The 59170-nt window shown below is 51.4% G+C and overlaps 1 protein-coding gene and 1 pseudogene across 3 annotated transcripts; both read right to left on the reverse strand.

Annotated features, from left to right (window-relative positions):
* Positions 1 to 14408: 14408 nt before the first annotated feature.
* Positions 14409 to 36223, reverse strand: LOC133347977 (solute carrier family 23 member 1-like; annotated as a pseudogene).
* A 3374-nt stretch (positions 36224 to 39597) lies between these two features.
* LOC133347922 (zinc finger protein 239-like) lies at positions 39598 to 58211 on the reverse strand. 3 transcript variants are annotated; one of them, XM_061560673.1, is made up of 3 exons: positions 57793 to 58211; positions 48012 to 48084; positions 39598 to 42414 (listed from the first exon to the last, which is right to left on the reverse strand). In XM_061560673.1, the coding sequence occupies exon 3, from the start codon at positions 42384 to 42386 to the stop codon at positions 41346 to 41348; it is 1041 nt and encodes a 346-aa protein (XP_061416657.1). In that variant the 5' UTR covers positions 42387 to 42414; positions 48012 to 48084; positions 57793 to 58211; the 3' UTR covers positions 39598 to 41345. The 3 variants fall into 3 exon arrangements, with proteins under 3 accessions (XP_061416657.1, XP_061416659.1, XP_061416656.1); XM_061560675.1 differs by having other exon boundaries at positions 48012 to 48106; positions 57793 to 57804; XM_061560672.1 differs by lacking the exon at positions 57793 to 58211 and adding an exon at positions 48561 to 48744.
* Between the last annotated feature and the right edge of the window lie 959 nt (positions 58212 to 59170).

Consider the following 59170-nt stretch of genomic DNA (forward strand, 5'->3'; position numbering starts at 1 on the left):
AAAAGGCGGCGTGGGGTCGCTCGACCGACGTCTTTCCTTTGACGTCTCATCCCTCTGACGAGTCCCTGAAGCGAGAAGGACGAGAGGGGGAGGGCTGCTGGGTGTAGGGGGGGAGAGGGGCAGGAGCAGCAGCAGCAGGAGGAGGAGAAGGCGGCAACGATCCGCACGCATCACGTTTCAGGGCTCCAGTTTGGGTCTCGTCTGCGATGCCACCTCGAGGTCCAAGGGAAGGGGCCTGGAGAACAATGCACAACAACAACAATGCACAACAACAACAATGGGCAACAACAACAACAATGGGCAACAACAACAATAAGCAACAACAATGGGCAACGACAACAATGGGCAACAACAACAATGCGCAACAACAACAGCCGCCATTCACCACGAAGTGGCGGAGACGCCTTCCCCCGCACCTTCAATCGGCGCGTGTGGCTACGTACGGTGCGAAAGAAGTTCACCATATCTACATTGTGCCAGGCTAGGTGCACTCCGCTCGTTGTTGTGAGCGTCGCTCCTCTGCCCTCATCCGCTGGTTGTTGGAGGGCGACTGCCTCCGACTGCCCACCCAGAGTCGTCCCGCCCGAGCGCACAGGCGCAGCGATCCAGCGGCGAGTCGCTGCTGGTTGACCTCTGGTTGACCTCCCACTCGCAGCTCGCACCTGCGAGTTCGATTCCCGCCCACGGCCACCAACGCGAGTGGCGGATTATCTGAACGAGTCCAGGACATTCTCCCCAAGGTCGACTCAGCCTCAACGGAGTAGCTGGTGCTGCATGTAGAACATCGCAACGAGGAAGACAAAGGCGGCCGGGCGTGTTGCTGGCCACCCACCCCCTCGTGTGCCGTGACTGCCTTCATGGGAGCTGACAGGACTTGCCCCAAGGCCTGTGAAGGCTACACGGGGGGTCTTTGTTGTTTCGCAGCCCTCGGCGTGCCACGGAATCTGGGCACAGAGGCTCCGGCAGGTCGGGTTACTCAGCCCGCCCGCCAGCCGCTCAATAATTCATCCCCGCCGCTCGTTACTCCCGCAGCAGGGGCAGCCCCCGCCTGGACGATGCCTCCACACGGGGGTCGAGGCCGGGCGGGACGGGTCGCTCAGCCCGAGGGGGACCTCCACCAGCTGCGTGCTGCGGCTGGGCCACGTCTCACACTTCTTGGGAGGAGAACTGCTCAGTTCGTGGCGCAGCCTTTGCCCCTCAGCTCGGCTCGATGAGTCTTGGACGGTTGCCACTGACTCGAAGGGCTCCGCAGTGCGGCTGCGTGGTCGTCGGCTCTAGGTGGACGTTGGCGACCCGTGGCTCGCGGACGCACCGCCCGTGAAGGTAAAGTTCGCGGTGCTCTCATCTCGTTCTTCCTCCGCGGTGCGAGTCTCATCATCCCCTTGCGCACGAGGGCAGCCACGTGACGATGTCGACGTCTGCTGCTGCCCGCGACGAGAGGCCTCCAGCGAAGATAGCTCGCGTCGCGGGCCACAGTCTGGCTCGCATGGCCACGGTCACACCACTTATTGTCTTTCATGTATCTCTGTGTATCTATTAGAGTATCTCGATGAGTCCTGTATGCATCTCCGTGCCCCTATGGGTTTACTCTCTGGGTCCACAGTCTGGCTCGCATGGCCACAGCTGCGCTGCTGCGGCGAACGACTTCCATTTGGGATCCGTGCACGAGACACGCGAGGGGGCTGCCCCCCCCCCCAACAGGGTGAGCCGCTACCCCCCAGGCGAGCAATGCCCCAGGGCACTGCCCCGGTGCTCGCCTCGGCAGAGGCGGCGGCCGTGAGGGCAGCTGCGCCCTGACGCGTCACAGAGCACCCTCTGCTGTACAGGAGATGTTGACTACCTCGCCTGGCGTGCAGGAGATGTTGACTACCTCGCCTGCTGTACAGGAGATGTTGACTACCTCGCCTGGCGTGCAGGAGATGTTGACTACCTCGCCTGCTGTACAGGAGATGTTGACTACCTCGCCTGGTGTGCAGGAGATGTTGACTACCTCGCCTGGTGTGCAGTAGATGTTGACTACCTCGCCTGGTGTGCAGGAGATGTTGACTACCTCGCCTGGTTTACAGAAGATGTTGACTACCTCGCCTGGTGTGCAGGAGATGTTGACTACCTCGCCTGGTGTACAGGAGATGTTGACTACCTCGCCTGGTGTGCAGGAGATGTTGACTACCTCGCCTGGTGTACAGGAGATGTTGACTACCTCGCCTGGTGTGCAGGAGATGTTGACTACCTCGCCTGGTGTACAAGAGATGTTGACTACCTCGCCTGGTGTGCAGGAGATGTTGACTCCCTCGCCTGGTGTACAGGAGATGTTGACTACCTCGCCTGGTGTACAGGAGATGTTGACTACCTCGCCTGGCGTGCAGGAGATGTTGACTACCTCGCCTGCTGTACAGGAGATGTTGACTACCTCGCCTGGCGTGCAGGAGATGTTGACTACCTCGCCTGCTGTACAGGAGATGTTGACTACCTCGCCTGGTGTGCAGGAGATGTTGACTACCTCGCCTGGTGTGCAGTAGATGTTGACTACCTCGCCTGGTGTGCAGGAGATGTTGACTACCTCGCCTGGTTTACAGAAGATGTTGACTACCTCGCCTGGTGTGCAGGAGATGTTGACTACCTCGCCTGGTGTACAGGAGATGTTGACTACCTCGCCTGGTGTGCAGGAGATGTTGACTACCTCGCCTGGTGTACAGGAGATGTTGACTACCTCGCCTGGTGTGCAGGAGATGTTGACTACCTCGCCTGGTGTACAAGAGATGTTGACTACCTCGCCTGGTGTGCAGGAGATGTTGACTCCCTCGCCTGGTGTACAGGAGATGTTGACTACCTCGCCTGGTGTACAGGAGATGTTGACTACCTCGCCTGGTGTACAGGAGATGTTGAATGCCTCGCCTGGTGTGCAGGAGATGTTGACTACCTCGCCTGGTGTACAGGAGATGTTGAATGCCTCGCCTGGTGTACAGGAGATGTTGAATGCCTCGCCTGGTGTACAGGAGATGTTGACTACCTCGCCTGGTGGACAGGAGATGTTGAATGCCTCGCCTGGTGTACAGGAGATGTTGACTACCTCGCCTGGTGTGCAGGAGATGTTGACTACCTCGCCTGGTGTACAGGAGATGTTGAATGCCTCGCCTGGTGTACAGGAGATGTTGACTACCTCGCCTGCTGTGCAGGAGGTCGCGGGTTCCATCGCCACCCTGACGACGCCTGCTGCTGCTCTATACTTGGAGTTTGTGTCTCTCTCTCTCTGCCAGTGGTCGCGTGGATTTTTCACCGGCTCCTTCCACATTTAGAATCTACGTGCAGGTATGTACTGCAGGATGCTTTACAAACATGTTAACACCACGAGAATTGTGCTGCCTCCTGGCTCTGGAGAAGATTCCAGACACGTGTTGACAATGAAGGCGAACAAGTGGAGACTCTCTGACTTGTTTAAGCTATTACTATACGGTTTGTTTTATCACGTCACAGAGTTTTATCCGTTCTTTTACCATGTAAAACGATAGTCCCATATAAGTGTTAACTGTGTTTGAAGCACCCTGTATATATTGGCGCTGCGTTCAAATTATTGGGCTGCTACTACAGATTTCCACATGCGAAGCCACTTGGCTGAGTCATCACGTGTGGCCAGGTCGCTTCTGAGAAAGAAGCTCGACAGCTGAGTGGGACTTGCAGCAGAACAAAGTGTCACAGTTTAGTAGTCGTGGGACTTGCCTGCTGCAGCAGAACACAGTGTCACGGTTTAGTAGTCGTGGGACTTGCCTGCTGCATCAGAACACAGTGTCACGGTTTAGTAGTCGTGAGACTTGCCTGCTGCAGCAGAACAAAGTGTCACGGTTTAGTAGTCGTGGGACTTGCCTGCTGCAGCAGAACACAGTGTCACGGTTTAGTAGTCGTGGGACTTGCCTGCTGCAGCAGAACACAGTGTCACGGTTTAGTAGTCGTGGGACTTGCCTGCTGCAGCAGAACACAGTGTCACGGTTTAGTAGTCGTGGGACTTGCCTGCTGCAGCAGAACACAGTGTCACGGTTTAGTAGTCGTGGGACTTGCCTGCTGCAGCAGAACAGTGTCACGGTTTAGTAGTCGTGGGACTTGCCTGCTGCAGCAGAACACAGTGTCACGGTTTAGTAGTCGTGGAGACTTACCTGCTGCAGCAGAACAAAGTGTCATAGTTTAGTAGTCGTGAGACTTGCCTGCTGCAGCAAAACACAGTGTCACGGTTTAGTAGTCGTGGGACTTGCCTGCTGCAGCAGAACAAAGTGTCACGGTTTAGTAGTCGTGGAGACTTACCTGCTGCAGCAGAACAAAGTGTCATAGTTTAGTAGTCGTGAGACTTGCCTGCTGCAGCAGAACACAGTGTCACGGTTTAGTAGTCGTGGGACTTGCCTGCTGCAGCAGAACAAAGTGTCACGGTTTAGTAGTCGTGGAGACTTACCTGCTGCAGCAGAACAAAGTGTCATAGTTTAGTAGTCGTGAGACTTGCCTGCTGCAGCAGAACACAGTGTCACGGTTTAGTAGTCGTGGGACTTGCCTGCTGCAGCAGAACAAAGTGTCACGGTTTAGTAGTCGTGGAGACTTACCTGCTGCAGCAGAACAAAGTGTCATAGTTTAGTAGTCGTGAGACTTGCCTGCTGCAGCAAAACACAGTGTCACGGTTTAGTAGTCGTGGGACTTGCCTGTTGCAGCAGAACAGTGTCACGGTTTAGTAGTCGTGGGACTTGCCTGCTGCATCAGAACACAGTGTCACGGTTTAGTAGTTGTGAGACTTGCCTGCTGCAGCAGAACAAAGTGTCACAGTTTAGTAGTCGTGAGACTTGCCTGCTGCAGCAAAACACAGTGTCACGGTTTAGTAGTCGTGGGACTTGCCTGCTGCAGCAGAACAAAGTGTCACAGTTTAGTAGTCGTGAGACTTGCCTGCTGCAGCAAAACACAGTGTCACGGTTTAGTAGTCGTGAGACTTGCCTGCTGCAGCAGAACACAGTGTCACGGTTTAGTAGTCGTGGGACTTGCCTGCTGCAGCAGAACAATGTGTCACGGTTTAGTAGTCGTGGGACTTGCCTGCTGCAGCAACAACAAAGTGTCACGGTTTAGTAGTCGTGAGACTTGCCTGCTGCAGCAGAACAAAGTGTCGCGGTTTAGTAGTCGTGGGACTTGCCTGCTGCAGCAGAACAAAGTGTCACGGTTTAGTAGTCGTGGGACTTGCCTGCTGCAGCAGAACAAAGTGTCACGGTTTAGTAGTCGTGGAGACTTGCCTGCTGCAACAGAACAAAGTGTCACGGTTTAGTAGTCGTGAGACTTGCCTGCTGCAGCAGAACAAAGTGTCACGGTTTAGTAGTCGTGGGACTTGCCTGCTGCAGCAGAACAAAGTGTCACGGTTTAGTAGTCGTGAGACTTGCCTGCTGCAGCAGAACAAAGTGTCACGGTTTAGTAGTCGTGGGACTTGCCTGCTGCAGCAGAACAAAGTGTCACGGTTTAGTAGTCGTGGGACTTGCCTGCTGCAGCAGAACAAAGTGTCACGGTTTAGTAGTCGTGGAGACTTGCCTGCTGCAGCAGAACAAAGTGTCACGGTTTAGTAGTCGTGGGACTTGCCTGCTGCAGCAGAACAAAGTGTCACGGTTTAGTAGTCGTGAGACTTGCCTGCTGCAGCAGAACAAAGTGTCACGGTTTAGTAGTCGTGGGACTTGCCTGCTGCAGCAACAACAAAGTGTCACGGTTTAGTAGTCGTGAGACTTGCCTGCTGCAGCAGAACAAAGTGTCACGGTTTAGTAGTCGTGGGACTTGCCTGCTGCAGCAGAACAAAGTGTCACGGTTTAGTAGTCGTGAGACTTGCCTGCTGCAGCAGAACAAAGTGTCACGGTTTAGTAGTCGTGGGACTTGCCTGCTGCAGCAGAACAAAGTGTCACGGTTTAGTAGTCGTGGAGACTTCACCCCGCGTCGTGTCCGCGTGCAGGGCTCTCTCCTCGCGGTGTCCCCATGGACGAGGAGGAGGGGGTCACGGCGAGCGCCTTCCTCGACTCCGTGCTCTGCTGCCTGCTGCACGACAGCGCGCTCTGTGCCCAGCCCTGCCCCGAGCACAGCAGAGGCACGTGTGTGTGTGTCTGTGTGAGTGTTTGTGTCTGTGTGTGTGTCTGTGTGTGTGACTGTGTGAGTGTGTCTGTGTGTCTGTGAGCTCCTCCGGCAGGCAAAGCTGCGTTGGCTCGGTCATGTAGCCCGCATGCCCAGCCACCGCATGCCTAAACAGCTTTTGTTCGCCCGGATCGAGGGGGCTAAACGGGCGCGGCACGGGCTAGAGAAGAGATGGAGTGATGTGGTACAGGAGGCCGTGGTGCCGAGTGGACTTGCCGATGACTGGTACCAGCGGTGTCAAGATCGGCCTCTGTGGAGGATGCTCGTGAAGGACGCTACTGGGCAGTTGGAGGCAGTCGCCCTCCAACAACAACGGAGGGCGGAGGAGCGACGCTCACAACAACGAGCGGAGCGCCGGGTCGCTAAAGCACAGCAAGTTGGCACAGTAGGGGGCACAGGTGGTGCATCAGCCAGTCATCTCGGTCATCTCGGTCAGTCGACCCGTGGCATCTGGGTCTGCCCCGTGACCTCCTGCCAGCGGGCGTTCGACACTTCACGTGGCCTCAAGGTGCACATGGCCTGGCACAAGCGTCGTGGAGACGTCACCGCCACTTAGTGGCGAATGGCGGTTGTTGTTGTTGTGTCTGTGTTTGTGTGTGAGTGTGAGTGTGTCTGTATGAGTGTGTGTGTGTCTGTGTGAGAGTGTGTGTCTGTGTGAGTGCTTGTCTGTGTGAGTGTGTGTCTCTGCATGTGTGGGGAGCGGTATTGTAGCGGTTAGCGCGCTGCGCTACAAACCTGGCGACTCTGGTTCGATTCCCGCTCACGGCCAACACGCAGTGATGATTATCTGAACCGGTCCTGGACCTCCCTTAGGTCGACTTAACCTCAAATGAGTATCTGCTGCAGTGTGTAAACATCGCCACTGGAGAGGCAAAGGCGGCCGGGTATGGTGTTGACCACCCACCCCCTAGTGTACCGTTCTGGCCTTCATAGGTGCTCGCTTACAGCACTTGCCCCTACAGTCTGATATGCCTATACGGGGGATGTGTGTCCGTGTGTGTCCGTGTGGGGAGTGGTAGTGTAGTGGTTAGCGCACTGCATTACGAACCCGGCCACACGAGTTCAATTCCTGCTCACGGCAACAGTGGCTTTTTATCTGAACCGGGCATGGGCCTCCCTTACGTCGACTCAGCCTCAAATGAGTACCTGGTGTGGTGTGTAAACATCGTAGATGGCCACCGCGCACCCCCTTGTGTGCTGTACCGGCCTTCATAGGTGCTCGCAAACAGAACTTGCTCAAGCAGTCTGTTAAGGCTATACGGGGGATCTTTGTATTTGTGTGTGTCTCTCTCTGTATGTATGTGTGAGTGTCTGACCGGCTCCAATTTGACAGCAGATGTCTCACTCCGAATCAGTCGAGTGGCATTATCTTTTCATTTGTTGCATAACGCTGTGTGGAAGCTACCTGGTCTGTCGCTCCACACGAAGCTTCAGGTCCTCTAGGCTCAGCCCAGCAGCACGGAGGCCCTCACAGACCTGCATGGCCTCCGGTGTTTCCCATCGCCGGGGACGTCGCCTGAGGATGTTGCTGCCGCGGTGACGGTGCACACCGGGCTGGCGGCCGTCCGTGTGGTGCAACGAGAAAACCGTGGCTACGTGGTGTACGTGGCCACGGTGGAGGCGGCGGCGCGCGTTGTGGAGAGGGGGCTCAGCGTCGGAGGGGAGGGGGGGCTGCTCGTGCAGTGTACCCCTCTCTCAGCGCCGACGGTACGAGTCACCATCACAGGCGGCCCGCCGTACATGACCAACGAGGAGCTGGTGGGGGAGCTGCAGCGCTTCGGCACGGTGGCCTCCAGCATCGTTCTGCTGCCCATGTGGTCGCGGAACCCTGCCATGAGGCACATCATGTCCGGGCAACGGCAGGTGCTCCTCATCTTAAAAGGTGGATGCACCGGGTTAGACGTGGCCATCAAGCGTACCGCTGGTGGCCGCGGTATACCTGGCCACAACCGCACCACGCTGCTACGGGTGTGGCGGCGTGGGACATGTTAAAAAATACTGATCCACCAAGACGAGGTCGGGTGGAGCTGTGATGGAGGGGACGACGCCGACGCTGCAGCCGCAACAGCAGCAGCAGTGGGAGGATCGTGAGCAGCAGCAGCAGCAGCAGCAGCTGCAGAATCAGCAGCAGCCGCGGCACCAGCAGCAGCGGCTGCGGCGGGGGAGGGAGCACCTTCCTGCCGCCGGTGCCGCCGCTGCAGCAGGAGGCGCGGCAGCAGCTGCCGCTACAGCAGCAGCAGCAACAGCCGCCGCAGGCGTCGCCGCAGCGGGGGCAGCAGCAGCTGCAGCAAGGGAGTGCCGACTCCGTGCCAGAATGCGGGGAGTCGGCTCCTGGGAAAGGTGATGACGAAGACGGCGGAGCCTTCGCCGTCACGAGAAGCGCGAGGAAGAAGAGGAGGCTGAGCAGGCGGGAGCACGGCCAGCCAAAGAGAGCGGCCGCAGCTGGCGACACCGCCGAGCTGGCCGGCTACCCGGTGGAGACGGAGGGGGAGGCCATGGAGGCCACTGGCGACGCGGACCCGGCGGACGCGACCAAGCCAGGGACGCGATCGCCGAGGCCGGCCTCACCCACCCCGGCGACGGGAGGAGAAAAGCCGCCGAACGCAGCCAGCGACGGCGCTGAGCTGAGCGGCGCTGCAGCTCGGGGGACCGCCCTCTCGCTCGCCCCGATAGGTGGCGGAGAGGGGAGCACGGAGCCCGAGGTGACCGGGGGCGAAAACGTAGCCGAGCGAATCAGCTGCCCGGTGGACACGGAGGGGGAGGCCATGGAGCTCGGTGGCGACGCGCACCTGGCGGCGGAGGCCGAGGGAGCGCAGCGGCCGGACCTGACCTCAGCCTTTCAGACAAAGTCGGGAGAAGGAACGTTGATCGTCGCGGACGCAAGTTGGGTGCCGCGCGTTTTCATACCCGTTAAAAGCAACCCTTCGTCCGCCATGGAACGGACCAAGAGACCGAAGGGTTGGAGGAAGCTGCACGCACTCGGGACCGAGCCCGGCGAGGTTCCCGTTCCGGGAACGTCGGTGGACACCGGAGGGTGGGTTGGTGCTGACGGAAAAACTTACAGTGAGGACTTAAAGGATGATCTGGACAAGGCGGAGTACCCCCAAAAGCTTGGAGGTTGGAGAAAGCAGGCTAAGCCGGGGGAGTGCACGCCCAAAACCCTCCTCCTGTGGTGGAGGACGGCGGAAAGGGAGAAAAAGGGGAATGTGGCGAGGGAGCTGGCAAAAGCTTTCCCCGATATGCACTCCCTTGTGGACGTGGTATTGACAGCGAGATGGGAACCACATAAGTATGGTTTCGGCGTTCAGGAGGTCGAACGGATAGCGGGATTAATCGGGGCTGTTCTCCTTTTCGGAGGATGAAGAGGAAGAAGACGAGAGGATAGCCTGGGCGAGGGAGGCCAAGGAAAGGGAGGCCATGAAGGCCAGCGGTGACGCGCGGGTGAAGGCGGCGACCGAGGGAGCGAAACACCCGGACCCGGCCTCGCCTGCCTCGTCGTCGCAGGGGAGCAGTGTGAGCGTCGTCAGCGGTGGCGACCCAACGGAACGGAGGGAGAGGCCGAGGTGCTGGCCTCCGATGCCCAAGATGGAGTGCTCTCCCGAGTATCTCCTCGGTTTCCTAAAATGATCGTACGGGAGGCGAAACATCCATGTGCAGGACAGCTTCCCCAATAGCAAGAACTTTATGAGTACGGCCCAGCGTGTGGTCCAGGACCCGAGCACGTATGGATATAGTCGCCAGGAAATTTTCCGGGTAAAGGCCTTGATGAGCAAGGTCCGAAAGCAGCCACCCCCCCCCCACCACCCCCTTCTCTCCCGAGGCGTTGAAGCTAACACCACTACCACCACCACCACCGCCGTCGCCAGCCGAGGAGGAGGGTGAGGATGTGGGAGAAGAAGAGCCGTCGGTTTAAGCAAGGGAACGTGAAAGCCCGGATAACGCGCACACCGGACATTGACTGTGAGGCAGTGGCGATGTGGTGCGCGACGACTACGAAGTGCTTGATGTTGCCACGAGACGACCACACCGAACGCACTCGGAATGTTTCAGCGCAATTTGCGCGGGAGCCTGAACGACGCGCACACCGGACACTGACTGTGAGGCGGTGGCGATGTGTTGCGTGACGATCAATGAAGTGTATGTTGTTGCCATAAAGGCATGTACATTGTTTTGAACGCACGGAAAGTTTCCAGCGCAATTGGCGCTGGTGTAATAAATATTTTTGAAAGTCAAAGTCTGTCTCTCTCTCTCTCTGTCTCTCTCTCTGTCTCTCTCGTTGTCTCTGTGTCTCTCGTTGTCTCTCTGTCTCTCTCTTCATCTCTGTCTGTCTCTCTGTCTCGCCCCCGTGTCCCCGTGGCTCCGCAGTGCACGAGACGGCTCCGCCCTGGGAGGGCACGAGCCCTGCTGCCGAGGGGCGCACCCATGGCAGAGACTCCATCACGCTGCCCCTGCTGCTCGTGCTCGGTACGAGCGCGCTGCTGCCCCCCCCCCCCCCGCTAGGGACTCCTCTTCACCCTCTTCACCCGCGTGTCGCGCTCTGCGTGGGAACCCCACCAGGACCGGGGAGGGTCCCTGGTGGGGAGCCCCCCCAGCCCCCCCCCCCCCCCGTGGTCCCCTTCTGCACCTCGCGGCTGGTCGAGACGACCGCGCCGCTCTAAGAGGCGGGGAGCGCCTCCATAGTGCGGTGGCGCGGGGCCCGCGGCAGTCGCCCCGATTCGCCGTGACCCCTCGGGACGGCCCCAGCCGCATCGTCCCGCCCAGACTCCGCGTGTGCCGCAGTAGCCGCCGCGTGGCGCGCTCACCGCTGCCGCCCCCCCGCTGCCCCCCGCAGGGCTCCTGGCGCTGGTGGCCCTGGGCGCCCTCGGCTGTTGGTTCGCGGCGAACGCGGAGCGACTGCTGCATGGGCGCCGCACCCCGGTGAACGTGGTGAAGCCGTGCCGCCCCCCGCCGCCCCAGGCGAGCCACGAGGGAGCCGGCGCGCGGCCCCCCGTGTCATCCACCACCCCCGTGTCCGTCACGGCCTGAGCAGCCCCGGGGTTGGATGCGGCCCGCGGGGCTGGCCCCGTCGCGGTGCCGGCCTCGTCGTGCTGATCGTGCGCATGGTGCCGACGTCGAGGCCTGACAGCTGCGGCGAGGCGCCTCGTCTTGTTCCTCCAGGCCACGTGACAGTAGTAGTAGCCAGGCCAGGTGGTTACTGCTGCTGAATCACGTGACAGCAGTAACAACCAGGCCAGGTGATTACTGCTGAATCACGTGGCATCAGTAGTAGCCAGGCCTGGTGATTACTGCTGAATCACGTGACATCAGTAGTAGCCAGGCCAGGTTGTTACTGCTGAATCACGTGATATCAGTAGTAGCCAGGCCAGGTTGTTACTGCTGAATCACGTGATATCAGTAGTAACAGCCAGGCCAGGTTGTTACTGCTGAATCACGTGATATCAGTAGTAACAGCCAGGCCAGGTTGTTACTGCTGAATCACGTGATATCAGTAGTAACAGCCAGGCCAGGTTAGTGCTGCTGAATCACGTGACATCAGTAGAAGCCGGGCCAGGTTACTGCTGCTGAGTCACGGTCAAGGATCCAATCCGTGAGACTGTAATCATTGCCGCCCGATACAAGTAGCGACATTCAGGGCGACCTCTTTCTGAAATGACAATTCAAGTCTCGTCTTCTGTTTCGAGTGCTGAGACAGTGGTGGAAACTCCACATTCTTGTGACGGGAACGGGTTTTTCTCTACGTGACAACCACTCTCGCCTTCCCCACAAAGTATTACTCATTCTGGGAACCCTGGAGTGAACCCCCAACCGGGATTTGAACTCAGACTGTGAACGTCCACGATCACCGTTGCGTCCTTGTGGGAAAATATCGTCACGGGATATCAAACCACGTGGCATGGAGCAAACCACGTGTACCTGATATAAAATCTACAGTGCACAAATGTATATGTCTCATTAAAAAATACCAACTTGCTGTACGGAAGTCTCCTTGTTTTGAGTCCAGCCCTGTGGAGTTCCACGCAGGCTGATTTCCTCTCAGTGTGTAGCTGACCGTGTAGCGACGGCTCGATGTGTTCATGTGCCGTGCTACTGAGGGACGACTCCCTGTTGCTTTGCTGTGGTCTGGGACTGCTGCTGTTGTTGTTGTGCTGCCTCGCCCAAGGTTGTGTTCAGTGTTGACAGATCAGCAGTAGTGTATGTACTCATGCAATGTGCACTTCTATACTTCATGTATTAATTTTATGTTCAGTCACTTGTTTACCTTTCCTCGACTTTGCACTCCTGTCCTGTTTTTGGATTGTGCCCCTACTGGACATGTGACAAAGAGCTTCATAGCTCATCGGATTCCTCCATGATAAATACAGAGACATACTCTGAGTTAGCCACAAACACACGTAGATGTAACCACACGTAGATGTAACCACACGTAGATTAAATCACACGTAGATGTAACAACACACAAACGAGGTGCAGCACTGCGCACATGAAGCTGTCACTTTGACACCAAGTCGCTCACGTTGACAAGGGGGGTCACGTGGCTCGAGCAGTCTTAGCTTATCACTGCAGTCTTAGCTTATCACTGCAGTCTTAGCTTATCACTGCAGTCTTAGCGTATCACTGCAGTCTTAGCGTATCACTGCAGTCTTAGCTTATCACTGCAGTCTTAGCTTATCACTGTAGTCTTAGCTTATCACTGCATACTTAGCTTATCACTGCAGTCTTAGCTATCACTATAGTCTTAGCGTATCACTGCAGTCTTAGCTTATCACTTCAGTTTTAGCTTATCACTGCAGTCTTAGCTTATCACTGCAGTCTTAGCTTATCACTGCAGTCTTAGCTTATCACTGCTGCAGTCTTAGCTTATCACTGCAGCCTTAGCTTATCACTGCAGTCTTAGCTTCTCTCTGCAGTCTTAGCTTATCACTGCAGTCTTAGCTTATCTCTGCAGTCTTAGCTTATCACTGCAGTCTTAGCTTATCACTGCAGTCTTAGCTTATCACTGCAGTCTTAGCTTATCACTGCAGTCTTAGCTTATCATTGCAGTCTTAGCTTATCACTGCAGTCTTAGCTTATCACTGCAGTCTTAGCTTATCACTGCAGCCTTAGCTTATCACTGCAGTCTTAGCTTCTCTCTGCAGTCTTAGCTTATCACTGCAGTCTTAGCTTATCACTACAGTCTTAGCTTATCACTGCAGTCTTAGCTTATCACTGCAGTCTTAGCTTATCACTGCAGTCTTAGCTTATCACTGCAGTCTTAGCTTATCATTGCAGTCTTAGCTTATCACTGCAGTCTTAGCTTATCATTGCAGTCTTAGCTTATCACTGCAGTCCTAGCTTATCACTGCAGTCTTAGCTTATCACTGCAGCCTTAGCTTATGACTGCAGTCTTAGCATATCATTGCACTAGTCATTATATATACTGTACCACTGTAATTATAATGGCTACATGATGTATAATTTGTTGACAAAATAATAGGCTTTACCCTTTCCGGCAAGTATACAGGAGGATTTAAGACGTTCAAATGCCAAACGGACGCCTATCGCCACGTCTGCATTCACCACACATCATGCTTTGTGGTAAAACATGCACCGCATTATCAAGGGAGTCTTATAGTTGACTGATTGAGATTAACAAAAAACATTATTTATTTGGACATGTAAAACATCAAGATGTAATCTATAATACACAAGCACACAATCTGTATTTATCTATGAAAAGAGCTACATTATTACGATGACTAATACGCTCGTTTACCTAGGAAGGCCTCACTGAGTCCCAAGGAAACTTGTTCAGGAGGATTCTGCCAATTTTCCGCAGTAGGGGGGCGATGTCGCTGCTGCGTGATCCCAATTGCGTGGTTTGCGATGTGACGTCACAGCACTGAAGTCACGTGATCAACGCACCGTGCTTGGCTCGATTTGGCTGAAGCTGGGGCGCCATGGGGGCTAGGAGATGTTATCTCCCTCGCCTGGTATGCCGGAGGGCGTGGGTTCGATCCAGACCCTGACGATGCCTGTATATTTGGAGTTTGCGTTTTATCCCTCCACATTTAAAAACGTGCGTTTAGATTATTTGGCTGCGACTATAAATTCCCATACATGGTAAGCCACTTCGTTGAGCTGTCACTTGCGGCCAGATGGCTCGTGAAAAAGAGCTACGTCACTCAGTGGGCTTCACTTGGCAACAACAACAATAACAAATCGTAGAATTCGTTTTCTGGTAATCCCACGCCGTCGCCGATCCATCCTCCAAGCCGGGTGCCCCGCCGCCGTCGCCACGGCTACACGGCGCAGTTCGTTCCCACGGCGACCTGCGCGCCCACCGGCCTCTGCCCGAAGGTCGGGCAGACGGGAACGCGGCGAGGCCACGTCCACTTGCGCAGCAGCGGCGCGACGAGCGGCAGGTCGTAGACGCGCGTCGCGGCCTCGCCCCCGCCCTGGGCGCTGTGCGGGTCGCCCCGCCCGTGGCTTGTCCACGCCAACAGCAGGCCATGCTCCTCCACGGTGCCTGGCGGAGCGACGGGCGGCGAGATGGGATGGGGGGGGCAGGCCGGGAGCGCCAATTGCGCCGCGTAATCAAAGTTCCGCCACGCCGCCACCGCCGCGGTTCAAACGAGCGCCCGCCGTCGCCGCTTTGGTCGTCGTGTTATCCCGACCATGCCGTTCGCGTCCTGAGAAGGGGCCTGCGCAGAAGTGGACACGCCGGAGCTGCCTCCGAGATGGACGGTCCAGTGAGACTATTAGTGACACTTTTTCACGCACTCCGCACGCGGGAGTGAGGTTGCGTCGTTTCCTGACGACTCGAACCATTCCTTTAAATTCTCAGGAGTTGGAGTTCATCTCAAGAAATGAATGCAGAATTGTTGTAGTAATTTTTTTTGTGCATCATCGCTGACTGGGCTGAGGCCATCAGCTCTCTACGCTTGAGAACCCGGTTGAGTGACTGCCGGATGAAACCCGGACCCGGCCATCACCTTGCTCAGCGCTCTGACCTCTGACCTCTGAGTCACCCGGCCCGATCTGGACAAAGCCCCATCTTGGCGCACTGCACTCTGGTGACCTCAGAGGGATGGCTGTATTTACCCGGGCCCTTCGGTTTTCCTCCCACACGTACAAACATTAAATTGGAGTTGGTCAAACATCCCATGATAGAACCACAGAGCTCGGGCAATCATTGGGGATTGCGTGTTGCAATCGCATGGATAGGTTTCCTCTCACACGCACAAGCGCTCATTATTGGGGGGAAAATATCTGAATGTAAAGAGGACCAGCAGAGCTTGGGCAACAGCTGGCGACGCCAGCACAGCGCCCGGTCGCTGCCTTCCCCCTCGCCTGTGTTTCCTTGCGCCTATCCTCCCGTCTCTCCCTCTCTTGCGTATGATGGCAGCAGCAGCAGCAGCAGCAACCTGTTCAAGAGCTGAATGCCAATGTCGAGCGCTGCTGGCCACGACGAGAGGGCTTCAGCAGAGAGAGACAGAGAGTTGTTCTGCGGTGACGGAGCGCAGACTCCATAGTGATTCAGTACGCATTGTTAGACGCGTGCGGCGTGCTGTGAGATAAACTTTTTTTCATTTCACCAGGTAAGGCCCACTCAGCTACACTGTACGTTGCTCTTTTTCAGAAGCGACCCGGCCACAAATGAAAGCTCAATGAAGCGGCTTATCACGTGTAAATGTATTGCTGCCAAACACTCTAAACGCGTGATGTTGATTATAAATATGGAGAGAAAAACCGGAGAACCCGTAGAAATATCCACGCGACCACGGGGAAAACATTCAAACTCCAAATACACAGAAGGCGTCAGGGTCGGGATCGAGCCCACAACTTCCTGCATACCAGGAGAGGGAATTAACATCTCGCCGTGAGACGCGCCGTGAGACGCGCGTGCGACGTGGACGGATCACGGCTCCACCGTGAGACTCGGTGAGAGAACAACGAACCGGGCACGGTGTTGTCGAGGTCGAAGCCGAGGAATCCTCCCACGAACATGCTCATGGTGCACAGCACGGTGAGCGTCTGGTCGATCGGCGCCACCTCTGCCCCGCGCGGAGGGAAAGACAGAGAGACGGAACCGCTGTCACCCTCTGCTGCGTGCCCCCCCCCCCCCCCACGTGCTGCAGCGGGCTCCCTCCGGCTCCCTCCCACGGCTGGGCAACACAACGCGCGGTGTAACCGCAATCGGCCAACAACATCCCAATGCTGAACTATCGCCTGCAGGTTGTGTGTGCGTGTGTGTGTGTTGAACTTCTTTTGCACCACACGTAGCCAACCATGCTCGTCGGAGGTGCGGGGGAAGGACAACAAACTAAACACTCAATGGGATTGCACAGAGCAGCAGCAGCAAGGCCGCCCCCTGCTGTGAAAACTTGGAACAACGCTCCTGAAAAATCAGTCTTGAAGCTCAGAGGGGATTTCCTTGGACAAGCAATAATAGTCGTAGTAGTACTTTCAAACATAGTGGATAGCGAGGCCTTCATCCAGCAGCGGATTACAGACGACTGTGAAGAATTATCTCATTGCGCATGACGTCAGCACTTTGCCCAGGAGATAAATGCCACAACAACAATGGTGGTGTTTGTTTTAACTTCGCTCGAGAAGAGCTGTTGTAGGCGGAACAAAAACATTAAAACTGTGACATTGAGGGATGGAGGAGAGCAGGTCGGAGGGCTTTTAGAAAATCTGAACCTGGATCCCAAACAAGAAAGTGTCACGTCAGTGTGCACTCCCTGCGACGCTGCATGGCCCAGACACGCCGCTGGCAGCTGGTCGTCCACGGTCGACGCAGAGAACGAAACCTGAAGAGTGGACAAAGAAGCGTGGCGAGCGGCACGCTGGGAGCTGCGCTGTGAGACACGCAGAGCAGCGCGTGGAGGGGAGTGCATGCGCACGATGTTGCAGACAAAGAAGGGGACATTTTTTTCTTTACTTATTATTTATTTTATCCACTCCTTACTTTTATCTTGCTAGTCGTTGTGCATGGCTGCACTTTATTTTGTAATTTACTCTGCTCAGTCGGTGCGAGCCGCTGAGGGCGTGAGGGGTCTCTGTCTTCATTCCTGTGGCTCCGTGCCATCGGGGCCGTTCCCGTTCTGCTGCAATGTGCACCGATGCCGACCTTATTGAGGGCGATATTGGCACGTGCAATAAAGATCGATTGGTTGGCCATTCGAAAAGAAAGGAAAATGGAGTGAGGCTCGGGCCGGACGCATCACGGCCAGAAGAGACGATGGGCGGCGAAGATGGCGGGGAGTGGAACGCGTACCGGAGCGGTGGAAGCAGTTCGTGTGCAGGGTGGAACGTTGCATCGCCAGGATCGCGAGAGGTGGCCGCGGCTTGGGGATGATTTCATCCAGTAGTGGATCGAACATGGCTGATGGGTTTTATTTATTTTGTTTGTTGACCCAAGGAAGGCTCAAGATTCTCTTTCAGGAGGGTCCTGCCAAGTGCGACCCCAATTGAATAATCTGCATATATCTTGATTTGAAGCTTTCGTGACTGCAGGAATCCATTCTCTTTGGTTCTTTCGGTAGATGATACTTCAGCATTGGGCTGTTTGGCTAGTGCCAGGTACATTGTGGGCGTGTTTTATTTTAAGCTCACGATGATGATGTTAAAAGAGCAGTCGGAGAACAAGTGACAGGCAACATCCATCTTCCACTTCCATCGTTGGTGTGGTGACGGTCCACACGGCCCCAGCGTGGCCGTCTCAACACGTCGATGGCGAGTTGTGGTTTGGTCGAGCGCCCTCCTTGACATCTCACGTCTCATCTCAACGAATTGGACAGGGCACCCCCGGTGGCAGCTGTCCCTGTGTGTGCACAAGTTGACTGGGCACGTGGCCTGCGAGCGGGCGTAGTCTGCCAGGTGGCGGGCGGGAGGGTGACGATTGCTGCCGCACGTAAATCCCAATTGAGTGATTTGCGGTGGAAGTTTCCAAGTTGCTCAATTTGGACCACGACGCCGGCACGCGACTGGCCGCTGGTCGCTCCGAACGACGTCGCGCGTGAGGGAGGCAGACGGCGCGTCGGGGTTTAGCGGTTATGACACTGCAGCATTAACCAGGGTGGGCTGCGGGATTCGAACCGCGAGCCTGCGTAAGAACGAGCGGCAGACGCGCTCCCGCCGGGCTGCGTGCGCGGCGCCTGTGAGCGGTGGGTCCCTACTGGTGTTGATGGCCCCGGGGTTCTCCTTGAGCCAGGCTGGAATGGCCAGACCCGAGAAGATGGACAGGCCAACGATGAACACGTTCCTGGATGAGTTCATGTCTGCGTACTGACACGGTAGGGGCACACGGGCGTCGGGGCTCACGGTGGCGGTGAGCTGGCGGGCGAAGCGATATCACTGCCAAGGCGTTCAGCTCTTGTGAGCCGGTGGTCGCGACAAGGCTGACAGCATTGCGCACGCGATGCGGTGGTTTATATGTGGGTGGCGTAGCCGGTGCCTCGCAGCAGAAACCACATGAGTTCGATTCCAAATCGGGCGCCTTTCCTTGTGGAATTTGTATATTCTGACCCCCATTCTGCAGCGTGTGAGTGTGTCCGAGTGTGGCGTTTGTGTGATCTTCCCCTGTTTCCGAAGGAAACCTATGCAGGGTTGCGATTTCCGCACCAATTTCCGCAAACATGCTGTTTTCGACCGCATTTTGCGGTAGTTTCTGTGACCCTCTTCCGCACAAATTTCCGCAATTTGCGGTGATTCCTGTGAAGACTTCCGCAAATCGTGACTTCGATTCCCGCCTTTCTCGGTGCCGTACTCGCGCGGTTGGCGCACATATCTTGCGTATGCCCATTTGGCTCTGCTGACTTCTGGAAAAAACGATATGTATATATGAACTATGGATTCCTGCATTCAGACAGCGTTGTTGGTGCGCACGAACTGTGAAAAAATCAATGAGAGCCGCGAGCTCTTGTGCGTCGAAGTACTTGTCGATGCCGTCGATGAAGCACACTTGCCACAAGTACACGACGCCACCGTTGACATGTTTGTCGCCGATAGGAATCCCTACGGTTGCATCTTTCCGGATCGACGCAACCCCCGGCGCTGTGCTCAGGCCCTTTTGCCCAGCCCCATGATGTCTCCTAGCGTCTGCCATTCGGAGCCCTCGCAGTACTCGTAGCGACAAAGGAAAAACAAAAAACTGTAGCATTTTCTTTATTCATATTCTGTCGATATGCAAAACTATTCATCGTCGCTCAGATTGCAGCGCGTTGGGAAATCCACTTGTAATTTTGGCCAAGCGCTCAGATACCCACGCTGTTTTCGATACGCTCAGATACACACGCGTTTCCGCTCAGGTAATATCCTCGTCCAGCGTACGCTCATTTGTCGTAGCTACTTTATACCTCCTGCGAATATATACACTTTACTGCTAACGATTAAAACTTTGGCGCACAGGTCGGTCGGCTGTGAGAGGGCTTTCTCTCTGCAAAACAACATCAAGCCCGAAGAGTGGTTGCTCCTCTCGTGCAAGCAGTTGAACGCGCTTATAGTTTGCGCCCGCGACAAGCCAAAACTCAGCATCTTTCACGCCGAAGACGACATGAAGCGCTGGAAGAATGCGAAGAAGTGAAAGTACATGTGCTCGTAATCACGGCTCCGCATTTGAATAAAGTATGTGGTTCTTGTGCGGAAATGCGGAAATCATATATTCATTCCAATCAGTAACTCAAAGCCCTACGTGATGCTGGGCCTTGCATGTATCCTTTCCAATAGAACGCATTAACGTGTTGTTAAAAGCGCGCGGTCATAGGAGTAGTCTTTCCACCGTTTGCGGTTGACTTTAGCAAAAATGCGGGAAAATTTGAACCCTCCTTCCGCATTTTCCATGCGGAAATCGCAACCCTGAACCTATGCCATCAGACAACGGCATTGGTGTTGGTCAAACAGCCCAATGTAGCAGGACTCGGTGTGGCTGTCCTGTGTAAATGAGAAGTAATTTTGACACGCAAAGCATGCGGATGGGGAGTTGCGTCTTGCTGCTATTTGCGAGCACACTTCTGCACCCGTTAGAACCCACGGAGAGAATTTGGGACCTCCCAGGAGAGAACAAAACGTCGGCAATGAGATTGCACAAAGACAAAGATCCCCCGTATAGCCTTAACAAGTGCTGTTAGAGAGCACCTATGAAGGCTGAAATGGTACACGAGGGGATGGGTGGCCAGCACCACGCCCGACCGCCTTTATCTCCCCAGTGGCGATGTTTACACACTGAACCAGGTACTCATTTGAGGCTGAGTCGACCTAGGGATGATCGTCACTGGTGTTGGCTATGAGCAGGAATCGAACCCGGGTCGCCGGGTTCATAGCGCAGCGCGCACACCGCTACACTACCGCTCCCCAAACACAAATACACACAGATACACACAGACACACACACACACACAAACACACATAGACACACACACACACATACACAAACAGACACACACACAGACACACACACAGACACAAACAGACACAGACACAAACACACACAGACACACACAGACACACACAGACACAAACACACACATACACAAACACACACATACACAAACACACACATACACAAACACACACTGACACAAACACACACAGACACAAACACACACACAGACACACACACACACAAACACACACACACACAGACACACAGACACACACACAGACACACACAGACAGACACAGACAGACACATACACACAGACACAGCAGCCGCATCTCATGCCAACCCCGTGTGGGACAAGCAGCAGGAATCAGCCTGCCGGTATCTCAGGCAACAATTGCCACTGTTTGTGTAAAACCAACGGAGTTGCCAAATCTCCCAATTATTTAGAAGTTGGCAAAGTTGTAGCATGAGGCCGCCACACGATGGGCTCCTGCTGTTTTCCAACAACACCGCGCGATCTGTCGCGTCCACCCGTGAAGCGGAGGGTGAGTGTTTGTTTAAGGTGAATACATCGTCGCAATGTTAACCAGTGTGGCCTGCCGGGTCCAAATCGCGAACATCTGCGTTCCTCCTGCACGGTATCCTCACCGCAGCCTGCCGCACGAACCTGCAGGGTGGAGATGCCCACGGCGGCGATCATTCCAAAGGTGCCCAGGAACATGCCGCCGATGATGGGCTCGGGGATGGTGATGAAGACGGCTCCACACTTCCCGAAGATCCCCATCAGCACGAGGATGACTCCGCTGACCTGCAGCACCAGCCGACTGCCCACCTGCATTGTCACGCAGCGAGACAAAGGTCCCCAGCTGTGTAGACCTCAACAGGCCGTCGGGGCAAGTGCTGTGAGCGAGCACCCGAGAAGCCGCCACGGCACGCGAGGGGATGGGTGGCCAGCGCCGCGCCCCGACGCCTTTGTCTCCCTAGTGATGATGTTTACACACCGCACCAGGCACTCAGTTGAGGCTGAGTCGACCTAGGGGAGGCCCTGGATCGGTTCAGAAAATCGTCACTGGTATTGACCGTAAGCGGGAATCGAACCCGGGTTGCCAGGTTCGTAGCGCAGCATAGTGCTAACCACTACACTACCACTCCCCACGCAACGAGACACACACAGACACTCACACAGATACACCCACAGACACACATAGACACACACTCACACACACACTCACAGACACACACACACTCACACACACACAGACACTCACACAGACACACACACAGACACACACACTCACACAGACACACACAGATACTCACACAGACACATACACACACACAGACACACCCACACACGGCCGTCCACCGTCACCCTGGTGATGCCCAGCGCGGCGATGTTCTGGCTGAAGGAGGTGGTGCCGTTGCCCGTGCCCAGCGACCCGGCCAGCAGGCAGCCGAGACCCTCGACCGCGAGGCCGCGGCTCACGGCGTGCGACGGCGGCGGCGGCGCCCCGGCGAGTCGCGCGCACGCCGCGTAGTCCCCCACGGACTCGAGCGCCGAGGCGACCACCCCGCACAGCATGCCCAGCGCAGAGGCGGCGCCCAGCGTCGGCGCGCCCCACTGACCTGCGCGGGGGGGGGGGGCAGCCGTCGTCACCGTCCGGTTCGGGGTGGCGGGGAGAATTCACCTCCCTCGCCTGGTGCGCAGGAGGTCGCGCCGGCTCGACCCTGACGCCTGGGTATGTGGAGTTACATGTTGCATGTCGCATGTCGCATGTTGCATGTACTCCCCGTGGTTGTCCCCGTGGATGTCCCCGTGGTTCTCAATAACACAAGGCACACCAATACACATATGAATGTGAATATTATTATTGAGTAATTTGCTGGTAATTTTTCAGCTCCAGGGTTATTTGGCTAATAGCAGTCACATTATTACAGTAGACATGTTAGCCATGGCGTAGCTCAAAGGCAACTCTTGGAACACTGTGGCGCAGCCTGCAGGTGAAGAGCAGCGCTGCGTCATTGTTGAGGACGCCCTCAGAGCCGCGTGCCTCCACCGGGGGCCGCCACGGCGACGATGCCGCGAGCAGCCCGCGAGCGCTACGCGGGGAGGTCAGCAGAGGGCGCACGAGCACCACTGTTGTACCTCACTCCGCGCCCACGTCTATGCTACCCGACGTCGCCCACGCGCACTGACCCACGTGCTGAGGGCGAGCGATTGGCGCCCGTGGCAGGTCGCTGCTCGTTGCAGAGGTTTGCGGTTAGAATCTGGCAGGCCGCCCTGGCCATTGCTGCTCTGCGTGTTCACCGTGAGGGTTCCAAGCACCGTCTGCTTCACAGTGGACGTTTGACACCCGTGACGCCATTCGTCGCGGTCCAAACAATTAAAGAATGACACCGCAAATTACTCAGCTGGGATCGAACGTGCCAATAATCGTCCCTCAAGCTACGAAACTTGGCAGGACCCTCTTGAATCGAGTCTTGGGACTCGGTAGCCAGGGTGAACGAGAATCATCAAATAACAGTAATCAGCAGCAGGATGAATGTGTGAGTGTTGGATACAGCGTGCGACGGCGCACAGCGTCAGCTCGCTCTCGCACAGAGTGTATTACTCGAGAAGAGCCACAGGAAAGCCGGAAGGCAGCCACGCGATAGCCGCCGCCAACACTTGTTCCTCTGAATATGAAGGTGACATCGATCGATTAATGAGCGTCTACGCGTGGGAAGAAACCGGAGCGCTCGGAGAAACCGCACGCGTGAGAAGGGGAAACACTCGATCCCATATAGAGGGAACAGGTGGAGTCCACATTCCTGTTGGACTGCCCTCTCCTGGCGAGCCCCACGGTACGACACCTGAATGTCCACGGGGAGTCGTGTGAGCCACCAACGCTCGCCTCCACGATGCTGCATAACAGGCCACGTGCATCACCAAGCAGTCAAGTGTCCCTGGCATTGCATATACAGTGCTCACAATAATAATGCTGTCATGTACAATGGAGTATCGTCTTCCATTGAGGGTCCCTTTGTGCAGACAACGCTTCTGGCAACGCGCCCTGCAGTGGTTCAAGCGAGAGACACGGCGGGTAGCGAATGGCCCAGAGTTCCGCTTGCGCCGAAATCAATGCAGCTGAAGTTAGTGCACTCCCAGGAAGCTGTGGTGCCTGATGGGATGTGTGCCAATTTGTAATTGGCACAATTTTGAAGACGGATATATGATGGAGAAATGCATCACATGGTCATGCTCCACGCTATCAGTGTCTCTGTCCCAGGATGACTCCCCCTTCTCGACTTGCACCCGGCTCTTACCCAGCAGCGATGCGTTCCGTCTCGGGGTCTGCTGCTGCCGCTCGCCACGACGAGAGGGAGGCTTCAGCCGAGAGAGGGAGAGAGAGAGTGCCCGTGTCCTTGTACTGCTCCTGCAGCCCAGGCTACAGTGGTTCACTATATGGCCCATCGACTGCCATTCCCCATTGGTTTTATTTACTGCAGCAGGATGATGGAGATGGTGGAGTGTAACACCTGCACCGTCCTGCGACGGTACAGAGGTCACACAGTACAGATCTAACATCGCCCGTAGACGTACATGGATCTCTGTGAGTTCACTATGAGTTTACCATGTGGCCCATCACATGGGTTGCCAGGCCACAATCGCACTTGTACCCTCTTCAGTTCAATCTCCCCGTACTCTCTCTGGCTCCAGGTGTGCCTCACCAGGTGGTTACCTCTCTCTGCACCTGAGCACTGAATATGTTCGAGCCCACCTCGCTGGGAGTTCCACTCTGCACGAGTGCCGCATTCAGTTCCCCTCGCGCGCCCTCCCACTCCGCATCCCTCCACCCTCGTCCAGCGCCCCTCTCACTGACATCGTAGCCCTGGCTAATCGCTGGCTACACGTGCGCGCATTGATACACGGATCAGCCACGCATGCACACACACACAGATCACATATACAAAGACAAAGATCGCCCACATAGCCTTTAACAGACTGTTCGGGCAAGTGCTGTTAGCGAGCTTATGAAGACCAGCACAGCACATAATAACACGACCCTCAGCCGCCTTTGTCTCCCTAATAGTGATGTGTACACACCACACCATGATCAAACACACACACATATACTTCAGGCACACAGACAAATATTCCCCGCTAAGTCGAAGAGTTTCGTGGCAAGAGCTGTTAGCGAACTCGGGTCGCTGGGGTCGTAACAGGGCACCCCAATCACTTCGCCACCACTCCCCACGAGGCACGCACACGGCCCCTGCACAGGGGCACACACACAACTTGTACAAACATCCCCTCGTGTCGTCACCTTGGCAGACTGCTGGGGCAGGTGCCGTGAGCGAGCACCCGTGAAGGCCGCCACGGCGCACGAGGGGGTGGCTGGCCAGCGCCACGTCCTGCCGTCTTTGTCTCTCCAATGCTGACAGTACACACCATTTATGACTGAGTCAACCTAGGGGAGGTCCAACACCGGTTCAAATAGTCACCACTATTATGGGTCGTGAACGGGTTGGGAATCAAACTCCTCTCGCCGGATTTGTCAGAATCTGACTTTCGACTGTAGCAGGAATCCGATGAGCTATCAAGCTCTTTTCCAGCAAGTTTGTCGCGCTGTGCGCTAACCACTGCGCCACCGCCACACCGCGTCAGTTGGAGTTAAACTCGGATCGCCAGCCCGGTGATGACACCGCAGATTCTCAAGTGGCTCTGAAGCCAGAGCGCTTGGCCGTACAGCGCTCTGGTCCTGGGTTCGAATCCAGGTTCCAAGCCACTCGTGAGTTGATGGTCTCAGCCCGGTCACCAACATAGTCCTCATCAGCATCTTGATTTAGACTGGAGGAGGAATCCGATGAGCTATGAAGTTCTTGCTCACAGATGTCCGTGAATGATCACCGCATGCTGAGAGGGGAGACTTCTGTTCGGATTCGTGACCTATTCCCGTGAATGATTAAACGCTGCTGTCCGTCTTCGGTTGCGTAACGAGAAACTGCTTCCCCAACATGAACGGCGCGTGCGGCGCTGTAATGTTTAACACGGAACCTTCTCCACCATTCGTGGCCTCAAGGTCGACATAACCTCATGTCCAACACATCGTTGTTGTTATTGTGTCATGCCCGGTGTATTGCTGGCCCTGAGACGGCTGTGGAAATTCCACGTTCCTGTGGAAGGGACCTCTCACGTGAACATAACGAGCACGGCGGCCGCACGGCCCAGCAGCGGCAGCGCATTCGCCCCTTGCTCCCGAGCCTCGTGGTTCCGACCCGGCAGGCCACCCTGGTTACTACCGCGCCACCGCGTTAACCATAACAGCGCCGCGCGCCGTCTGCCTCCTTCGCGGTGGACGTGAAAGGCCCCGCGTGGTGACGGCGTTCGGAGCGAGTCGCGGCCCATCGTGTGCTGGCGTCGTGGTCTAAATTTGCCAAAACTAAAAAAATGCCACCGCGAATCACTCAATTGGGATGTACGCACGGTAGCCATCGTCACCCTCCCCTCTCTGCTGGTGGACTACGCCCACTCGCGCGCCACGTGCCGAGGGAAGCTCCCAACGGGTGTGCCCTGTCCACTGTGCTGAGACGAGATGTGAGTCACCCATCGCGTGGAAGGCGCTCTGACACTCCCCTGCGTGACGGTGGGCGGCTTGATCAGGAACAATTTCCACGTCATCGTGAACGTGACCATGATGACATCGTTAGTAGTGGTGGTTTCCCTCCATGATACTCACAGCATCATTCTATTCTCACGCACGATGACAGCAACATGCTCAGAAGCTAAATGCCAATGTCGAGGTCGGCCGCTGCTGCTTCTGGCGACGACGAGAGGGCTTCAGCAGAGAGAGAGTTCGTGTCGTGTCGCTGTTCCTCCACCTCCTCCATGAAAGTGCTTTACTATATGGGCCATAGTTTTGGTTGCATGGCCACGACCGCACCACTGTAGCTTGGTTTAAATTTTCCACTCACGAAGGAGATGTGCACAGCGGCCTGTTGATGCTTTAATGCGGTTGACGGTTCCACCGGCGTCTCCGAAAAACGCCACGGCAGAAGGTGCGTGACGCGTGGGTGTCGAGACGAAGTGGCCGTTGTTAATGAGAAGTGCTATCGGGTTCTGCCTAAACGTTCTCAATCTGAGCAGATTGCTTGCAATTCACGTCGACCATCGAGCAGGTGCGTGTAGAGTGATACAGGCTCAAACCTGTCGCTCACAGTCGTTCATAGGTTTGATTGAGTGTTGCCTTGAGGCGAGTGGTAACGGGGGTCACTCGAGTGTAAAGGCACAAGTCCTCACCATATACGAGGCTTCCAGAGGAATAGGGCACTAGTCAACATTGATTGACTGTACTGATGAGCACGGTGGAGACAAGGATGGAGATGATGATGGAGATGATGATGAAGATGATGGAGATGATGATGGAGATTATGATGGAGATGATGATGGAGATGATGATGGAGATGATGATGATGATGAAGATGATGATGATGGAGATGATGGAGATGATGATGGAGATGATGATGGAGATGATGATGGAGACAAGAATGGAGATGATGATGATGGAGACGACGCTGTGGGGGCTGAATGCAAGGGTGCGCCCGTGCAGGTGGAGGCTCACAGAGAACATCTTGAAGACGGGGTACCTCACCACACGGCACCGCCCCCCGACAAACCCCGGCACCGGCACGGCGACGTCGCGCAGGTACTGGGAGAAGAGCACGATCAGGGCCACGGTCCTGGGCACACGCTGAGGTGCGCGTCATCACACGCGGAGGTGCGCGTCATCACACGCGGAGGTGCGCGTCATCACTCGCGGTGTGGCGACTTACAGCCGTGGCGGTTTCTAATGGCTTTGGATTTCGCAGCGATAGGACCAACACATTCACACGGTATCCCATTCAGTGCCCGTCAATGTGATACATTTTTTGCCAAGTGGGAAAACTTCAGTACCTGCAAATTATTCAATTAAGATTAGCAGCAAAATTGCCGTCTACTGTGGAACTACTGCACACTGCACCTTGGTGGCCGAGTGAGCACGCGAGTGAGTGGAGCGGTCCACGCTACGAACCTGGCGACACAGGTTCAATTCCCGTTCACGGCCAATACCAGTGACGATTATTTGAACCGGTTCTTGGCCTCTGCTAGGTCAACTCAGTCTCAAAGAAATACCTGGTGTGATGTACTGGGGAGACAAAGGTGGCCGGGAATGGTGCTGGCCACCTACCCCCCTCGTGTACTGACCCGGCCTTCTTAGATACTCGCGATCAGCACTTGCCCGAACAGTCTGATAAGGCTATAAGGGGGATCTTTACCTTTACGTGGGTGAGTGAGTGGGTGGATGAGTGAGCGAGTGAGCGGGTGAGAGGGTGGGTGAGTGAGTGAGTTAGTGAGTGGGTGAGTGAGTGGGTGAGTGAGTGGGTGAGTGCGTAGATGAGTGAGTGGGTGAGTGAGGGGATGAGTGAGTGAATGAGTGAGTGAGTGGGTGAGTGAGTGAGCGGGTGAGGGAGTGGGTGAGTGAGTGGGTGACTGTGTAGATGAGTGAGTGGTTGAATGAGTGGGTGAGTGAGTGGGTGAGTGAGTGGGTGAGTGAGTGGGTGAGTGCGTAGATGAGTGAGTGGGTGAGTGAGGGGATGAGTGAGGGGGTGAGTGAGTGGGTGAGTGGGTGAGTGCGTAGATGAGTGAATGAGTGAGTGAATGAGTGGGTGATTGAGTGGGTGAGTGAGTGAGCGGGTGAGAGGGTGGGTGAGTGAGTGAATGAGTGGGTGAGTGAGTGGGTTGAGTGCGTAGATGAGTGAGTGGGTGAGGGGGTGAGTGAGTGAGTGAGGGGGTGAGTGAGTGGGTGAGTGGGTGAGTGAGTGGGTGAGTGAGTGTGTGAGTGAGTGGGTGAGTGAGTGGGTTAGTGGGTGGGGGAGTGGGTGAGGTTTAGGCCGTGGTGGCGAGGGTGGTGCCCACTCACAGGCACGTGATACCCCAGTGGCCGCCGCTCTTGCGTCCGGCCTCCCCAAAGAGCGAGAGGCCGATGAGGGTGATGGTGGGCGCGATGGACAGCGGCCCGATGAGGCGCAGGGCCGGTTCCATGGCGCCCGTGAGGCCCAGCGCCACTTAGAAGAGCGACGCGACCATGATGGCGCCCTGCAGCTGCGTGCGGTCGTCACCAAGAGTCAAACAAACAGCTCGGGGGGGGGGGCGGGGGGGGGGGGCGCCGTGGAGCGCCGAGCTTGGGGCTCGCGAGGCGCGGGGACCCCACAGCGTGGGCGCCAAGTGGCCCTCGATTGTGGGCCAACAATCAATCCCCGTGCAGGTGGCAAACAGGTGGCAATTTATAATAATACTAATAATGTTATACTAATTACAAGTTTATCGAGGAGAGCCACACTGAGTTGTATGACTCTTTTTCAGGAAGGCCCTGCTACAATGATTTTTATTGTAAGATGTTTGCAGCCAATTAATGAGTGTTTATAGAAATGGGAGGAAACTGGAGCACCCGGAGAAATCTCACGCGTGCGAGGAGGAAACACTCGATCCCCGTACGGATAGAAAGAGATGTGCGAGAGTCCACTTGCTGTACTGCCTTCTCCTGGCGAGGCAGGGTGTGCTCAGCACTGCTCGGTTACAGGCAGCCGCGTGCGTCGGTCACCACGACCAATACCCCTGGCAAGTCGGGAGATAGATCCATTCCATTGTTAATTGGTGCAAGGATGCATAATGCTCCATGTCGTGAAAAACCCTCCACCACCGGACACAGCCAATCGAATTGAATTGTCACGCGCTTACCAACTCGCCGGTTCTGATTGGTTGACCTCACTCACACCGCGTGAGTTGCCAACAGAGTTTAGCAGCGATTAAATACGTGCCTGTCCCCTGTGAAGCGACGGCAAACGTCGTCCATCAGCACAAGATCCAGAAAGTGAGAGGCCCGTCGACCAACCTGAACAAAGGTGGCTTCACCTCGCAGGAACAAACCAATCAGATTTGAACCAAACTCCGATTTAAACCTGCCGAGTAAATGAACGCGATGTCGTCTTCAGTGGCGCTGTGCCTCTCTCACCTCCCGAATGCGAGGCTGCTACACCTCGGGGTCGCTGGGCCGCGCGGTGCCGTGGGCGGCCTCCGTGCCGTTGAGCGCCGGGTACCGCCACTCGGGGAGGGCGAGGATGGCAAAGGCCGGAGCCACGAAGCTCAGGCTCCCACCCTGCAGGATGGGCAACCTGGGCACACGGGGAGGGGTGGACAATCTCTCACTCACTCGCTCACACACACACTCACCCACACACTCAGTCACGCACTCACCCACGCACTCACACAATCACCGACGCACTCACATACTCTCCCACGCACGCACTCACACACGCAATCGCCCACGCACTCACCCACGCACTCACACACTCACCCACGCACTCACACACTCACCCACGCATTCACGCACGCACTCACACACGCACTCACTCATGCACTCACACAATCACCCACGCACGCACTCACACAATCACCCACGCACTCACACACTCACGCACTCACACACGCACTCACGCACGCACTCACACACTCACGCACTCACACACTCACGCACTCACACACTCACGCACTCACACACTCACGCACTCACACACGCACGCACTCACACACGCACTCACACACGCACTCACACACGCACTCACACACGCACTCACACACACACACTCACACACGCACTAACACACACGCACTCACTAACACACACGCACTAACACACACGCACTCAGGCAACCACCGACCCACCGCCCGCCCCACCTCGTGCCCAGCGTGGTCTGCAGCAGCGTGGCGAGCCCCGACGCGAAGAACATCGTGTTGATGAGGAGCCCCTTGACGAGGTCGTCGCCGCCCGCGCACAGCGGCTCGGCCAGGATGAGTGGGATGGCGATGATGCCGCCGAACGCGAGGAGGTAGTGCTGTGGACGGGCACGTGAGGCGCACAGCCATCCAGACGCCTCCTGCTCTCTCTGCTAGAGCTGCTGCCCTGCGATTTGTGAGCTCCTCAAACAATCCAGCGCGCCAACCACTACACCGCCGCTCCCCACACTCACGTGCGCAAATACAAAGACAGAGATTCCCGTGTAGCCTTAACAGACTGTTGGGGCAAGTGCTGTTAGCGAGTACCTATGAAGGCCGGGTCAGCACACGAGGGAGTAGGTGGCCAGCACCACGCCCGGCCGCCTTTGTCTCCCCAGTGGCGATGTTTACACATCGCACCAGTTACTAATTTGAGACGGAGTATGCCTAGAGGGGGCCCAGGACCTATTCAGATCGTCACTGGTGTTGATCATGAGTTGAGTGAGAATAGAACTCGGGACGCCAGGTTCGTAGCGCAGCGTGCTAACCGTTCAACCACCGCTCCCCGTACTCCGAACACTGTCACGCACTCACAGCAAGAGCCACCAGGCGACGTGCACATTGAGGCCGCGTGAGATGTGGAAGGCTTGCTGCTGCTGGCAGCAAAGTCACAGAACAGGCCCAGGTGCCCATTGGTTGACTGACTGAGATAACGGGCAGATGCATCACCTGTGCTCCCCCCTGTGCCCACTCGCACACTCACACTCACCGTCACTCACCGTCACACTCACTCACACTCACTCACTCACACTCACTCACACTCATTCACACTCACGCTCACTCACTCACACTCACTCACACACAAACTCACTGAGTGAGAGCGTCGCTCTCTCTTGAGTGCGGAGTGGAGCCCAGTCTGCAGCTTGCCGTGTCGCGCGAGTGCCGCCCCCCGCCCCGACGACGCTGACCACTCCCTGACCTGGAATCCGAGGATGATGCACACGAGGATGGGCGTCCGATCCTTGACGCCGTAGAGGAGCGCCTCGTCGCGCTTCTCCGCGGGGACTTCGTCGCCCGGAGGCCGCCCCGCGGCGACCATCGCCGCCATCGCCGCCGTCTCCCTGCTCGGTGCCGGCGGAACAAATCAACGATGGCCACTTCCCCCCGAGCCGCACGCTCGACTCGCGCCCCGGCGATTCCGGCGCCCGGCGCGGTGGACGCCGCAGGTAGAGCGACGGTGGCACGGGGTGACTCAGAGGTCGAGAGGTCAGAGCGCTGAGCCGCTACCCGCGTGGACAAGACGGTGCTGGCGGCGGTGGCGGTCGGGTTCGGGATTCCACCACTGCCCGAGTTCTCAAGTGCGGTGACATTGATGGTCTCGGCTCGGTCGCCCACTAACGACTGCATGGAAAAAGCCACCGCGTTAAATGTGGTTCTGCACTTAATTCTTCATGAGCTAATCCTTGTGCCTCTCACAAGAAGATCCCTGGGTTCGATTCCCTCACAGATTCCCATGCTCAATCACTTGCTCACTCACCTACTTACTCACTTACCTGCTCACTCACTTACTCACCTACTCACTCACTTAATTATCCACTCGCTCACTCACCCCACTGCAGGTGGCACCGCTTGTTATTATTTCAGCTACTTCCCTTTCCACAGCTACAATTTGGAATTCCCTCCTCCCATCGTCGTCTCGTTTCCCCCAAACTCTTATCATGATAATCACAATAATAACCTTGCTCAATCAAATAAACGTGTTACACTCGTATCTACTGCAACCTTAACCGTAATTTTTGATGCTGGCCACTTGATATTTCGGCTCGTTGGGCCGGTGGCTCATCATCGTGTCCCCGCGACGTGCGAGGCCCTGCCCAGCTAAGCTGGCGGTCAGGAACGGACTGGCCCCAGGGTGATGGCAAGAAGGCAATTTGGCGGCCCCCCGGTAATTGGATGCAATTCTGATCAACCCTAATCTGAATGGGCATTTTCGCCAGGAAATCCGTTCCCAAAAAGCAGGGCACAGCGAGGGACCTAGAAATCAACACCGTCCCAGAAACCGAAACACCACCAACCGTAATGCTGGCGTCCACCTGACCCACAATGCCCATACTTCCCCCATTCGCCGCTATGCACGAGTCGTAAACCGGTCGCACCCTTTCCGGAGGAATGGACAGGAGGTGAAATATAACGTCCAAGATAATGGTCGCGGACGCACCTGAGTCCACCAAAATACGCACCTCCACCCCTTGGATGGAACCCGGCACAATGGACGACCCGGTAGCGGCCGCAACCACCCTCCGTGCCAATTTACGCCACTGTGTCAGCGAGCGACGCGGCCCTTCGCACGTTCCCCCGTTAGCAACATTATCCATACCCCGCGGCGAAAGCGATGCATGAGGTGATAGGCCTTGCCGGGTGTCTTATGCATACCGACTTGCCTGTCGTGGTTGTTCTTGACGCGGCGCCTCCTTGTCAGGGGCCTCCTGCTGGAGCGGCGGACGAGGGCGAAACCAACATTCCCTGGCGAAGTGCCCCCGACGACCACAGCGGAAGCACAACAGGTCGTGCCATCGTCCGGCGCTCCCCCTGTCCTGGCGATCTCGCAACGGTGGTCCCGGCCCCAACTCCGCAGCCCCCCGAGTAGGCGTCTGGGTCGTGGCTGCCGTCAACTCCGCAGGCCCCCTCTCGTCCCGCACGTACACGGCCTTGGACGGGTCCTATCCCATGGCACCACCTTCGATTTTGGGGCTCCCCGTCCAGGCCGTCACTTGCTCCCACCGGCGCAGGTTAAATTGCGCGTCCAGGCACTTAGCCACTATCCGGGAGGTCAGTTGTTCGTGTCCGCACACAGGCATGGGAATGCCCAAATCCCTGAACAGCTCCAATATTTTTTCTAAAATCAAAGGCTCTAGCAAGTCAGGTTCCGTGTCCGGGTATGCGGCCATAGCCAATTCCAAGACGGCACCCCGGTAAGCCACGGGAGATTCCTCCAGAGCCCGCTGCCGTTGAATAAACCTGCGATGAGCATCATCGGGGGGCTCATAAGCTTCCGCCATCTCTTCAAATACATCCTTCAGCGTAGTCTTTCTTGCGGCTTTAATGGAACGGAAAAACCTGACCGATTCGTCATCCAGAAGCGTCGGAAGAACTTCTAGAGCCTCCGCATCCGTCCATTTTGCCGAGCGGACTGTGGCCTTAAAGCAGCAGGCGAACGCACTCCAGTCGCCGCCAATGGAAAATTCCTTGAGCGCCGTCAGCCGATGGCTGGGGGTCCCCGAGTCGCCATAATCCGCCGACGGTGTTTGATGCGGTGGCGACACGATAGCCTCTTCCCGCATAGCCAAGATGGCGGCCTCCCGTGGAGACAAGACGGCGGCTTCCCGCGCTGACAAGATGGCGGCTTCCCGTGCTAACAAGATGGTGGCTTCCCGCACTTCGCCCCCGGCACCGCCCAAGATGGCGGCGTCTTACCGCGTGGCGGAGAAGGTGGGATGCGTCGCGTGGGCTGCAATGGTGGACGGCTCTCCTGCTGGACGATCCGGCCGCGCCGCCGTCGTCACCAGGGCACACAGTTGTGTCAGCGTGGCCCGCAGCAACTCAAGTTGAGCCGTCACGTGCCGCCAACCTTCCTCAGCGCCCGCTGAAAGAGACAACCCTGCCGGGCCGACGATTTCTTGCACCCCCGGCGTGTCGCCCGTCCGCACTTCGCCCCCTCCTTCCATCGTCGGGAACGCCGCCTCAATCGGAAGCTCATCTTCGTCGTCCGAGGATGGTGCAGGTACGTTCTTCTTCTTAAGATGCTTAGACATCTTGGTTCACTTCTGACACCAGTGTAATAAAGGACACTGTGACAGGTTTTCGCTCTCCGTTGTCCTTTATTGGGTTCTCTCTCTCACCCGCTGGTCCTCGCTCCGACCCTCTCCGCGCGCCCCGCACACGCTCCGTGTGGCACCCTCTCCGTCCTTCTCCGTGCGCCCCGCGCACGCTCCGTGTGGCCCTCGCCGCGCCGTCACCTCCGGCTCCTCCTTGTGCTCTCTCCTCACCCTGCTCTTGCCACACCGTCCTTTGGGTCCCCCACACCCGCTCCGGCCCTCTTCTCCCTTCCGTGCCCCTCGCACGCTCCGTGCCTGCGCACGCTAGACTCCAGGGCCCCTTGGCCCCGACCACGTGGCAATGGCGCCACTTCTCCTGTTCCCACCAGCGTGGCTCCCCTCTGTGGTTGACTCTCTTCTCCCCCAGCTCCTCCTCCGTCTCTCTCTTATATTCCCCCCTCTCATGTGACCCAACTCCACCTCCTCCTCCTGCCCCTGTCTCCGCCCCCACTCACCCCGACGACCAGGCTCCGCCTCTCTAATACACCGGCCCGTGTGAGTGGTGCGGAGGCAGCGCCCACCTTGTCCTTGCTCGCATTACACAATAATGTCTAATAGTGTATTGTATTACATTGCTCTGTTTTCTTTTTTTACCTTTTCTTGTTTCATTGTATGTAATTACAGAGGTTAGGGATTCATAAAGTACAACGCAATCATGTAAACAGAAATATATGCATCGTTATATGAAGACAAGTCCAGATTTTGTGGCCAAGGTTTAGACAATTGTTGTTTTTATTAACAGAGCATTGCAATTATGTTTTTTAAGAAGATTTTTACAGCAATATATTAGAGGGGCATGTTTGAGTATTATAATTATTATAACATTATGATTATTATAAAATATTATAATTATTATAACATATAATAATTTGTATAACATATTATAATTATATCATGTTATTATAAGTATTATAACATATTATACTTATTATAACATATTATAACATATTATAATTACGGCCTTGGGTCAATGAGAGATTTGGAGGTTTGGTGACTGCACAGAGAGAGACACACTTAATCAAACAAACTTAAAATTTGGAAATGTGATGCAATACAACACAGAGAGTCGGTCAACACACAACTAACGCATCGCCTGGCTGATTGCGTTCTTCCACAGATTGCTAAACTAAGCGAGAGAATTGAAGCAAACACCATAAGGCGAGGGCAGGAGGCAAGGCCCCGTTTTGTAAAGTTCCAACCTGGACATCGCTTCCATGCTCGCTGCTACTCAATTGACATCCATACAAGAGAGAGAGCGAGGCTCTACCTCGGTAAACAACAATAACCACCACAACCATCATAACCACCACCATAACAACCACAACCACCACCACAACCACCACAACAACCAACACCACCACAACCACCACAAACACCACAACCACCACCACCACAACCACCACAACCACTGCCACGAGAATTTCTCACCTCGGATTTCAGTTCACGCGCGGAGCGGCAACTTCCTATTACCTCGCCAACGTCACTCGTTGGGTACAAGACACTCCCCTCCAGCGGATCTGCAACTTAAATAGATTATGTTAATGAACCGGCCCATACGTGGAGGGATGGGGTGCGGATGCTGAACCCATCGCAATGAACTCGCGACGGCTTTCACGAATATATTATGTTAATGAGGCGGCAGTGTCGTGGTGAGTGCTGCGCTCCGCACCGACCAGCCGAGTTCCATTCCCACTCGTGGCCAACACCGCCAGTGACGACTTTCTGAGCCGGTCCTGAGCCTCCCCTACGTCGACTCAGCCTCAAACGAGTACCAGGTGCGGTGTGTCAACATCGCCACTAGGGAGACAAAGGCGGCCGGGCGTGGTGCCGTCCCACCCTTAATAGGTGCTCGCTAACAGCACTTGCCCCTAGAGTCTGTTGCCTCCCTATCGCCGGAACCACTCCATGTCTGCAGATGTGGCTCATGTCAGGCAGAGATTGCAACCAGGTGGTCCGTTGTCAACAGGTGCAATCACAAGAGCGGCGTCGGCCCAGCTGCAGACTCACGACTTGATAGATCTTGGGAGGGAAGATGAGCTGCTGGACTTTGGTGGCAGCCATGGAAGCCAGGACAGCAACCTTGACGTTGCCGCAGGTAGCACAAGTTATACTGGTTGGAACATCCTGGTTACACCAGCCCACAGGGGATTATTGTGTCCGTCCATCCGTCGTGCAGGGAGGGGCTGGGTGGGGAGGGAGGGGCTGGGTGGGGATGGTGGGCTGGGTGGGAGGGGTGAGGCTGGGTGGGTGGGAGGGGTGGGGAAGGACTGGTCACCCCGTGGTGCCCTCAACGTTTAACTCTAGATTTGAAGCTTTCGTGACTGCAAGGATTCATATTCTTAGGTTTTTTCGGTAAAGTCACGTAGGTAAAACATTAAAATTAATAAAATAAAAATCACGTTTCGGAGGCAACACAAGTCTCTGTCATCAGGTGGGACCGTCACAGCCAGATTTGCTGCATCAAGTGAGGCAATGATTCAAGATGTAATCCCTTAAAAGTAAGTTGAGGGGGGAGGAGAGGGGGGGGGAGCTCATCAGAATGTTGTAGCCAATGAATGGAACGTATCGGGAGGGAGGGGGGCGGGGCTCAAAGACGGCACGAAGTGCCACGTAGAACGCATCGGGAGGGGGAGGGGGGACGGGGCCAGAAGAATGCACGTCGTGCATTCTTTTGGCCCCGCCCCCCCTCCCGATGCATTCTACGTGGCACTTCGTGCCGTCTTTGAACCCCGCCCCCCTCCCTCCCGATACGTTCCATTCATTGGCTACCACATTCTGATGAGCTCCCCCCCCCCCTCTCCTCCCCCCTCAACTTACTTTTAAGGGATTACATCTTGAATCATTGCCTCACTTGATGCAGCAAATCTGGCTGTGACGGTCCCACCTGATGACGGAGACTTGTGTTGCCTCCGAAACGTCGTGATTTTTATTTTATTTTACTTTTATTAATTTTAATGTTTTACCTACGTGACTTTACCGAAAAAACCTAAGAATATCAACGTTTAACCTACTCACGCGGGCTTGTGCTCTCTCTCACAGTCGGGCATATTTGCGGAATACACCACGCCGCCGTTGACCCTGGCCATTCACCGAGCAACCCAATGTTGCTACCAGCTCCCTCCGCAGGAATGTGTTTCTGTTCATTTCCCATCAAAACAACGGAAACAATGAAATAACCTAAGAGTTAAATATTACCGCTTGATGGAATAAATTCTCCTTCACTTGCACTAAGTGGAGAGGAATTTACTGTTGCGTTGCACAAGTTGTTGAACGAATTGTAATAGCCTTGTGACCTTTACAACTGACACACCACCCCAAACAAGACGTAAATTTTGATCTTGTTCAAGGGTTATTAAAGGCCCGAACATTACAACTCTGTGTGCGGTTTTTTGGTTAGATTCATTTGGCAAGGGAAACTAGTTGGCTTTCCCTCTGCTACACTCGCTTGACAGTTTAACACATTGTCCTGCCACACCCAGTGTCACAGTGCTTGTCTGACATTACTAACCAGAAAAGATGAATGGTGAACATTTAATAGAGAAATGGAACACTTATGCTGGTCTTTGGAAACAGTTTTAAACAATCCAGGACGGTTTGCTTTTATGGAAACATTCCAACTGTGATTGTATTTGTTTGGAATGCCCCAGCGGCAGTCGAGGTTTTTGGCAATGATCTGCAGGGATGGTGCGTTTCCGTTCCTAGTCGCGAGGGCATATCACTGTTACTGCGCCGTCCGTTAGCGTTGGTTCACGTTCGGAGCAGTGAGGAAGCCCGCTTATCTTATGTTGTTGAGTTGCGTCGGCAATAAACCCAAAGGGCAACCTTACCCGGTAAATACAGTGAACCATATAGTAAACCACTGTAGTCTTCGTTCCTGCAATGAAGGAATAACAAAGCTACACCAACTCTCTCCCGAAGCCCTCTTCTGGCTAGCAGACCTCGACGTTTTCATTTATCTCCTAAACATATTGCCAGAATTGGAGTAAATTGTAATATGGTGCCACCTAGTGGCGATACAGCTCAGACGAGTCTTTTAAGTAAATAGGCGGCAAAGCTTAGTTTTCGATTCATGTTCATCATCATTATCAACCATGATTAAATCCAATGCTGGATGGAGGCCTCTCCAAGCTGTCATCATCACATTTTCTTGCAATGCAACATTTCACGGAGCACCTGCATACGAGCTGATTTCAGAGCTCTCCATCTTTGATCTTTAAACGTGCATTTGAAATTGGTTTTATACTCCTACTGATGCTCCTGCTGTTGTGGGGTAACTCATGCAGCCAGCTATGGCTACAGGGGTTGGTGGAACATGTTCGTCGTTTATTGTGAAATTTCGGTCACAGTTCCTATGATCACTGTTACATTGCTTATGGCTTTATTTAGGTTATTTTAGAAAGTTTTTTAGTTTAGCCATGTTTGTTTGTTGTAGTACGGAGTTAGAATGATGGCTTTAATTTAAGCTGTCTTTTGGTTGCTGTTGTTTGACTTGCATCCCAATGGGATTTTTGCACAGCGTTGGTGTACGGTGCTTTTTTCTGGAAGACTTTGCAGTTTTTCCCTGGATTTTTCTGTTTGCGCATAGTCACTTTGAGATGTTTTCTTGTTCATGTTTTTTTTTATTTGTTGCGGTTGCACCCGATTCAAGAACCGAATGGCTCACAGGGCTATACCAAATAAATGAAATGAAACTGTTAAGGCTATATGGGGGATCTTTCTGTTTGTGTTAGGTGCTCGCTAACAGCACTTGCCCCTACAATCTGTCCAAGCTATACGGGGAATCTTTGTCTTAGGTGCTCACTAACAGCACTTGCCCCAACATTCTGTGCAGGCTATACGGGGGATCTTTGTCTTTGTGTTAGATGCTCACTAATAGCACGTGCCCCAACATTCTGTGCAGGCTATACGGGGGATCTTTGTCTTTGTGTTAGGTGCTCGCTAACAGAACATGCCCTGACATTCTGTTCAAGCTATACGGGGGATCTTTGTCATTGTGTGTTGGGAGCAAGTTTGAGTCGCGTGTAGTCGTGGGAGTTGAACGGGCGCCTGCTGCTACTGACAGGCGTTGACTGCGATTGGACAGACGCTGATAGACAGACACACACAGACAGACAAGACAGGCGGACAGACACAGACAAGAGGAACACAGAGACAGAGGCGACATAGACAGAGAGACACAGGCAGAGAGAGAAACACACAGATGCGAACAGAGACACAGACGGACAGAGAGATGTTGAATCGAACACACTGAACTCGCTCCATTGAAAGAGTTTCCTCGATCTTTGCCCATCCCTGGAAGTCGTTCTAGTTTCTATTTATTTCATTGTGTGTGGTGTGTACGTGTAAGCAATGTAGGATATCGATGTACACGGACAAGAACAAGATCAGCAGACAAGACGTCTTTCATCCTCTTTGGTTCATTCAGTAAAGTCACGTAGGTAGAAAAAATAAAATAAATCACGACGCTTCGATCGCAACACGAGCGGTCCTCCTCAGGTGAAAACATCCAGACATTGTCACGGCAGAAGTCACGTGAGCTACTCCCTACCCCGGGGCTCGCCTCGCTCAGCTGAGCATTGTTTTAATGCGGTGGGCTCACGAGAAATAGATATCTGTAAGACGAAGGTACTTTGAAAACCCACTGGCGATACTCTTTTATATAAGCGCACAACTTTATCTGTGACTAACGCTGCACTTTTCGTCGTTTTCATGCAGGGGGCGCTGCAAACCTACGCGTCCCCTGCATGAACGACGGAGGCGCAGGGACAGACGTTCGATCGCGTTGGAATCGATCTGCAGACGGCGGTCTTCTCGCACGGCCAGCTCTGTGTCGCCTCATCTCGATCCCGCGATCCCAACCAGGTGAAATTCCGCATCGAACCGAACCCCCGGCAAGGCCATCTACTTAACGACGAGAAAATTCACACCAAATGTCGTTTTCAATTAATAAGCTTCCAAATGTAAAATGATATCAGCTTTTAATTAATGCAATTATCAAATGCAAAACAATATACAATTCAAAGTTGTTTCATTTTAAAACTTCAAAACGAAGCATCAGGAGCTTGCGTGGATGCGTCGTTTTTTTTGTGACTTTCCTGGCCCAAGGCCGTAAATGGTTGTGAGGGGCACTGCAGGCGGTCAGGCTTGCTTCAACCCGTGGTTGCCAACATCCAGACGTTAATCAGCATGGACCATTTCTCGTCCTAATTCGACAATCTACGTCAACAATACAAAATTAGAATTCGTGTTGTAGAGAATGTATCTTCTCTACGTGTAACTTTTGAGTGGTATGCCTTATAACTGATGAATGATCCGAGTGTGCTTCCTATTTCAAAGACAATGAGTTGCTCCAGAGAGAGATGTTTCCTGAAAACACAAAAATACCCTTTGACCTGTATCACAAGAACAACGGGTCTCACCTGAGTTATCTGTACAGGTTACTTGCAAAACAAACACTTTGTCCTAACATCACTTAATAAATGTTTGACCCTTATGAACAAAATGTTACATGTACGCACACCATCAGACAAGTATTCATTCTAAATTATTGACAGGCATATGAACAAAATTGAATTACTGCACCGAAATATACTGCATTAGGTTACAGCCTATTAACAAGAAGCTAATTTTTAAAAATACGCACCATCTGCTTAACATTGTATGTACAACATACGAATGCACCATTCAAAACCAGTCGGCCATTGCATGCTGGCATCTGGGTAAAAATTTAGCAAATTCTAAACATCACCTACAAACTCCACAACTGAGATGTCACATCAACCATCGCCCCTACTGATAGGCTCTTGTCCACATGCAGGCCAGTGCAGGGCCACCACCTTGTGCCACACAGGGGCAGCTGCTACTTGGGGATGCTCTTCGAGTGTTAGAAATGAGATACGATACAAAACTCTGAAATGCCGAGGCAATTAAGCAAGCACAACATAAATGCAATTCATAACATAGTGAATGCTTGGGAGCTTATTGGCTCTCGCTCCTGGTTAGAGATCTACCCAACACACAGGTCCACAAAGATGGCCGCTCTTACCCTGCAGGTTGAACCTAGGAACTGAGTGTTCAACTTCACATTCTTGTCATTAAAGGCCTGTGACAAAGGTGCGTCTATTGGAGTGGCATCGTCTGAAGCTTACACATCTACCGGGTCTCCATTTGACTTTGTATTGTCTCAGAGGAAGTCCACCCACACCTCCACTTCCACAAACTGCTGGGAGTTGCCTCGCTCTGTCTCACAGTCAGAATTCTCCTCCTGCTTCACGTTGCCTCCATCGATGTGAAGATCCGATTTTGGAGTTGAATCTTCATCTTCACATTTTACCTTCACTTCTTCGCTCTTCACCATCACTTCTTCACATTTCCTCTTCACCTCTTCATATTTCACCTCGATACCTTTAAAAGTTTCCAAGCTGGGATTTTCTTCCGGTTCTTGTTTCATGAGGGATGGGCTCATTGCGGAACTTTGACTTTCATAAGCTGATTTCAGACTCCACTCCTGGTGGATATTCTGATGCTTGTGTGTTCTCTGGTGTCTTTGAAGATGTGCTGACTGTGCAAACGCTATCCCGCACAGAGTGCACCTGAAGGGTTTCTCTCCCGTGTGTGTCCTCTGGTGTGTTACAAGAGCAGATGAACGTGCAAACGCTTTCCCACACACACTGCACTTAAAGGGTTTCTCTCCCGTGTGTGTTCTCTGGTGTTTTACAAGAGTAGATGAAAGTGCAAACGCCTTCCCACACACACTGCACTTGAAGGGTTTCTCTCCCGTGTGTGTTCTCTGGTGTACATGAAGATGTGATGACTGTGCAAACACCTCCCCACACACTCTGCACTTGAAAGGTTTTTCTCCCGTGTGTGTTCTCTGGTGTTTTTTAAGATCAGATGAACGTGCAAACGCCTTCCCACACACACTGCACTTGAAGGGTTTCTCTCCCGTGTGTGTTCTCCGGTGTAAATGACGATCTGATGAACATGCAAACGCCTTCCCACACACACTGCACTTGAAGGGTTTCTCTCGCGTGTGTGTTCTGTGGTGTTCTACAAGAGCAGATGAATGTGCAAACGCCTTCCCACACACACTGCACTTGAAGGGTTTCTCTCCTGTGTGAGTTCTCTGGTGCTGTGTAAAATGTTCAGGATGATCCGTGCTGTATGTACACCGGTCGCATTGTTGCCTTTTTGCACTAAGCCGCGCCGAGTGTCTTTGCTCCATCAGACCAATTCTGCAGAGGAAGCGACAGCTGCAGACAGAAAAAAAGAATATCCACACCATCTACACATCAGTATCGAGGCACAGAGGAATGCATATATACACAGTCACACGTGACTTACACGTCTATACTTATTCATATATTTATGACATAGTAAAAAACGTGTCCCAAATTTATCACACAGGCTGTTATGGCACACAATCAGAGGGCAAATGGTCATAAACATGTCTGAAAGCCCTCGTATCTTCAAAATGAATGTTAACCCAAAACTCCGAGCACACAATTTCGGCTGTCTGGCTTCAAAAGGAATATTTATTAAAGCTAAATTCAGCTGACATAGCAAAAGGTGTTGATAATAATACTATTTGTGTTATGCAGAAATGCATAAATTAATGTTCAATTGCAACTTAGAGGTGTGAAGCCAGCCAGGCTCACGTAGGCCTCGGCAAGGTAAGGTAAATTACCTTTATTACCGGGTAAAAGGGTAAAGGTAAAGGGTAAAGGTTTCGACATGCCAAGGGGTAAGGTAAAGGGTAGGGTAAAGGTAGCTCAGAAGAATTACCCGGTAGGGTAAAGGTAGCGCAAATAATTACCCGGTAAATACAGTACTTTGTTTACCGCTAAAAGTTCCGTGGCGCAGTCCGTGGCCTCAATTTTAAAGTGATGGCGGACTAAAAGTCGACATTGGATCTCGTGCCGGTGACGATGGAGCACCTCGTCTGTCATTGCGATCACGGTGAAGCCGCCCTTAGAGCGATCGATGAGCCCTTGACTGCGACGGGGATGAAGGCCGAACTGGTGCGGTACCGCCACCTACTGGTTCAGGAACCCGCCATTGTGGCATCCTACTTGAATCCACAGCTTCCGAAAACGACAGACCAAGACGAGCTGGCTACACTGAAGGCCACAATCCGCTCTGTCCTGCAGCATCGCTATTCAGACGTGCTCACGATCTCGCCGACGGCAGTTGCTGCCCATATGGAGGAGCGGTCGCTGTTCAGCACCCTGTTCAGCAATGTCGGCAACTCCATAGACGACGGCGATGAAGTCGATCGTTTTCTGAGCATGGGCGTCACGACCGCCAGCGCCTTCATTGATGTAATGCAGTGGTGGTTTCTCCGCAAAGAGCTGCTCCCCACCCACTACAAGATGGCCTGCGACTACTTGGGAGCGCCAGCGACGTCAACTCCCTGTGAACGCGCAAATAGCGGAGCCGGGCGGGAGTTCACATGCTTTCGCCAGTCGCTGTCAGCGACGCTCTTCATCAAGTCCATGTGCTTGCACTCATGGATAATGGCCGGCTGCCTGAAGGTTCTGTCTAACTGGGCCGGAGCGGCGCAGGATCTTATTGCCTGTGGTCCGTCCGAGGATGATGGCAATGACCAACTTGATCAAGTTGTTGATGAGATCGCCATCGACCAAGACGACTGGGACGAGGAGATTATGGAGGACGGTGTCGTCGACAGCCTAAACGCCCGATTTGAGAGTATTTTATATGAATAAAGCGCTCTAACTAGCATTTATCTTCTTGTTTCTTTCGGTAAAGTCACGTAGAAGGGAAGTAATAAAATAATAAAAATAAAACATAATAAAACAATTCTCACGACGTTTCGGCTACAACGCAAGCAGCCGTCTTCAGGTGAAGAATGAGACACTACCAAACTAGGAGCTTATATATAAGCTGCATTGGGGGTTGAAGAGCGCCTTAACAAAAAGAATGTGCATGTGAAGAGGGATTTAGCATATTCATGGAAAATGCGTAGGCGTTGGGCGGGGGGGTGTCAAAGTCATATTATGCCCATGCATTATGCAGGATCAGCAGCAACCAAGGGGGGTGCAGGGATTAGCAGTAACAAAGGAAAGGAATGTTAATGATATGTAGCTGCAGTTACTCAACAACCACGTAGAAAACTAAAGTATAAACTACATAAAAAACTAAAGTATAAACTGCATCGCACCATCAGTATACTTACTATACTCTATAATAAGCTGAGTTACTAACAGCAAGTAATACATTACAATTTTACCTCGTAAAAATTCTATAATATGCTTCCATCTAAACCTTATTCTCTTACATCACACGAGCAAATACCGTACTATATACTGCCATAGATAAACCCAACATTAAATTATATACTGTATTGCTGTAAACCAACCTATATCTTATACATTTAATATCACACTATGTATTATTCTACACACCCTAATGTGTATCGAAATGGTTTATTACGTCCTTCCAATGATTGCTGAGCCAGAATCCATCTTCTCGGTTAAAATTGTCTCTGTGTTTGTATATGTGGATCGCCTCATGAACGAATCTCTCATGATAGCCAGATGGCTTGCAGAGAACCTCTGTCTTGGAGAAGTCAATATCATGTGAGCCCACTGAGTTGTAACAGTGATCTGCCACGGCTGAGGTGTTAGTCCTACCGTGTTTCAGGTCAGCTTTATGTTCACGGATGCGGTCCGAGACATGTCGTTTGGTTTCACCAATGTAACTGCTACCACAGAGGCAACTTAGTTTGTAGACGCCAGGGTACTGTATGTCTGGAACCACATCTTTTACAGACGGTACCAGATCACGGATTTTATGTACTGTGTTGAATCGGACCTGGATCTTGTGTTTAATCAGGATTTTGGAGATCTTTTTTGTGACCCCAGCAATGTAGGGTAAGGTGATGGTCTTGAAAGGCTCCTCAACAGGATCCTTCTTGATGGTTGGAGTGATGGCTTTGCGGATTGTATGGTCGGAGTAACCATTTGCCTTAAGAGCTTGGCGTACGTGTTTGAGTTCACTGGAAATGTGTTCATGGTCGGAGATGCATTGGGCTCTATGATATAGAGTCTTGATGAGGGAATTCTTCTGGGATGGATGGTGGTGGGAATCCGGTTTTAGATAAGCATCCGTGTGGGTGGCTTTCCTGTAGACAGAGTGGCTCATTGAACCATCAGGTCTCCTTTTGATTAGGACATCCAAAAAGGGTAGCTTGCCATCATTTTCGACTTCCATGGTGAATCTGATGGCTGGGTGTATGGAATTGATGTGGTCGAGAAATTGGTCTAGAGCAGGCCGGCCATGTGGCCAGATGACAAAAGTGTCGTCTACGTACCTCTTCCATAAGGTCGGGCGTAGAGTGGCAGTCTGGATGGCGTCCGTCTCAAATTTCTCCATGAAGATGTTGGCTACAACCGGAGATAGGGGGGAGCCCATTGGGGTGCCCTCAATTTGCTTGTAGAAGGTTCCATTCCAGGTGAAGTATGTATTGGTTAAGCAGTGTCTCACCAGGGGGGGTACCCCAGCATTCAGTCCTTGATGAACCAAGTCTTCAATGATTGCGATGGTGTCAGGCACAGGTACCTTGGTGAACAAGGAAACCACATCAAAACTGACAAGCAGGTCGTATGGGGACAGGGCAATCCCCTTGATTGTCGATACCAGGTCAGTAGAGTTTAGTACTGCAGAGGTGGTTTTTCCAGTGAAAGGCCGTAGGATTTCGGACAAAAAACGAGCCAGTTTGTAAGTGGGGGAGTTGATAGTAGAGACAATGGGACGAAGAGGTGTATCTTCTTTATGTATCTTTGGCAAGCCGTACAATCTTGGTGGTCTGGCTGCAGAAGGTTTCAACGAGAACTGTTTGGTCTGATCAATTAATGCGGTTGAAGCAGAAATGATGTTGTTGGTTTTGGAGACGAGGCTGTTGGTGGGGTCTCTTTTTATTTTTGTATAGCTGCCATCGTTTAGTAGTTCTTGAATTTTGTTGTTGTATTCTATTTTGTCCATGATGACAGTGGCATTGCCTTTGTCGGCTGAGAGGATGACAATGTCATCCCTCTTTTTTAATTGAGCTAATTCAAAACGCTCCTCTTTGCTGATGTTGCTAGCTGGCAACTTAGCGTTTTTGAGGGTTACAGAGATTTCGGATCTTGCTACGTCTGCAGCGATGTGACTCAAGCCCTTGAGAGCTACATCTACTCGAGCAATTATATCATTAACTGGTATGTGTCTAGGTGTGACTGCAAAGTTTAGTCCTTTAGCTAAAACGGATTTCAAACCTTCAGAAATAGGACTAGCATTTATCGTTATAAATCTTTTCCATGTTTTTTAACCCAGTAATTACCCTGTAATCGGGAAATTTGTATGGGATAAGGATAAAAGGTAGGCTCGTTCTTTTTTACCTTTTACCTTATCTGCTAAAGGGTAAAATGTAGGGTATCGCGATTGTATTGTGGTAAGGTAAAAGGTAGGGTAAAGTTTCTCTTTTTTTTACCGTTTAACTTTTACCTTACCTTGCCGAGGCCTAGGCTCACGATGTCCTTGAATGCTGGGATGAACAGATCTGACTTCAGCTGCATGTGTGTGCTGTGTTAACTTCTTGACTGTTTCCATTCTTACAAAGAGTTCCAGAGGAAAACAAAAAAACAACTCCTGTTTTGATATAACCTCCGTGCTCAATAGAGTTAATTGACTTTACTGCAAATACAAACTTGACACCGTCACACACTCAGAGGCGGAGCCAGGATTTTCAGGTATGGGGGGGCAACCCCTCCAGCAATGAAAAATGATAGTTGTTATTAAGGAGTTGTTATTAAGGAATTGTTAGGAAGGAGTTATTAGTAAGCAAGGACTTGTCCCTTGCTTTATTCGACACGTGTGATCGGCATCGCGCTCGCTGAAGGTGTTGAGGCCGATGAAGGCATTGGCTTCTCGGAGTTTCAATACATATCCGTGCGAAGAACATGTGTACAACTGCTATCTTTAATATAAAGCAGAACTTACATCTGTTTGTTTGTGTGAAGCAGCAAAAACTCTCCAACGCTGAGCTCTGGCGTCTTGAAATTTCCACAGCTTATGCTGTGTGGAATTTCTAAGCGAACGCGACTATTTTCAGCTCGCCACGTCATTCCCTTCCTGAGTTGCCAAAATCGACCTCACGTAGCAGTGGGTTACGGTTGAATATCCTCGAGTGAAAACATCCGATTTAGGTAAATTGATGTGTTTTGGCTTTTTTCTTTCTTGCAAGCATACATTTTTTTCAGGGATTTTCAGTGAAATATGAGGGAATATTAAATTTATCCAAGACAAAAATTCAAGTCCCGGGCAAAGCCGAGTAGCGAAGCTAGTTACTAATGAACCCCAATGATCCCATCGAAATTAGGGATTTCGATGGGATCATTGCCACCCCACCCCCACTGGCTCCACCACTGTCACACACTGGCATGGTTCACAGGTGGTGGTGTGTCCAGACCTATGCCTGGCCACCTTCACCTGCTTAGTATTAATGCTTCCTCACTCCACCAAGTAATTCATTGAGGATCAATCAACACAGCCGAGGCTGCGTGTCTCTCTCTCTCTCTCCCCGTGGTCGCTTTGATTTCCTTCCCAATTCACGGGTTTCCCCTCCACATGTAGAGTGAACACCACCATGTGTCTAGAGTGAACACCGCCACGCGTCTAGAGTGAACACCGCCACGCGTCTAGCGTGAACACCGCCACGGGTCTAGAATGAACACCGCCACGCGTCTAGAGTGAACACCGTCACGCGTCTAGAGTGAACACCGCCACTTGTCCAGAGTGAACACCACCACGCGTCTAGAGTGAACACCGCCACGCTGTTGACAAGCCCCACCTTGTTGTTATTGTTGTTGTGGGCAGGTCTCTTCTGAAAACAAGAGCGGTACAGCAGCTCAAGCGGGCGTGGCCTGGTAAAAAATAAAAAAAAAACTGTGAATATTTAAAATAAAAACAAAGTTACAAAGTAGCGAGCCAGGTGAAGAAAAATTTTAACTTAAGCAAGATGTTCTTTGGTTCTTTCGGAAAAGTCACGTAGAATAAATAAATAAATTAAATAACAGTTTCAGTTTCATTTATTTGGTATAGCCCCGTGAGCCATTCGGCTTTTGAATCGGGTGCAACCGCAACAAACAAAAAACATGAACGAGAAAACATCTTAAAGTGACTATGTGACTGTGCAAACATAAAATCCAGGGAAAAACAGCAAAATATTCCACAAAAAGCACTGTACACCAACGCTGTGTGCAAATAGCATACAACGTTTCAATTGCAACACAAGCAATCATCATCAGGTACAAATGAAAAAGGAAACAAACCTAGTAAACTTAGAAATGTAATGCAATACAACACAGAGAGTCGGCTAACATAACAGTCAACACCCCACCTGGTTGATTACGTTCTTCCAAAGATTGCCCAATCTGAGAGAGAGACAAAACACAGACACGGAGACACACAGACAGACACATAAGCAGAGAGAGATAACACAGAGACATACAGAGAGAGACACACACAGAGACACACAGAGAGAGACACACACATAGACACAGAGAGATGACACAGAGACAGAGAGAGATGACACAGACACAGAGAGAGAGATGACACAGAGACACAGAGAGAGACACACACAGACAGACACGGAGAAACAACACCTCTGTGTCGAGGCCTTAAATAGAGAGAGGGGGGCAGAGAGAGGGAAGGGGGCAAAGAGAGGGGGGGTAGAGAGAGAGGGGGGGGTAGAGAAATTATCAGTCAATGCAAGGCCGTAGCCATGGAGTCAACATTGGTGTCCCCCCCCCAGAAAAATATCTAAATTTGAAAACTAATTTCCTACCTAAAAATAAGAAAAGTTCACTAACACATGAGATGGAATTTTTTTTATTTGATACAATAATGTCTAATAGTGTATTGTATTACATTGCTCTGTTCTAGATTTGAAGCTTTCGTGACTGCAAGGATTCGTCTTCTTAGGTTTTTTCGGTAAAGTCACGTAGATAACAAAATAAAATTAAAATTTATGAAAGTAAAATAAAAATAAAAATCACGACGTTTCGGAGGCAACACAAGCTTCCGTCTTCAGGTGGAACCGCCACAGCACGACAGTTGTATCAAGTAAATGAGATACCACTCCATATATATGTTTGAGGGGGTGGCAAGAACGGTCCACGTTTTATTATGATGGTAAGGTGCGGCTGGCTTTTGAGACTACGGCTAGATTACATAACAAATGACTGAGCCTTTATTATGGAGAGGTGCGGTTTGTGACTATGTCGAGCCTACATAACAAAATACTGCAAATGAGACCGAGCCTCTGCCATGTAGATGGTAAAAGCACAAAAGCAGGTCAGGAAGAAATAGCCTCCTGCCATGTTGTTTGGTGGGTAACACTTATCGCAGGAAACCAGTGTGTGAAAAAAGGAAGCTAAACCTGGTCAAACAAAACTGGCTATCAATAACCTGTACAGTAACTCAAGACTAGTTGTCTGTCAAATAAGATGGTCCAAATAAGTGTAGTTAAATCTTTTTTGAAAGGTTAATCACATCTTTCCAATGATTACTCAGTTTGTAACCATCATCACGGTTGAAATTATGTCTGTGTTTGTATATTTGTATGGCTTCGTGTACAAACCTTTGATGGTAGCCAGGAGGTTTGCAGAGCACCTTGGTCTCGGAAAAGACAATTTCATGAGAGCCCACAGAGTTGTAGCAATGGTCGGCAACGGCCGAAGAATCAGTTCTGCCGTGTTTCAGATCTGACTTGTGCTCGCGGACATGATCAGAGACATGACGTTTTGTTTCTCCAATGTAGCAATCACTACAACTGCAACTCGGTTTTAGACTCCAGGATACTGTAAGTCAGGAACGACATCCTTCACAGATGGAATCAGATCATGGATTTTATGCACTGTACTGAATCTGACTTGGATCTTATGTTTGTTTAGAATTTTGGAGATCTTTTTGGTCACGCCTGCTATGTATGGTAACGTGATAGTTTTGGTCGGAGTTTCATGTGGCTGTTTCTGTATGGTGGGAGAAACAGCTTGGCGGATGGTGCGGTCAGAGTATCCGTTCATCCTGAGGGCCCGATGTACATGTCTTAATTCACCGGCCAGGTGGTGTTGGTCAGAAATTCCATGGGCTCTGTGGTATAGCGTTTTGATGAGATCATTCTTTTGAGATGGGTGGTGGTGGGAGTCCGGTTTCAAGTAGGAATCTGTGTGGGTGGCTTTCCTGTAGACAGAATGTCCCAAGGATCTGTCAGGTCTCCTCTCAAACAGAATATCTAAGAATGGTAGTTTACCATCTTTCTCCACTTCCATGGTGAATCTGTTGGATGGGTGTCTGGAATTGATGTGGTCCAAGAAGTGGTTCAATGCTGGGAGGCCATGTGGCCAAATGACAAAAGTGTCATCCACATACCTCTTCCACAGGGAAGGATGCAGGGTGGATGTCTGGATGGCGTCTGATTCAAACTTTTCCATGAACATGTTGGCTATCACTGGTGACAAGGGGGACCATAGGGGTACCCTAATTCTGTTTGTAGAAGGTGCCATTCCAGGTAAAATAGGTGTTGTTGAGGCAATGCCTAACCAGGGCAGGTACATCAGAATTCAATCCATGTTGGACCAAGTCCTCAATTATTGTTAGGGTGTCCGGTACTGGACATTGGTAAACAGAGATACTGCATCAAAACTGACGAGAATGTCATCAGGAGATAGTACCATGTCCTTAACTTAGAGACTAATTGGGTTGAGTTGAGTACTGCCGAAGAGGTCTTGCTTGTGAAGGGAAGCAGAGTATCTGATAGAAACCAGGCTAGCTTGTAGGTAGGAGAGTTTATCGTCAACACGATGGGTTGTAGCGGGGTGCCTTCTTTATGGATCTTGGGAAGACCATAGAGTCTGGGAGGTCTTGCCGCCGATGGTTTTAGAGAGGGACGTTTGGTTGGTTCGATTAGGGAAGTCGAACTCGTGATGATTCTGTTGGTTTTTGTCGTTAGGCTATTAGTAGGATCGTTTTTAATTTTGGAGTAACTCCCATCATTAAGTAGGTCCAGGATTTTGTTGTTGTATGAATCTTTATCCATGATGACCGTGGCATTGCCCTTGTCTGCCGAGAGGATGACTATATCATCTCTCTTTTTTAGATCCGCGAGTTCAGAGCGTTCGTTTTTGCTAATGTTACTAGTGGGTTTCTTAGCATTCTTAAGAATAGTGGCTATTTCAGCTCTTGCTACATCCGCATGGATGTGTCCTATGCCTCTGAGGGCTACATCAATCTGACAAATCACATCCTCTACTGGTATATATTTAGGGGTGGCGGCAAAATATAGTCCTTTGGCCAGTACCGTTTTTAGATTGTTAGAAATTGGGATGTTACTCTGATTAATAACGGTCTTGTTAACATCCAGCTTTGTGATGTGTTACCCACCAAACAACATAGCAGGAGGCTGTTTCTGCCTGACCTGCTTTTGTGCTTTCACCATTTACATGGCAGAGGCTCTGTCTCATTTGCAGAATTTTGTTATGTAGGCTAGACGTAGTCACAAACCGCACCTCTCCATAATAAAGGCTCAGTCATTTGTTATGTAATCTAGCCGTAGTCTCAAGCCACACCTTACCATAATAATAAAAAGTGGGCCGTTCCTGCCCCCCCCCCCCTCAACCATTATATATACGGAGTGGTATCTCTCATTTACTTGATACAGCTGTCGTGCTGTGGCGGTTCCACCTGAAGACGGAAGCTTGTGTTGCCTCCGAAACGTCGTGATTTTTATTTTTATTTTATTTTTATTTTACTCAGGGGCGGTTTCTTCATTAGGGCGATTGGGCGACGCACCACCAATGTCATTCAACCACAGAGTCACGCTAGCCGTCACTGTCAGCCTCTGGATATAGTCCAATCAGCGTCATGTCACGTTCTGTGGAGTACCGCCTCTTTTGGGGCGATTTCACTCCGGCTGAGAATCGCCCCGAGTGGCCCCATAGACTTACATTAAAAGATGTTTTTTTTCGAACGGGGGCGCTCCAATGCATTCTCTATGGCTTCCGGGAGGGCAAGCCCTAACGTGCTTACGTCATCATACGTGCTAACGTCATCATACGTAAGCACGTTTCATCCAACAATATAATTTATCGCTACCTAGTGGAATCTTTAATAAAATAAACTTGAGTGGTTTGTTTTAATAGTGAGTATATAAACAAACAAGATGTATTGTAAGAGTCACTTTATTTTTCATTAATATTAAAGAAGTGAAGTTGCCTTTACATGCTTAAGCTGTTAACTTATTCATTGCATGGGTGGACCTTATCCTTATCAATCATCCAGACATTTGCCCCCCCTGAGAGATTTTGCAGGAGCCGCCACTGATTTTACTTTTATTAATTAAAATTTAATTTTTTTTACCTACGTGACTTTACCGAAAAAAACCTATGAATATGAATCCTTGCAATCACGGAAGCTTCAAATCTAGAATTAATGCCCTCTACGGGAATTCCACCTATCTGTTAGAATTTTTAACAGACGAGACAAGAAGTCACAGCTTCTCGAGACGCTGGCCTTCCTCAAGAGATGCCGAGATAACAAGGTAATACCCATAGCTTTCACACTCACATCCGCTGCTGTGTCCTCACCGAACTCTAAACAGATTTTATTTAAAGCCAGCCTATCACTAATCTCGGAGAGAATAAGGTTACTCCGATCTGAACTCGATAATTTAGGCAAGACTATCTTACAAACACATTTAATGTTAACACAAAAAATGTCACCTTCCGATTGGAACCACGTTGATAACATGACATCTGCTTCTGCTGACTCAATGTCAGCCAAATGCAAAGCTAACCTGATTTCTAAATTCAACCTCCTATCTAAGAAGAAACCAGAGCCACACATCACAAAGCTGGATGTTAACAAGACCGTTATTAATCAGAGTAACATCCCAATTTCTGACAATCTAAAAACGGTACTGGCCAAAGTGTAATAACAGCCATAGAGGGTCCACGTGGGGATTGGCTTGCCGGTCCTGCTTTGTAGCCAATAAGGGTTGAGAAAGGGAGCATGGCCTCGGCGTGATCACGGCATGTCAGCAGGGGTAATTGGCCTGGCCATTCGGGGCCCCAGCTAATGGGGAGCCGGATCAGAGGCGTGGTCCCGGGATTGACAGGGAACCATCGAGAACGGTCAAGGCTGTCCATGGAGGATTGGCTGGGGGGTACCACGTGACGAAGGGATTAAGAGAGAGAGAGAGAATGATCGGGAGCAGACTGGGGAACGACAAGAGCAGGGGTCACGCGCGTACGGGGGCTCTGGGTGCCACGTGCGCGGTGAGGACTTGGTGTTGTTTGCCAGCAACGGAGAGTGTGTGAGTAAAGTGTATTTGTGGAAATGGAAACAAAAAGGACTGATTCCGAAGCTGTCTCAAGAAGGATTATTACAAAAGGACTAAATTTCGCCATCACCCCTGAATATATACCAGTAGAGGATGTGATTTCTCAGATTGATGTAGCCCTCAGAGGCATAGGACACATCCATGCGGATGTAGCAAGAGCTGAAATAGCCACTATTCTTAAGAATGCTAAGAAACCCACTAGTAACATTAGCAAAAACGAATGCTCTGAACTCGCGGATCTAAAAAAGAGAGATGATATAGTCATCCTCTCGGCAGACAAGGGCAATGCCACGGTCATCATGGATAAAGATTCATACAACAACAAGATTCTGGACCTACTTAATGATGAGAGTTACTCCAAAATTAAAAACGATCCTACTAATAGCCTAACCACAAAAACCAACAGAATCATCATGAGTTCGACTTCCCTAATCGAACCAACCAAACGTCCCTCTCTAAAACCATCGGCGGCAAGACCTCCCAGACTCTATGGTCTTCCCAAGATCCATAAAGAAGGCACCCCGCTACGACCCATCGTGTCGACGATAAACTCTCCTACCTAAAAACTAGCCCAGTTTCTATCAGATACTCTGCTTCTCTTCACAGGCAAGACCTCTTCGTCAGTACTCAACTCAACCCAATTAGTCTCTAAGTTAAGGACATGGTACTATCTCCTGATGACATCATCAATTTTGATGTAGTATCTCTGTTTACCAAAGTCCCAGTACCGGACACCCTAACAATAATTGAGGACTTGGTCCAACATGGATTTAATTCTGATGTACCTGCACTGGTTAGGCATTGCCTCAACAACACCTATTTTACCTGGAACGGCACCTTCTACAAACAGAATGAGGGTACCCCTATGGGCTCCCCCTAATCACCAGTGATAGCCAACATGTTCATGGAAAAGTTTGAATCAAACGCCATCCAGACATCCACCCTGCGTCCTTCCCTGTGGAAGAGGTATGTGGATGACACTTTCGTCATTTGGCCACATGGCCTCCCAGCATTGAACCACTTCTTGGACCACATCAATTCCAGACACCCATCAATGAGATTCACCATGGAAGTGGAGAAAGATGGTAAACTACCATTCTTAGATATTCTGTTTGAGAGGAGACCTGACGGATCCTTGGGACATTCTGTCTACATGAAAGCCACCCACACAGATTCCTACTTGAAACCGGATTCCCACCACCACCCATCTCAAAGAATTCTCTCATCAAAACGCTATACCACAGAGCTCATGGCATTTCTGACCAACACCACCTGGCCGGTGAATTAAGACATGTACATCGGGCCCTCAGGATGAACGGATACTCTGACCGCACCATCCGCCAAGCTGTTTCTCCCACCATACAGAAACAGCCACATGAAACTCCGACCAAAACTATCACGTTACCATACATAGCAGGCGTGACCAAAAAGATCTCCAAAATTCTAAACAAACATAAGATCCAAGTCAGATTCAGTACAGTGCATAAAATCCATGATCTGATTCCATCTGTGAAGGATGTCGTTCCTGACTTACAGTATCCTGGAGTCTAAAACCGAGTTGCAGTTGTAGTGATTGCTACATTGGAGAAACAAAACGTCATGTCTCTGATCATGTCCGCGAGCACAAGTCAGATCTGAAACACGGCAGAACTGATTCTTCGGCCGTTGCCGACCATTGCTACAACTCTGTGGGCTCTCATGAAATTGTCTTTTCCGAGACCAAGGTGCTCTGCAAACCTCCTGGCTACCATCAAAGGTTTGTACACGAAGCCATACAAATATACAAACACAGACATAATTTCAACCGTGATGATGGTTACAAACGGAGTAATCATTGGAAAGATGTGATTAACCATGCAAAAAAGATTTAACTACACTTATTTGGACCATCTTATTAGACAGACTACTATTCTTGAGTTACTGTACAGGTTACTGATAGACAGCCAGTTTTGTTTTACCAGGTTTCCTTTTTAAATCCTTTATATTAAGTTTGCTTGCTTGCGTGCTTGCTTGCTTACGACCGTGCAAATCTTTTGGTCGTTTTTTAACCCACTTCCCGTGATCCAATCGAGCTGACATTTTCCACACAGACTCGTTGTGCGAGACAATTAATGTTCGTGAAAATAAAATTCAAAAATTTTACACTTTTTAGGCAAAAAAAAATTATATTACATTCATTCAAATAAAACTCATTCATGGCTTTGGCTGAACGTCACAGTGTAGGAGCCCAGAGCGTAACCCCTCCACAGGCCGTGGCGGAGTAGCGCAGTTGGTAGCGCCCTCGCTTCCCATGCCAAAGGTCGCGGGATCGATCCCCGCATCCTCCACAGGCGAATATATTTTTAAATCCTTTATTAAATCCTTTATATTAAGTTTGCGTGCTTGTTTGCTTGCTTAGGACCGTGCAAATCTTTCGCTCGTTTTTTAACCCACTTCCCGTGATCCAATCGAGCTGACATTTTCCACACAGACTCGTTGTGTGACAATTAATTTTCGTGAAATTTTTTTTTCCAAAATTTTACACTGTTTAGGGAAAACAAATTAAATATTTAATTACCAATTGCTTAATACTGGCAGACAATCATCTGACCCATAGATTGCAGCCATCTCAAGCCAGAGGACGAGAGAACTCTAGCCACCACGCATATAAAGGATTTAGAGTGAAAAACTTTGTTTTTACGGGTTTACTTGTATTAAGTTCACTTGCTTGCTTAGAACCGTGCAAATCTTTCGCTCGTTTTTTAACCCACTTCCCGTGATCCAATCGAGCTGACATTTTCCACACAGACTCGTTGTGTGTGACAATTCATTTTCGTGAAAAAAAATTCTAAAATTTTACACTGTTTAGGGAAAACAAATTAAATATTTAATTACCAATTGTTTAATACTGGCAGACAATCATCTGACCCATAGGTGGCAGCCATCTCAAGCCAGAGGACGAGAAGACTCTAGCCGCCACGCATATAAAGGATTTATAGTGAAAAACTTTGTTTTTACGGCTTTACTTGTTTCACACACTGGTTTTCTGCTATAAGTGTTACCCACCAAACAACATTGCAGGAGGCTGTCTCTTCCTGACCTGCTTTTGTGCTTTTACCATCTACATGGCAGAGGCTCGGTCTCATTTGCAGCATTTTGTTACGTAGGCTAGACGTAGTCACAAACCGCACCTCTCCATAATAAAGGCTCAGTCATGTGTTATGTAATCTAGCCGTAGTCTCAAGCCGCACCTTACCATAATAATAAAAATTGGGCCGTTCCTGGCCCTCCCCCCCCCTCAACCATTATATATACGGAGTGGTATCTCTCATTTACTTGATACAGCTGTCGTGCTGTGACGGTTCCACCTGAAGACAGAAGCTTGTGTTGCCTCCGAAACGTCGTGATTTTTATTTTATTTTACTTTTATTAATTTTAATTTAATTTTTTTACCTATGTGACTTTACCGAAAAAACCTAAGAATACATAGCTCTGTTTTTTCTTTTTTACCTTTTCTTGTTTCATAGTATGTAATGGCAGAGATTAGGGATTAATAAATTACAACGCAATCATATAAACAGAAATCTATGTATTGTTATATGAAGACAAGTCCAGATTTCGTGGCCAAGGTTTAGCAAATTGTTGTTTTTATTAACAGAGCATCGCAATTATTATTTTTAAAAATATTTTTACAGCAATATATTGGAGGGGCATATTTAATTATTATAATTGTTATAACACATTATAATTATTATAACATATTAATTAATATAACATATTATTATAATTATAAAATATTATAATTATTATAACATTATAATTATTATATATTATAATTATAACATATAGTAATTATTATAACATATTTTAATTATTATAACATTATAATTACGGCCTTGTGTCAATGAGATTTGGAGGTATGGTGACTGCACAGAGAGAGACACTTAAACAAACTTAGTAAAATTTGGAAATGCAATGCAACAGAGAGTCGGTCAACACACAACTAACCCATCGCCTGGCTGATTACGTTCTTCCACAGATTGCTAAACTAAGCGAGAGAATTGAAGCAAACGCCATCAGGCGAGGGAAGGAGGTAAGGCCCCGCGTTGTAAAGTTCCAACCTGGGCATCGCTTCCATGTTCGCTGCTACTCAAATGACATCCCGACGAGAGAGAGCGAGGCTCTACCTCGGTAAACAACAACAACCACAACAACAACCACAACCACCACGACTGCGATGAGAATTTCTCACCTCGGATTTCAGTTCCCGCACGGAGCGGCAACTTTACGTTACCTCGTGACGTCACGCGGTAGCAGGTGACATGACGTCACTTGCGTGGTACAAGACACTCTCCTCCCACAATGAGCGGCTCTGTAACTTAATAAATTATGTTAATGAGCCTGGCCCAAACGTGGAGGGATGGGGCGTGGATGCCGAACCGGTCACAACGAACTCGAGACGGCTTTCACGAATATATTATGTTAATGAGCCGCCAGTCACTGGGTGTTGCTTTGCCCAAATAAGGATAGTTCTTGAACAGATAACGGAAGTGACCCAGGCAGAGGCGACGTCACGCTCAATGGCGCGTTGAACGGGGTGTGAATACCTTGGTGACATGACGTCACTAGCAAGGTACACCTCCCCCTGGCGTTTCACGCCGATGAGGTAATGCTGAGTGGTGACATCACAGAGCGGGGTTGGAGTTTAAATTGATTTAGATTCATTTTCCATTGCTCCCTCCCTTGAACAGAGACCCCTTGGGTGTGTGAGCTCAGCAACAACAATGTAGACATTATTGTACGTACACACACTGTGTGTGTGTGTTCACACTGTGTGTGTGTGTTCACACTCAAGTTCAAGTTCATTTATTAGGTATAGCCCTGTGAGCCATTCAGCTCTTGAATCGGGTGCAACCGCAACAAACAAAAAACAAAAACATGAACAAAAAAACATCTTAAAGTGAATATGTGACTAAGTGCAAACAGAAAATCCAAGAAAAGACAGCAAAAATATTGCAGAAAAAACACCGTACACCAACGCTGTGTGCAAAAATCCCAGTGGGATGCAAGTCAAACAACAACAACAACCACAAGACAACTTAGATTAAGGCCATCAGTCTAACTCTGTACTACAACAACACAAACATGGCTAAACCAATACACTTTTCGAAATCACCAAAATAAAGCCATGAAGGCAATGAAAAAGCAATCATAGGAACTGACGGAATTTTCACAATAAATGGCATAAACAACATGTACTACCAAAACCCTGCAGCCATAGCTGGCTGCATGAGTCACTCCACAACAGCAGGAGCATCAATCGGAGTATTGTAATTTTTCAATGCACCTTTAAGATCAGCACACTAAATCAAAACACAGGTCATACTTTGTAGCGATCATCCGGAGCGAAACATTTTATTTTAGGTCACTGAATAGCACTGGCAGCTAGGGGTGTACAACTCCTCTAAAGCAGTTTTGAGTGAAGATCTCATAGGTAGTGACTCAAGTTTCAATTTATTTGCAACAGCATTCCAGACCCTGGGGGCATCAATAGCAAAGGCCCTTCCTCCAGTATATGTACGGCAATAGGGAATATTAAGCTGGTAAATGAGTGTAGAACTTAGGTCAAA

This window comes from Lethenteron reissneri, chromosome 26 (assembly GCF_015708825.2).
Source record: "Lethenteron reissneri isolate LAM-NWPU_2019-01 chromosome 26, ASM1570882v1, whole genome shotgun sequence".
Taxonomy (NCBI): Eukaryota; Metazoa; Chordata; class Hyperoartia; order Petromyzontiformes; family Petromyzontidae; genus Lethenteron; species Lethenteron reissneri.

Excerpts from the sequence above, each read along its gene's own strand:
- LOC133347922 (XM_061560672.1), bottom strand. The coding sequence starts at position 48,669 with ATGTCTCTGTGTTATCTCTCTCTGCTTATGTGTCTGTCTGTGTGTCTC. Across the intron at positions 48,085-48,560 it reads GGAAGAACGTAATCAACCAG|GCCACGCCCGCTTGAGCTGC; the intron begins GTGGGGTGTTGA and ends ATTTTTTACCAG. Across the intron at positions 42,415-48,011 it reads ACAACAACAATAACAACAAG|CTGTCGCTTCCTCTGCAGAA; the intron begins GTGGGGCTTGTC and ends TTCTGTCTGCAG.